The sequence below is a fragment of the Drosophila bipectinata genome, chromosome 2L (genome assembly GCF_030179905.1).
Source record: "Drosophila bipectinata strain 14024-0381.07 chromosome 2L, DbipHiC1v2, whole genome shotgun sequence".
Taxonomy (NCBI): domain Eukaryota; kingdom Metazoa; phylum Arthropoda; class Insecta; order Diptera; family Drosophilidae; genus Drosophila; species Drosophila bipectinata.
The window spans coordinates 23419913-23492001 of record NC_091736.1 but is presented as its reverse complement, the minus strand read 5'-3'; the positions used below and the strand labels follow the sequence as shown (position 1 = coordinate 23492001).

General features: G+C 39.3%; 2 protein-coding genes and 1 pseudogene across 5 annotated transcripts; 2 read left to right on the top strand and 1 right to left on the bottom strand.

Moving 5' to 3' along the window:
* The first annotated feature begins 11476 nt into the window (after positions 1-11476).
* LOC108120225 (short/branched chain specific acyl-CoA dehydrogenase, mitochondrial pseudogene) lies at positions 11477-12811 on the top strand (annotated as a pseudogene).
* A 17569-nt stretch (positions 12812-30380) lies between these two features.
* Spf45 (splicing factor 45) lies at positions 30381-33946 on the bottom strand. Of its 4 annotated transcripts, none has more exons than XM_017242917.3 (4): positions 33832-33946; positions 33264-33401; positions 32212-33202; positions 30381-32134 (listed from the first exon to the last, which is right to left on the bottom strand). In XM_017242917.3, exons 2-4 carry the CDS (start codon positions 33384-33386, stop codon positions 32040-32042), a joined length of 1209 nt encoding a protein of 402 aa, XP_017098406.2. In that variant the 5' UTR covers positions 33387-33401; positions 33832-33946; the 3' UTR covers positions 30381-32039. The 4 variants fall into 4 exon arrangements, with proteins under 4 accessions (XP_017098406.2, XP_017098414.2, XP_017098423.2 ...); XM_017242925.3 differs by having other exon boundaries at positions 33264-33397; positions 33832-33899; XM_017242934.3 differs by having other exon boundaries at positions 33264-33397; positions 33843-33862.
* A 4299-nt stretch (positions 33947-38245) lies between these two features.
* cta (Guanine nucleotide-binding protein subunit alpha cta) lies at positions 38246-69926 on the top strand. Its single transcript, XM_043213684.2, has 6 exons — positions 38246-39050; positions 68503-68641; positions 68709-68914; positions 68974-69105; positions 69162-69301; positions 69349-69926. The coding sequence occupies exons 1-6, from the start codon at positions 38688-38690 to the stop codon at positions 69707-69709; spliced, it is 1341 nt and encodes a 446-aa protein (XP_043069619.1). The 5' UTR covers positions 38246-38687; the 3' UTR covers positions 69710-69926.
* Positions 69927-72089: the final 2163 nt, after the last annotated feature.

Genomic DNA, 72089 nt, shown 5'->3' with positions numbered 1-72089 from the left:
TCAAAAAGAGCAATAAAATGCGGCGCTCGGCGCTATTTGCGTGGCAGCCCGCCGACAAGAAACGAAGAATGCCTTACGGAGTTGGGCACGATAGTAAACGAGCTGCTATCGTGGGTAAGGGAAAAAATAAGAGACATATTTCCGCAATGCAAAAGAGCCTGATAACCAGACTGAAGGACATCCTCTCCATTCTGGTCGGAAGTGCTCCGGAGGAGCATGCGCGACCGGTCATCATGCCCAAGCCAGTGTGCCCAAGATGCGAGAGAGCCGGCATCGATACCGTGGAGAAGGAGCAGCAGACCCTTCCGACGGAGGTCTGGACCCAGGACCAGGCTGTGCAGACCGGCAGCATCCCGAACAGCACGGGCCCCTGGAGTGCACACCGAAAAACTATTGCGAGGGACGCGGGGGTCAAAGAAGCAAAGGCCAACACGGCGGCAAGGCTCAAACCCGCTGTTGCAAGCCTTGCTGCCGGCAAAGGAAGCGGCGCCGAAACAAGCATGAGAAGGACTGAATGGACGAAGGCCAAGCCTAGAAATCCCGAGCGGAGACGAGCCAGACCCGACGCCATAGTGATCCAAGCAGCAGGCCTGACGTACAGCCGATCCTAAGCATGGTAACGCGCAGGGAGGACGGGAAGCTGGACGACCTTGGCCCATGCGTCAAAAAAGTGAGGAAGACAGCCAAGGGAGGGCTGCTTCTAGAATTGGCGAGGAAGAAGGATAACCCCACACAGGCCCTTAAAGGCTGCATCGAGGAGGTCCTAGGGAGCAAGGCAGAGGTGCGGGCGTACTCGGAGGAGACCAAGTAGTCGCTCGTCGCTAGGAGGTCTCGACGCACTAGCCACTTCGGAGGACATCATCGGGGCAATCGCGCAGCAGGCAGCGGTGGACCAAGGCGCCTTGAAGGTCAAGAAGCTGAGAAGCACCTATGGCGAGACTCAGACCGCTATCGTGGCTTTCCCCGCGAGCTTTGCCAAGGCCATCACTGCTGTGGGCAAGGTGAAGGTTGGTCAGGAAGCAGAAGTTGCCCTATGTCAGCGAAAGGAGGTGGACCTAGGACGACAGGGTGCTAGTGCTTCAGCTGAACCTGAACCACTGCAGGGCGGCTCAAGATGTGCTGTCGCAGACTGCGAGGGAGACGACGACGGAAATAGCGCTCCTAAGCGAGCCCTGTAGGACTGGCTCAGACAACCGCTGGGCACTTGACCTATCGGGGAAGGTGGTCATCTGGAGCTGCGGCGCAACCGGCGCGACAATGCACTCAGTGCACAGTGCGGAGGGATTCGTAAGGGCTCGGATAGGTGGGGCATGGCTTTACAGCTGCTACATGGCACCTAGCCTAACCACCAATGAGTTTAAGCGCATGATGGACTGCCTGGGAAATGATATCAGAGGCCGTTCTGACGTCCTGGTAGCAGGGGACTTCAACGCGTGGGCGCAGGACTGGGGCTGCCCGAGGACGAATGCGAGAGGGAGAGTGGTCAGAGAAACCTTCGCCTCACTCGATCTCGTACTGCTGAACGAAGGAAACCAGCACACCTTCAGCAGAGCCGGAGCAGGATCCATCATTGACCTGACGTTTGCGAGCCCCTCGCTAGCGACTGGCGCTAACTGGAGGAAAAGCGGCAGCTTTACAACCAGCGACCACGAAGCAATATTGTGCTTAATTGGTAGCCTTCAAGAACGACCGAGGGAACCGAATCGAGGGAACCAAGGCTACAGAGTCGGTACGCTCCAGGCAAGGAACTTCACCGAGGCAGCGCGCGATATCGGCAACGTCCTACCAGCGGAGCCAACGAAATGGCTGACACCCTGGCAGCCATGCTTGAGGCAGCGTGCATGGCGAGCATGCAGCGGAGAAGCCGCTACCGCAGAAACCACGCTCCTGTTTACTGGTGGAACGACGAGATTGGCTCCATCCGAGCTGAGTGCATGAGAGCAAGGAGGCTTATGCAGCGAGCGAGAGGCAGCGACGCCTTTGAGGAGCGGCACCTAGCCTTCAAGGACCGACGCAAAGCATTGAAGGTGGCCATCCGAGACAGTAAAAGGAAATGCTTCCCGGAGCTGTGTGACTCGGCGGAGGAAAATCCATGGGGCAACGCGTACCGGATAGTGGTGAAGAGGCTGCGCGCAGGAAGTCAGTCCCCCACTGACCCGACCGTACTAAGGTCCATAGTGCAAGCACTGTTCCCAGCCGGCAACCAGGTCACCCAGTTTCCCAACCCCCAGCAGACAATGAAATGGCGGAGGAGGTAACGGTAGAGGAAGTTCTGGCCATATGGAGAGGCCTGGCCCCCAACAAAGCACCCGGCCCGGACTCGGTTCCTAACCGAGCCCTGAAACTGGCTCTGGCACTGCAGCCGGGAAGTTTTGAGGAGCTGTTCAACAGATGCATCCGCGAAGGCACCTTTCCCACCAGGTGGAAGGTGCAGAAGCTCCTGCTGCTACTAAAACCAGGGAAACCAAGGGAGGAGGCGTCGTCCTATAGGCCAATCTGTCTGCTGGACACAACGGGCAAAGTCCTCGAGAGGGTGATCGCGGCGAGGCTCGAAGCCGCCATAGAGGAGGCGGGAGGGCTGTCCCCAAAGCAGTACGGGTTCCGGAAGGGAAGGCCTATAGTGGATGCCATAGCAGCGGTGGTTGGAATTGCTCGAAACGCGATAGCAGGAACCAGGTGGAAAGGTGGCTCCAAGCAATACTGCCTAATAGTCACCCTGGACATCAGGAACGCATTCAACACGGCGGACTGGGGCAATACCCTGGCAATAGCCCTAAGGCGGTTCAACGTCCCGAATTCTATAATGAACGTTGTCAGCAGCTACTTCAGCTGCAGGGTGCTACTTGTCGACACGGACATGGGCACGGAGACCTACGGCGTCACGGCAGGTGTGCCCCAAGGATCGGTCCTGGGACCGCTGCTGTGGAACGCCATGTATGACGGGATGCTGAGACTGCAGCTCCCAGCGGAATGCGACGTCGTCGGCTTCGCAGACGACTTAGCGTTGGTAGTTGTGGCCAAACATAGGGAGGAAGCGGAGAGAGCGGCTAACAAGGCGATTGAGGCAATGGAACGGTGGCTCCAAAATGCAGAACTAAGCCTAGCCCCACAAAAGACGGAAAAGGTGCTGGTCAGCAGCCGCAAGGTTCTAGAAACGGCGACGATTCAGGTTGGTGGAATGGCCATAACCTCCCAGCGGTCCATAAAATACATGGGTGTGATGATCGACGCCCGGCTCTCCTTCCGTGAGAACCTAGAATATATCCAGGGCAAGGCTGCAGCCACTACCAGGGGCCTCACCAGGATCCTCCTCAATACCAGAGGCCCAAAGCAGAACAGGAGAAGGCTCCTTGTGAGCGTTGCCTCGGCGCAAATCTGTGATTTTAACGCGTGGGCACAGGAGTGGGGGAGTACCACCACGAATGCTAGAGGCAGAGCCTTGCTGGAGACCCTAGCACCCCTGGACCTGGCCCTTCTCAACGAGGGCAACCAGGAAACCTTCAATATTCCATTATTGACCTGACCTTCGTCCGCAGTAGTTTGGCACGGACCTCAGAGTGGAGAATCGCCGACATCTACACGGCCAGTGACCACGAGGCCATACTCTGCTCGCTCGGAATCAGCCGGGCGACCTCGCGCATTCCCCCCTGCGGCAAGGCGTTTCGACAGGACACGCTAGACGTCCAACAACTGGCAAACCACGTGCGGAGGGCTCAGCTCGATCTCCACACTACACCAAACGACCCGGCGGCGGCGCTTGCTACGGCCCTTGATGTGGCCTGTAAGGCATGCATGAATGCGCGCACGGCCTTTGCTCGGCATCACAAACCAGCTCCGTGGTGGACAAGCCTTATCTCGGCTCTTCGTAAGGAGTGCCTAAGGGCTAGAAGATCCCTGCAGCGAGCTCGAGGCACTGACGTGCAGGAGCAAAGACGCCTTGAATTCAAGGCAGCGAGGAAAACGCTGTAAAAGGCCATACGGGACAGTAAGCGCGAGCTGTTCCTCAAGCTATGCGACGAAGCGGCTTATAAAATCGTAACAAAAAAGGTCAGGGCGGGGAGCCAGCCCCCCTCAGACCCGGTCGCACTGAGCGCCATAATAGACGTCCTATTCCCAAGCTGTCAAGGAGAAGGAACATGCCCGGCTATTGAGGACTTCAAAGAAGAGTCAGTGGAAATGGTCACAGCAGAGGAGGTGCTAGCGGCCGCACGAAATCTAGCCCCCAACAAAGCTTCCGGCCCGGACGCTGTGCCACCAGGTGAGGCCGCGTCTTACCGACCCATCTGCCCCCTAGACACCGTGGGCAAGGTATTGGAGAAGATCCTGGCCACGAGACTCCAGGCGGCGATAAGCCGGGGGGCGGACTGGCAGAGGAGCAGTACGGGTTCCGGAAAGGGAGGTCAACGATAGATGCGATAGACGCCATCCAAGGCACCAGATGGGAGGGGGGAACCAAACAATACTGTTTGGTTACCACCCTGGACGTGAAGAAAGCATTCAACACGGCGAGCTGGTCGCGGACTCTCGAAGCCCTGAAGGAGCTAAGGATCCCGGAGTATCTGTTGAAGATGGTGGACAGCTACGTGAGTGACAGAATACTCCTGTATGACACGCGGGAAGGTCAGAAAGAGCGAGTGGTCTCCGCCGTAGTGCCGCAGGGCTCTGTGCTAGGCCCGCTCTTGTGGAATACGATGTATGATGGAGTACTCCGTTTACCCATGCAGGAGGGTACTACCATCGTAGGATTCGCCGACGACATAGCCATAGTGGTGGTGGCGAAGACTGTTCGCGGGGTGGAAACCCAAACAAACTCCGCGGTGGCGAACGTGGAGGCATGGCTGTCTAGGGCCGGCCTTCAGCTCGCCCCACAAAAGACGGAAGCAGTGCTAATTTCGAGCCGGAAGAAGGTCGAAACAGCGACAATTCACGTAGGAGGAGTGGCCGTTACCTCGGGGAGAGCTATAAAATACCTAGGGGTCTGGCTTGATACAAGGCTCTCGTTCCAAGAGCACCTTGAATACGCCCACAGGTGGGCGAGCAAGACGACGATGGCCCTCTCGCGGATGCTCCTCAACATCAGAGGCCCGAGGCAGGAAAGGCGCAGGCTCATCACTAGCGTGGTGAGCTCCAAAATTCTGTACGCTGCCCCAGTGTGGGTCGAGGCCATGGGAGTAAGGTCCTACGCACCGAAGCTACCTAAAGCGTTTTGGCCATGAAAGTGAGGACTGCTGCCCGTCGTGAGGCAGTGGAATCACAGAGGACACACTCCACGTCCTCTTCGATTGCAGGCGATTTGAGGAGGATCCTGGAAGAGGCCTTTACACCCAGCAGCATGGTGCCTCAAATGCTCCAGACGCCGGTCAAATGGGAAGCTATAGCCGTAGTTGTGGCCAAAATAATGACGGAGCTGAGAGCCCTGGAGAGGGCGCGCAATGGGCGGGAGGAGGCGCCAGAGGGGTGCGAAACATTGCTTCACGGCCGTATCGCACCACTTAGATCCATGCTCCTACAGCCCTACAGTCGGGGAACAAAAATGTATAGTAGGCATATAAGATAGTTTTAAGTAATAAACTCGAATATACAAAAAAAAAAATGGCGGAAAAAAAGGACGAGTTATGTGCGAGCTTTCGCTTTTTGTTGCCACTGCTTCCACTGCGCTGGTTTTTGCTCCGCTCCGTTTTTGCTGCCACTGCTTCCAAGTTTTTGCTCCGGCCCTTCACCTTTGACTTTGTCATTTAATTCCAGCCGGATTTTTGGCAGTGCAATCAGCAAGTGGCATCAAGAGTGTATATCACATGTTTAAGCATAAAGTTGGCAGTGCATATGTGCGAGCAGGACTTTACTCGACCGAAATATGCCAAGGACTCGAGAGCGATGCTGTTCCGAAATGGTATTCAGCTGTTCCATTCAAGAAACCGAATAATTTCTTGCAGACACAAATACTCCTCGGGTTCGGGGCTGAGAGGGATCTGAGAAGCGTTTCATTTATGGCCATTTCAATTGCCAGATACATAAATATTATAGCTCTGACAAATGGAATTAGAACATGAAAGTAAAGACGGACAGGAGCCGGGGGGTTATTAAAGGAGACACGAGGAGATTTAATAGATAAATTGTGGCCACAAACATAGCCAAGCACAGGAAGAGGTGCCCATGATTTGAGTCTGAAGTTATTGCCACTATTTGGTTTATGTAAGTGTCAGAAGAATAATCCCTTAAATAAATAATATTTTTGTGATAAATATGACTTTACATCAGAGGTCGGCACCCCAATACATTGATATGATTTTACCGCATTAGTGTTAGTAACGTATAGCAGAAAGTAGGCTTTGAGCATGACGTTTCACACATTTATACTGTGTGTGTGTGGCAGAGCTCGGGCAGAGAAATTTCCTATGCCCCCGAGATAGGGCCGTGCCGACCTCTGCTTTACATAGATTTACATCCAATCCAATATATCCTCCACTCTACCCATTACAAGAAAAATTATAATTAAATGATCGAAATATATGGAGAAAAATTAGAAAGCTAAAAAATATATTTTTATTATAATAGTTATAAACCACTTTTTAATGGTTAAGATAGCACTGTTTCACAATCTGTCATATTGTGAACGGACTAAATTTTTATGACGGAACTGCCTTATAGAAGATACTGCCCCAAGATATTTCCTATCTAGTAAGCAATTAAAAGTCAAATCCAACACTTCTTAACAAGGCCTATTAGTGATAGGACGTACATATGTTCATGTTCAGTTGCACAAAGCCAGTTCGAAATATTGTCCCAAATGCAACAAGAGTGCGCCAAAAAAACAAAAAAAAGGGGGGGGGGGGGGGGGGGGGGGGGGAAAAGCGCCGAAAATTGAAAGAAGCTGAGCCAGAGGAGGAACCCTCATCACACAGGGAAAAACCCTTGCCAACTGTGACTCCGAACTGGGAAGAGAGTGGAAAACATTTTTTGAAATGCGATGAAAATGAAAACGCAGAAAAACGAGACACGACAATTTCGCTTACAAAATTGCCAAACCAAAAAGGACTTTGAATTCTGATTGCAAAGTTGGGAAGTTCGGAAGCAGGGGCGGACGGGACGACGGGGTCGACGGGGACAGGGATGCTGCTCGTCAGCCTTAAAAACGGAACCGCAGAACATGCACAGACGTGCCATGCCCACAAAACGAACCAACATAAATCATAGACAACAAAAAAGTGGATGGCCGGGGAGAGCCAGCCAGTTCCAAACTTTCAATATCAGCAATGCAAATTTAGTTGGCCGGAGGGTGATGTGCGTCCAGCAGGGGCAAGGACAGGGGCGGTCCATGGAGGGGCCAGGGACCTGATGACGCAACGCACCCCAAAAGCAAACGTCGGACCACTGAAATCTATGCAATAGAAGACACAGAAGCCGCCAGGCGAGCCATCAACGATGAGTCAATAGGGTCAGTCCAGCACCCGCGGGTCACAGTGGACAAAGTCACTGCGAAACTAAAAAAACTATATATTCTTGGTAAATATTGGAGACCATTACCATACCATTATTGTTATGGTATAATCCCTATCAAAAAATTACAAAAAGAAAATAATAATGATTCATTTCATCTTCAAAGGATGATAGTTGGGAAAGAAATATCTGTTAATAGACTGACACTGGTAGTACATAGATCCTAATAAGACCTTTAAAAAATGAATGAAAACCTCACAAATTTAGGTTCTTGTTAAGTTTACGGGGCTTTAACAGGTGTCTAGAATGGGCCGTATAAAATGGTATATAAAGTCAATCAGAATCTGATTCAGTGGGCCCTCGATTTACTTGATACTTAAAGTATATTATATTAAAAGAGATATTTTACATTATACCAAAGTATATATCTTATATGTATATCTGGTATACTAGATACTTTAAATATTGTAATAGTATATCGGCTATTCCGGCGGATGGTCAACCAGGACCGAAAAAATAAATGTCCATATTCCTCGATTCTTTTTTTGTATTTTCATAAATAAATATCCAAATTTTCATAATCTATTGAATTCATAGCATATCTCAGCTTTAAAAAAAAAAAATAAAATCCCGAAAAGTCAAAAAATGTAATTTTCACTTTTTTTTTACTAAAGGCATTTTTAAAGACATTTTTATGTTTATGTGATTTATGTGATTGCTCTTTTTGTACTAAATCTCTTAATACAATCTAATAAGACGAGAAAAATTCAAAGAGAGCGAAAAAATGTTCAATTACCTCTTGATTTGTACTTTGATTCTTATCTATGTTCTAATCGTACGTTCGCGACCCAAAACATAATTGTATTGTAATTGGTTCCCATCAAGTGAAAGCAGGTGGATGAAATTTCATGTGTTAAGTCATTTTAGTGTAAACTATTGAAATTAAAAAAAATCCCGACTTTTTTAAGAAAATTTTTTTATATTGAATTTTAAAGTGGCGTACGTTTGCGACCGTATGTATGACTTACGTATAAAAAATAATATTATTTAAAAAAAAAATTTCGTGAAACATGATTTTTTAAGAAAATATAAATTTATTTATAAAAAAAAAAAAAAAATGTTATATGTGGAAAAATCGTACGTTTGCGACTCGTACTTAATTCAATTTAAAAAAAACTAATGGAGATATTTAATTGGGAATAGACTCGATAGAAAGCTACATGCCTTTTTTTTAAAGTAAAGTTATTGCATTAAAATATTCCATTTCGATTCGCAGATTTATTGATTTTGCTAGAGCAAGCCAAAACCGACTTCCATTCCGCGTACGTTTGCGACCTCATGTGTTTTGCCAATATTATGAAAATTAAAAATCCATTAGAACCATAATTTACACTAAGAAAACCAAACTAACTAACCAAATGCTATCGGAAACAAAAAAAAAGTATCAGAAAATGTTTTTTTCTTTAATTTTTTGGCACTAATTGGGTACGAACGTACGTTCGCGACCCCAGGAAATGCCCATATACAATATTCCTGATCAGGATCACCTCCTGAGTTGATATGAGCATGTCCATCTGTCTGTCCGTCTGTCTGTCTGTCCGTTTCTACGCGAACTAGTCTCTCAGATTTAAAGCTATCGTCTTGAAACTTTGCACACACCCTTCTTTCCTTTGCACGTAGTATATAAGTCGGAACGGCTGCCATATATTTGGTAGAAATATCAACTTTCGTATTTTTAAAGATAGAAGCTTGGGACTTTTTTTTAAGATTTTTTATTTTAATGAATTGGTTTTATTATGGTTTCGGCCATCATAAGGATCGGCCAACTATATCCGATGTTTGCGATATATATCCGGTTTTAACTGCAAGGGTATATCAACTTCGGCTCCGCCCGAAGTTACCTTTCCTTTCTTGTTTTTTATTTATTTTCGTTTTGTGAGATAAAATAACCTCGTTGAACATTTTGCGCCCCCGGGTAGACTTTGGTGCTAAATATTAAAAAATTTTTTAAATACAAAAAAAAAAAAAGTGACAGTGTCACGGAGTTTGTTAAACAAAAAATACAAACATACATATGTATACTAAAGCACATGCAGACAGCACAGGCAGAACCGTAGGTATTTGTGCAAAAAAAAATTAAATTCTTAGCGCATAGGTACGTATGTATTTGAAAGTTAGTAGAGCTAAACTAAACGAGTCACTGACATCCCCCTTTTACCATTCGTTTTCGTTTTTTGCCTATCAAAATATTTTAATTTAGACCAGCCAAACATTTATCTATATACGGATACATATGTACATATATAATACATATCTACATACGTGCATAAAAAATTTGCCGTACATACGGCAGCGGTAAACCTTTTTTTCACTTCAACCGTTTTCCGCTGCTGTATGCAAGTACATTTTATTTTAAGGAACGCCAAGTGACGCGCTACCCTACAGCTTGGTTGGTTATATTTATTTTTCGGTGTCATTGGAAACCAACTATTTTTTTTGATACTCAGTGCCTCGACTATTAACGTAACTATTAACTAATTTATAAATAAATTTTTATTTTATTTATTTATAAAGGGCAAATTGCCATTGAGCAATGGCAACTTGGGCCTTCAGCTCGAATTGTACATAGTATTTTTAGGATTTCTTATAAGTATTTATTTACATAATCAACTAAGATAGAATAGAGTTATATGCGGTATATGGTATAAATGTGTTTTTTAGGAATTGTATGATTATTGAAATGTTTTGTGGTGTGGGGTTTGTTAGTGCTCCCAGTGGATTGGTGTTTTGAAACATTTGGTGTCTTTGGATGTTAAGCGCGTTGAAGGTGGAAAGTAAGTGTGTTATTGTTACAGTATCGTTGCAGAAAGTACAAGTGTTGTTGTGGTTTGGATCAATGTAGTGTGTGTGGGTTAATTTGGTGTGTCCAAGTCTGAGTCTTGTTATTTTTAAATGATCAAGGCGTGAGATGGCTGGGTGGTTTTTTTTGGTGATGTGGTAGCTGTTGGTTGGTTGGTTAATTGGTTAATTAGTTGGTTAATTGATTGGTACTACTTTGATGTCTTCGTAATGTATGATAGTGTTTTTTCTTGGTGAGTGTTTATTATATATTTTTGTATGTCTTTTGTGTTTAGATTTTCAATCGTTAGAAGTGGTTGCGTGGTTGCGATTTTGGATGGGGTGTCCGCTAGTTCGTTACCTGGAATACCTACGTGGCCGGGTATCCAAAGTAGTTTGAATTTAGTTTTGAATTTTTGGAGCAGATTCCGTGCGTGTGAGGTGTTGTGTTCGCTGTTGTTCGGGTTTTTTATTGCATCGATTGCAGAGAGGGTGCCGGAGCATATGCAAAATTTACCTTTTATTTTTTAGCAGTTCGATTCTCTCTATTATTGCTAGAAGCTCGACGGAGAATACTAAGGAGTAGTGTGGCAGAAGGCCTATTTTTATGACTTCTGTTTTGTTCGTGATTGCGAGACTGGCAATTGAGTTTGCGTTAGATCCATCTGTGTAAATGTAGGTGAATTTGTGATCTTTGGTCTTGATTTCTGTGAATAGTGTCCAAAAAGTTTGTGGTTTTGTGTTTTTTTGTTGTACGTGCTTAATATTGTGTCAATTTTTAAAATATCAGTGATTCAAGGTGGTGTGGTTTGTGAGTGTTGACTGGTCAGCTTGAGTGGGAGTTTGTGTGCCTCGGAGTTTTCAATAATGCGGTCTATTGTTGAATTGTATTGTGATCGCTTTGGGGGTCGGTATGATTTAAGGATTTTTATTAATGGGAAGTTTTCGGCATTAATCAAGGATTTGATTATTTTTGTTGTTAGGAGGTCACGTCTGTCTTCTAGAGTGTCTGCGCGTGCTTCGTAAAGATGTTGTTAATAGGTGTAGTTCGAAGTGCGCCAAGAGCAGTTCTGAAAGCGGTGTTTATTGTTGCTTTTACCTTCTGAAGGTTTGTTTGTGGGCAATATCAGTAGATTGGGAGACCGTAGTCTGCTTTTGCGGTGATAGTTGCTTTTGTGACGTTTAGAAGTGTGAATCGTGTTTGAGCAGTCAACTTTTGCCGTTGTACCTTGGGGAACTGCTCCACAGATCGTATAGAGTCCAGTTTGGCCACTTGATTGAATTAATACCTCCAACACATTCAAGATGATGAACAGCCTGAAGAAACTGCCTGTGCGCATGCTGGTAAATGCCGCTGCACGTCAGCAAAATGCTGCGATGTCCTCGACCACAGGTCTTCCCCCACCACTCACCTTCCTCACCGACGACGAGAAGATGATGAAGGAAACTGTTGCCAAATCGGCTCAGGATCAGATCCAGCCTCTGGTCAAGAAAATGGACTTTGAGCACAAGTTCGATCCCTCTGTGGTTAAGGCCGTCTTCGAAAATGGTCTAATGGGTATTGAGATCGATACCGAGCTTGGCGGCAGTGGCTGCAACTTCATGACCAACATCATCGTTGTGGAGGAGTTGTCCAAGATCGATCCCGCCGTGGCTGCCTTTGTGGACATTCACAACACACTGGTGAACTCCCTGATGATCAAGTTCGGCAATAACGCCCAGAAGGCCAAGTACCTCCCAAAATTGGCCTAGGAGTATGCCGGCAGCTTTGCTCTGACCGAGCCCGGAGCAGGATCCGATGCCTTCTCCCTGAAGACTGTGGCCAAGAAGGACGGCAAGGACTATGTGATCAATGGCACCAAGATGTGGATCTCCAACTCGGATGTGGCTGGAGTTTTCCTGGTCTTTGCCAACGCCAAGCCTGAAGATGGCTACCGTGGCATTACTACCTTCATTGTCGACCGCGATACTCCTGGACTGATTGTGAACAAGCCTGAGGACAAGCTGGGTATCCGCGCTTCCGGCACCTGCATGATCACCTTCGACAATGTCCGCGTCCCCGAGGAGAACATCCTGGGAACCTTCGGCCATGGCTACAAGTACGCCGCCGGTTTCCTGAACGAGGGCCGTATCGGTATTGCTGCCCAGATGGTGGGCCTGGCCCAGGGCACCTTTGATGCCACCATTCCCTACCTGCTGGAGCGCAAGCAGTTCGGCGAAGCCATCTACAACTTCCAGTCGATGCAGCACCGTGGCCACCGAAATCGAAGCCGCCCGCCTTATGACCTACAATGCCGCCCGTCTGCAGGAGCAGGGTGTGCCCTTCCTGAAGGAGGCCGCCATGGCCAAGTACTACGCCTCTGAGGTTGCCCAGAGGGCGGCCATCAAGTGCGTGGACTGGATGGGCGGCGTTGGCTTCACACGCGACTTCCCCCAGGAGAAGTACTACCGTGACGTGAAGATCGGAGCCATCTACGAGGGCACGTCAAGTGCATTTATGTGTGAGAACTGCAGGAACATTTCTTCGGTAATCTGATTTCAGTTCTCTCCATGTTACCTTAGCATTTAGCACATAGTCTTTTTGTTATATTGTATCAAATACAATTAAATTTACATTTTAATATAATAATTGAATGTGTTGCAGTTGAATTTTGGGCTTGAGAGGCATTTTATTATGTTAATTGATTGTTTAAGGTTGTGTGAGAGATGTTCTGTGTGCGTTTTCCACCTGTATTTATTATTGAAATGTACGCCGTGTATTTTAAGTGATGATACGTTTTTTATTTGTATGTCACCAGTGGATAGGGTGCAGATGTGTTTTCTGCAAACGTGCAAGTGTTTGCATTTAGTGGTTGAACCTCAAACTATAAAGTCTCCAGCACATCGAAAGAGAATTGGACTGCAGCTAAGGCCATTGCGGTGCGTTGGGTGATGTACGCTTCCAAACAGGAAGGGGGGATGGTTGCCCTTGCGGGATCCCTTGCATATGCGGTAATCCAGGGTCCTAGCGGCTCAAGTGGCTCAAGTCTCATTCACTGCGTTGCATATTTTGGAACAAAATTAGATTACCCCCTACCCAACTATATTATACCAGGTACTCATCTTTCACCACTTACCACAAAACTTTTATTTTGTTATTTTTGTCGAGGTCATGATAATCATACGAACTACCGAACTGAGCGGACGTGCTTTGTCCGAGCTCCGGGAAAACTGAAAAATACAGCTAATCAAAAAAAAAAACTGGGGTAACCCAATATAAGCGAAAAGACGCTGAACTACAATTTACTAAAAGCGACAGACAAGCTTTTTATAACAGTTGTGATGCGCTAAACCAAAACTAGTGCATTGTTCAAAAAAAAAAAAAAAAGTAAGAGCCACGCAATGAGCTCATTGAGCAACGATCAAAAGAACGAGCGTAGAAGTTCACTAAACCAAAGAAACGGCTTCTACTCTTACTTTTCAACCCGCGATACCGAAGTGGAAAAATCGGCGATTATAAGCAACCCGGCTTTACTGACCGTTGAAACCCAAAGGGCACGGTCTTGCTCACCCGCTTTGCTCACTCCGACTCCCGCGTCATGGAGTTCGCAGTGTAAAACCCCCCCTCCAATATCGGAAACAAATTTCGCACCAACAACTAGCAGTGCTACAACTTCTGCAACATCAGCGAAAACCTCTGCAACTCAAAGTACCGCGACGTCAACGACTACAGCGAGTACAAAAACAACAACCTCGGAAAGTGCCAAAGCGGTAACGGCCACACAGACTGGAATGGATCGCTACATCCAAATTAAGCGCAAGCTTAGCCCGCAGAGTAATCCGGCAGGTAACAAAACAAAAATTAACCGTGTCCTGAATATCGATAAAAAACCAGACAGATCCACTACTAACAGATTTGCCCTACTGGCGGAGGTTGAGGAAAACCAACCAGCCCAAGACACTGCAAAAAAACCCAAGCCCCCTCCAATCTATATTAGGGAAAAAAGCTCGAGTGCCCTGGTCAACAAAATTGCGTCGTTGATCGGGAACGGTGACAACTTTCATGTTGTTCCGCTTATCAAAGGGAACATCCATGAAACAAAGGTGCAAACCAAGTCTGAAGAGCACTTCCGAATCGTGTCCAAATATCTGGACACTGTACAGAAAAACTATTACACGTACCAGCTGAAAAGCAGTATGGGCCTACAAGTGGTAGTAAAGGGAATAGAACCTGATGTTACCGCCGAGGAAATAAAAACCGCCCTTAAAGAAAAGCGCTTCGCCGCCAAGAATGTTATTAACATTCTAAACTAAGATAAAAAGCCACAACCCCTCTTCAAGGTCGAGCTCGAGCCAGAAAGCAGGTCGCTGAAGAAGAACGAAGTCCACCCAATCTACAACCTGCAATATCTTTTGCATCGGAAAATCACTGTTGAAGAGCCACATAAACGCAACGGTCCAGTGCAATGCACTAACTGTCAAGAGTATGGACACACAAGGTCTTACTGCACACTTCGGGCTGTCTGTGTAGTCTGCGGGGACGCCCACAAGTCCGCTTGCTGCACTACAAACAAGGAAAGAACCGTGAAGAAATGTGGAAACTGCGGAGGCAGCCATACAGCAAACTATAGAGGATGTATGGTGTATAAGGAGTTAAAAAGTCGCATGCGTCAAGCGACCGCAACGCGCAACCAAAATCCACAGAATGCGTACATTGCGTCAAAAACTGCGCCAGACGTCTTCTTCGCCAAAGCTGCGAGATCCTCATTCGGTCCACTAAACACCACCAACGGCTTCTCCTACGCCGATGCTCTACGATCTGGAAGGGAAATTCCAATTCAGCCTAACTCTCAAAGCGCTCAACAGGCCCCAGAACAGCCACACAGCAAAACGGAAACTATGATGCTTACCCTCCAACAAAGTATGATGGAGCTTATGTCATTCATGAAAACGACTATGCAAACGCTTGTTCAAAACCAGAACATGGTGATACAGCTGCTCGTAGCACAACAGTCTAAATAATCTATGCAGGCGCTACGAATATCAATGTGGAACGCCAATGGTGTCTCACGGCATAAACTAGAATTATCACAATTCTTAACCGAAAACCATATTGACGTTATGCTACTGGTGGAAACGCATCTTACAAGCAAATACAACTTTCATATAAGAGGCTACACAATCTACTGCACAGATCATCCAGATGGGGAAGCCCACGGCGGAACTGGAGTTCTAATCAGAGAACGCATTAAACACCATTTTCACAAAAGGTTTGCAACAAACTTCTTGCAGGCCACATCGATACAAATTCAGTCAAGCAACGGAATCCTTTCAATCGCTGCCGTTTACTGCCCTCCTCGTTTCTCAATCTCGGAAGGACAATTTATGGACTTCTACAATTCACTTGGGGATCGATTTATAGCCGCAGGAGACTACAACGCCAAACATACGCACTGAGGATCACGTCTAGTGACTCCCAAAGGAAGACAATTGTAAAATGCAATTATAAATGTGAAAAATAAACTGGACTACGTTTCCCCTGGAAGTCCCACATACTGGCCAACAGACTCACGAAAGCTCCCAGACCTTATTGATTTTGCAGTGACAAAAAACATACCTCGCAATCTAATAAGTGCCAAAGCAGTCTCGGACTTATCATCAGACCACTCGCCTGTGCTTCTAACGCTTCTTCAAAGCCCAGAAATAACCGAACACCCTTCAGCCTGACGACGCCAAAAACGAACTGGCTAAAATACAAAAAGTACGTGAGTGCCCACATAGAACTCGCCCCGGAGTTTAACATGGAATCGGACATCGACTACACTACGAGCGCCCTGGAAGAAGTACTCCTTGCGGCAGCTAAAATTTCCACTCCTCATAGGAAAGATGTAGCCCGAAACAAACACTTCAAATCTAATCAGCAAATCGAACAGCTCGTTCGAGAAAAGAGGCGCACGCGTCGTGATTGGCAAAACAGCAGATCACCAGCTTCAAAACAACGCCTTAAGGAAGCAACCCGATCTCTCGACCCGGCTCTTCACCAAAAGAAAGAAAATGCACAGCTGAGGTACATCCAGAATCTCTCGCCAACAAGCACAAAGTACCCGCTGTGGAGGGTCCACCCAAATCTTAGCGCCCCAATTGAAACGACCACCCCGATAAGAAACTCTTCGGGATGCTGGGCTCGCAGCGACGAAAACCGAGCTGAAACATTCGCCACACATCTCCAAAGTGTCTTCCAGCCAAACCCAGCCTCAAATTCATTCCTCTTGCCAGAAATTCAGCCAGAGTCCTCCCCTCAGCCAGCCGCACCTTCATTCCGGCCGAACGAAATCGAAAAAGTCATAAGAGGGCTAAAACCAAAAAAGGCTCCCGGTGGTGACCTATTGACCCCAAAGATGCTGATCGAACTTCCAAAATGCGCTATAGAGGTCGTCTGCAAACTATTTAATGGAATCATTAATCTTGGCTATTTCCCAAAAAAGTGGAAGAAATCCATCATTATAATGATACCAAAGCCTGGAAAAGACCACACAATTCCGTCATCATACAGACCAATAAGCCTTCTATCTTGTTTGTCTAAATTGTTTGAAAAATGCTTGTTAACTCGCATAATACCACATCTGGAAGCTTGCAATATTATCCCGGCACACCAATTTGGCTTTCGAAGAAACCATGGAACCATCGAACAAGTGAACAGATTAACATCCGAAATACGCTCAGCCTTCGAACAGCGAGAATACTGCAGCGCTATTTTCCTCGACGTATCTCAAGCTTTCGACCGAGTTTGGCTCATCGGACTCATGCACAAAATTAAAACGTATTTGCCAACATACACCCACAAGCTACTGGAATCATACCTCTACAATAGGGTATTCTCAGTGAAATGCAACGCAGCTACTTCGGGTGACTACACCATCGAAGCTGGAGTTCCACAAGGAAGCGCACTCGGCCCGTGTCTATATGTTTTGTATACTGCGGATATTCCTACGAGCGCACAACTAACAACCTCAACGTTCGCCGACGATACCGCTATCCTTAGTCGCTCCAGATGCCCAACGCAGGCAACAACCCAACTGGCTAATCATCTCACAATAGTGGAAAGGTGACTGTCCGACTGGCGCATTAAAATAAACGAACAAAAGTGTAAACATATAACGTTTACTCTTAATAGACAAACATGCCCTCCGCTTTTACTAAACGGTATGCATATCCCTCAAGCTAACGACGTAACGTACCTTGGCGTTCACCTTGATAGACGACTTACCTGGCGCAAGCACATCGAATGCAAAAAGATGCACCTAAAACTGAAAGCCAGCAGCCTCCACTGGATCATAAACTCACGATCACCACTGTGCCTGGACTACAAGTTACTACTGTACAATTCAGTCCTAAAGCCAATCTGGACGTATGGCTCCCAGCTGTGGGGGAACGCGAGCAGCAGCAACATAGACATCATACAGCGCGCACAATCAAAAATCTTGAGAACTATCACAGGGGCACCTTGGTATGTTCGCAACGAAAACATCCACCGGGATCTGGGCATCCTCGCAGTGAAAGACGAAATCCAGAAGCAAAAAGAGTCATACAAAGAAAAACTGTCTTCGCACCCAAATTTTCTCGCTCAGGGATTGACTCGGGTTTCTAGCGTATCCCGCCTTAGACGCAACGACTTCCCAACCCAGCAATCGATTTTTAGGGCCGTCTAACTCCGTATCAGTCAATATGACTGTTAGTTAAGTTAAAAATATATTAAAAATATAAGATTTGATACACGTCTTGTTAGTCTCGCAAAGAGAAGATTCAAGAAATAAAAGCAACGTTAAAAAAAAAAAAAAAAAAAAAAAAAAATTTTGTCGAGGGTCTACTTTTAACTTTAAAATTTAATAAATTCATTTCATCGTATGCTGTGAGTAAAGCCAAGGTGTAAATGTCTAATATACATGTAGACATGTGGAAGACACATATATTTTTTTCATATACTTTGCTTTATTACTCGATATCAATCATCTTATTTATTTTTTTATTAGATTTATTAGGAAATATTGAATTTTTCAAAAATTTTTTTTTAACCTGTTGATCGACGGGTTTGGTGGAATGGGTTTGAGGAAAAATATATTGTCTGGACACTCCGATGTCCCCCCTAGCCCACATCTTTTAAACTAAAATGTCCTTGCTTTTACAAAAATGTTTAACAAACTAATAGACTTGCAAATGTTTTGACAAAAATAGTTTAATAAAAGCAATATCACTTCCCTCTCTTTCTCTTAAGCGAACAGTCGTGTTTTTTTTGTGCGCACTGCGTTTCTGATAAATATTGGTAAACCGGTGTTTATTTACTTGAATTGAATATATTGTGAATCTTAAGAATCCTAAGCTTAAACCGTATCGCTTCGCGAGTGCTGTGGTATTTTTGGAGTCGAATTAATAATTTGTATGATTTCAATTCCAAGCATAGCTCAGCTCTGCTTCTTCTCCGTCTTATCTCTATTTCTGCATTTTTCTTTTGCACTCTCTAAAGCTCCCGCTTTGGCTTCCTTCCTAGTGTTTTTTAACTTTTTATATATTTATTTTGTTTTATTTATTAAAAAATATGGAATTTAAACTTGTCTGCGCTATGAAGTCTCGTAACAAGACAATTTCCAAGGCGAAATGAAGTCGTTCATGAGACAGACCAAGAATGGATTTAAAGAGTTGATCACTGGTTTTCGTAAAGTCAATGACCAACTTGACACTCAGCTTGACACTCAGTTTAGCAGCCTTCAGCTACTAACGGAGTCAGCCGTTAGCCGTTACTAACAGCCGTCAATAACGCAGCCGCTCATATCTTTGGCCACCCCAAGGGCTAGAACTGAGATTTATTCGCCGTCCGAGTTTCTCAAGGAAAATGAGCAACTGTCAAGCAAATGTCCTCTGTGGTATCGCTTCAATTGATACCACAGGTCCTAGTAGATGAAACCCCCATCAGAGTCACCCAAAAGGGTATTCCAAAGTCCGGACCACCGGCACCGACTGATGCTGCAGTTCTCGTACCTGCGACACCAAAACCCTTACAGGTGATTCCTCCATCGAAACATATATTTGTTGTTTTGTTTGTTTTGTTTATATTTATATTATATATTTTTGGCTTGCCCCTGATTCTTTAGAGATTGATATCTCGGCTTATATCAAAGCCAAAACAAAAGCCGACGTCTTCTTCCAAGATTCGTGTGCCCGCGCTGATGTTCAAGACGATTTGTTCTTCCAGTTTTTGGCCAGAGAATATTTTCGTCCAAGAACATCAGCCTAGTTCCGTAAAGAAAAAAGTTATAAAACCAGTGGGAGTGAGACTTCCTAAAATCGGAACCACTGACCAACCTTCGACCTCTTCCTTGTCCACTAACCCAAAAAACTATTATCGTCTCTAACACTTACCTATCAGAAGACTAGGGGGCTCCGTATCAAACTCCCTAAACTATATTCTGATAATTCTTCCTTTGGATCCCATATTATAGCCTTAACAGAAACTTGGTTAAAGCCAGAGATCTTGCGCTCCGAAGTTTTTCCAAGTAAGTACACCACTTTTGGACGGGATCGACCTCAGCGAAGGGGAAGTGGAGTCCTCATTTCAGTAGACTCCACTCTTGCTTCTGAAGAGGTAAAATCGCAAGAGTTTGGTGGCATACAATTTATTTGCGTTAAAATCACTATGTCCGTGAAATCTTTATACATTACATAAAGATGTAATGTTCATATATACCGCCTATGTCTGAACCACCCACATATTGCACTTGTCCGCTATTCGATACGTCTTTAATCTTATGACGGATCGTGACCAACTCGTAGCGATAGGCGACTTTTATATCCCAGAGTTAAAGTGGTCCAACGTCAACGTCAACTCACCATCTTTGTCACCTATCACTCACCATGACTACACCGCGGGCATGTTTGACATGTCCCTAGGTCAAATTAACCATGTTAAAAATTCGCTAGGCCGGCGTTTAGACTTATGCTTTGTATCTGATCCTGATGGTACCGCTCTTTCCAGAGCTTTTCCCCTTTCAACCCCTTTCAAGAAAAAAGTTATAAAACCAGTGGGAGTGAGACTTCCTAAAATCGGAACCACTGACCACTATTAGGTATTATTAGGTGCCTCACTAACCTAAATATTAAATATTAAAAATAGGCTCTTACTAAAATACAAAAACACCTGTAGTAGTGTTGATTTTTCAAGATACCTACTAGCTCGGTCGAATTTTACCGTGCATAACGCGGAATGTTATAGGAATTATAATGACCGCTGCCGGATACAATTTACTCAAGATCCAAAGCAGTTTTATAATTTTGTAAACACTAAGCGTAAACACGTATCTTTTTCACCCCTGCTTACGTTTGAAAAATCCTCTGCGACCTCTGATCAGGCCATTGCCGATCTATTCGCAGAATTTTTTCAAACAACTTATTCTCTGCCTAATTTGACAGATCAGCGTTACGCATATAACATTCAAGCAGCAAATCTTATTTTCTGTCCTTTTTTTTCTGAGAACAACTTATTATCTGGTCTTTTAAGGGTAAAACCCATTTATTCGCCAGGCCCCGACGGAGTACCAGGCTGTGTGCTAAAATACTGCGCCAGGGCTCTGTGCAAACCTCTTCTAAGACTTTTCAACTTATATTTGGAAACCTCGATTTTTCCCCTTAAGTGGAAGGAATCATTCATAATTCCCCTACATAAAAAAGGGAAAAAGTCCGAGGCTGCCAACTACAGAAGCATCTCTAAGTTGTAGGCAGTTTTTTTCAAAAGTTATTTGAAAAATTAATTACCCCTCATTTGCAACACCTTCGCTCTTTGATTATCACTCCCTGTCAGCATGGCTTTATTAAGAGTCGCTCCACCACCACAAATTTATTGGAGTTTACATCCTTTGTCATAGATGGCTTTTGTAAGGGATATCAAACCGATGTAATTTACACAGACTTCAGCAAAGCATTTGATTCAGTTAATCACTCACTCTTGTTGAGTAAACTTAACTTGGACCTCCAGCTACTTAGATGGAAGGACACAAAGAGTCTTATTTAAAAACATACAGTCCCGTCTGGTCCGTGCTACATCTGGCGTCCCTCAAGGAAGTCATCTTGGCCCGTTATTATTTACGCTTTTTATAAACGACTTGCCCCCTGCTTTAACGAACTCTCCAGTTCTTATGTATGCAGATGATGTAAAGCTTTGTCTTCAGTGCAAATCCATCTCTGCCCTGACTGAAAAATGCAGTTTTCAGTCTGACCTTGATAACTTTCAAAAATGGTGTTTAGCTAATGATCTTATACTTAATGGATCCAAATGCAAGCATATGTCTTTTTATCGTTCTTGCCCTCTGCAAGCTACGTATTCTACTAATGGGATTGCCTTAGAGAAATTAACTCAGGTTAATGATCTCGGCATCCTATTAGACATTAAACTTAAATTTTCCGACCATATATCTTTAATGGTTAATAAGGCTACAGGAGTCCTTGGTTTTATTAAAAAGTGGTCAAAAGAATATAATGACCCATACTTAACCAAAACTTTATTTATTTCAAATCATGTGTCTGGAGTCCCCAATATGGAGTACATAAGGACCGCATCTTCAGCTTCCATCCTACAGTAGCAGACTTTTACTTATAAACTTACCTAGCTTAACAAATCGTAGGACAATGCTCGGTGTAGTTTTACTGCATAACCTTATTAACGGGGATGTAGATAGCCAGCATTTACTAACACGTTAAAATTTAACATTCCTAATAGAAGGACTCGAAACTTTAGTCCTCGGTTCCTAAGCCATTGTAGTTCGACATATGCACTGCATGACCCTTTTAGAGTATTATGTTCGAACTACAATGGACTCTACTCTAATACATCTCTTTCCTGTCCCTCTAATTTAAAATATAGAATTTTAAATTTCCTTACTAACTCCTCTTGGCTTAACAAATTTCAAACAGCTTAATATGTACTAACAAATCGTTTCTCGAGCGCCCCTCGGTCGTCTGGGCCTCTAAGCTTTATCATGAATACAGGAATGCTAGCTGATGCTCTTATTGATGCACAAGCCATTTCCAAATTCTGAAAGACCGCGAAAATATCTTTCGATACCAATCATTGATTTAGAAACTCACACAGAAAATGTTTAATTCTTTGGCTCTATGCGCGTGTTTTCACGCGCAAGCTAAGGCCTACTTGTTTATCACCCGTGGAATTTCGTCCACAGTCGCGGCCGACAGCCTTGTCGATATAGTTATAGTCTGTATGAACACGTGGATCTCAGAGACATTAAAAGCGCAGGTACAGGAAGGTATTTTAAAAATGTTTTGATGCCAGACTATTTCTATAGTTGTTTTTAGTTGTTAATATAGAAAAACCAATTTCCGCCAAATATTCAGATTTTTAGAGAAGATAGGTTTCTCGGAGACTATAAGATAGAAGCATCCGATTCGTAACTTGGACTACTATGGTTTCCATGTAGTTGGTATTTGTGTCAAACTTTTTTTGACGACACGCACACTCCAGCCCCAAAACGGTAGTGTGCTTGTAAAGCCAGATTAAACAAGTTTTTGCTAAAATGTTTTGATGTCAAAATAAAGATACAATTATAATAATATAATATAATTGTATCATGGTCAAAATATACCAATGTGTAACCCCCATCTGCAAATCAAAATTGTTGAATTGTTGATTGAATTGTTGTTATTGAATTGTTAGTTATCTAAATCTATTTGTCATATAATTTTTTATGTAGTTGGTTATTTTTGGTCCTGTTTTCAAAATGGCAAGCTGGTTGAGTATGGAGTGGATTCTAATTATGTCGAAGGCTTTCGCGAAATCTAGGGATGTGATGGAAGTGTTGTTTCTTCTTAAGATAGCTATTGCTAATAGATGGTCTACGAGCAGTAGACTGTCCACAGCTGACTTACCTTTTCGGAAACCAGTTTGGCTGTTTTGGATGAGTTTGTCGATTAATGCAAACCACCACAGTCGTTTGGCAATAATTTTGTCCAGAATTTTTGAAAGGCATGAGCTTAGTGAGATTGAACCGTATGAGTTTAGGTTGGTTTTGTCTGAGTTTGGTTTTAAAATTGATACTATTACGCTATTTTTGTAGGTTTGTGGGATATAGCTGTTGAGGATTGAGTTTTGTAGGCTTATAATTCTATCTTTTGTTATATTATCTAGATTTTTGATCATTGCGTAGGTAATTCTGTCCAGTCCGGATGTATTTCCTTTTAGTGTGGTTTATAAATGATGTGTTGAAGTTTGTGACGGATGAAATTTTTGAAAAATTTTACAAAATAAATCTGCGATTTCTAATTTGTGGGTGGTGTTTTGATTTGTGGTTGGGTTAAATATGCAATGTATGTGTTTTTGCGGGTTGAGTCCCCAAAATCGTCGGATGTTACTCCAGATTGTTTTTGGCGGTGTTTCGGGTGAGATTTGTGTAGTAAAAATGGTTATACTTCGTTTTTTTCTTGTTTTAATGTTAATCTAAATAAGGCGTTAGCTTTTTTGTACTTTAGAATGTTTTCTGTAGATATGTTTCTGTTTAATTCGTTCCATTTCTTCATTTGTTCGTCTCTCAATTGGCTAAGTTTCCTATTCCACCATGGTACATTTTGGGACTTTCTTGTAGGGTGTGTCTGGGGTATTGCCTTATAACCATTTTTATTGCCTTATAAGCTCTGGAAAGGATGATTGTGTGAATTATATAGGCTTCCTTGTTTATGATTGTGCTTGGTTTTCTCTGTGCGGAGTATACTTCAGTGAGCTTGCAGAATTTTGGCCAGTTTGCTTTGTCGGTTAAAAATGATGGTTTGCGTGGAGTGACTTGGAAGCTCGTTGTGTAGGAGGTGAAAAGGTTGATTATTATGGGGAAGTGATCGCTGCCAAAAAGATTATCTTCGGTGTGCCAAGAGCTGTCGATTTGGAGAATTGGGCTGCTGAAGGTTAGGTCGACGTTTGTTAGTGTGTTGTGTGTGCTAAAGTGAGTAGGTTACATGTCGTTTAATAGTATGAAGTTTGATTGAGTTATGAATTTCTCTAATGTTTTTCCTCTTGCGTTGATTTGATTCGAGCCCCAGTTTTTGTGCCAACCGTTAAAGTCGCCAGTGATCAAAGTGGGTATATGTGAGGTGTCTATTATGGCCTGAAGGTTTTGCAGTGAGAATGATTTGTTAGGAGCTATGTATGCTGAGATAATGTGGAATTTAAGATTGGAGTTCAATTCTGTGCATCGAAATCGTCGCTAAGGATTATCTCTCGAGCTTGTAGTGACATGTGGGTTAGGAGACCTACGCCACCGTGGGAAGAAGAGGTGTTTTTTTAAATAAGTGTGCAATTTATGGGTATGGGAATGTTATTAATGAATTTTAAATGTGTTTCTTGTAAAGACATTATAAGTGGTGCATGTTTTTTATTCATTTTTTGAATTTCGCAGTAGTTGTTTAGATAGCCGTTAATGTTCCATTATATAATTCATGGTCATCGTAATTCATTGCAGTATATGACGCCCTTAGAGAAGTTTAGAGCTTTGTGTTCGGTAGCTTTTACTTCCATATCTGTAATGATTGCTGTCTAAGTAACTTATTTGCCTGTAAGGTGTTCTTAATTTTAACCAGCAAGCACCCCGCTCGAGTTTTTTGCATGACTCCACTTCTCCTCCGCATGCAAAATCTATGGTTTTTTTTATTTATGAAGGGTGGAACATGTTCGAAAGACTTATTGTCAGTTCTGTTTATCACTATATATTTTGGTTCGCCTAGATGTTTATGGTATATGGATGTATTACCTATGTCAGGTGGTTTATCCATTTTTGTTGGTTTTTATTGGCTGGCTCCCAGCACTTGAACACGTGTATTATGTGTTTGTTTTTGTTTTTCCAAATTCAGTTTAATACACTTATTTGCTTTTTTTTCTGAGGTTTGTAGCTCACTGGAGCTCAGAGGAGACACGTCTTATCTCAAAGAGGTTTGAAGGGAAACTGAATTAATTAATTATTTTTTCGTTTTTCAACAGATATTAAATTAAATATCTTTTTTCGTTTCTCGCCATAGTTATTCTAGTTTAATTTTTTAAATAATTAAAAATAATTAACATACAAAATATTTTAAATTGTGAAACATTTTTATTTTATAACTAATTAATAAAAAAAGATAAAAAATGTTTATTTAAAAATAAAAATAATAAATATTGTATATGTGTCACAGTTTTGGTTACTCCTCCGAAACGGCTATACCGATTCTCATAAAATTTGTGAGCGTATTGTACTCAATACTGGTCGTCTTCCTAAAATCGCATATAAAGTGAGTTACTACCTCATCGCACTGTCAAACTCACACTACCATAGCATTTTAACTCAATTAGAAACTGGGGCAAAAATCCTTCATCTATAAATACATACAATTATTCTATTTATGAGTGTTTTGTACAGTGAGAAATGGAAAGAAAACGAAAGGGGGTTATTGAGCCGTGATACAAGTAGCTCTCGAAACATGCGAAATAGAAAATCCGAAAGAAACAAATCCTACTGATGTACGCGTAAGAAAAGCGCAGTTGCATCAAGAAGAGCCAGAAGATACACGAACTGAACGCAATGAAGTCAGAAGATTAGAACGACAATCACGCCGATTCACAGTCAATAGACGCAGGTCAAATGACCAACAACGACAACAGGTACATCGAGCATTTATTTCTGATTCATTCCTGCGTCTAGCATTCCAGGATGACCCTGATATTGAGTATTATCCTCGCTTAAAAGTGGTAATTGGTGCTATGGACAAGGAATGTCCGCATTGTCATTCTCTAAAAATTTAAAAATGAGCCAGCTGGGATGTGTTACGCGTCAGGAAAAGTGCAACTACCAGAAATTGAAGCACCACCTGAACCATTCAATTCACCATTAATTCATGCTTTCAAATGACATCGTTTGGAGCAGCAGAAATAGTTCGAAATACTAATGCATTAAATTACATTACATTGTAATTTACATTGTAACATTGTAAATTGTAATTATATTACAATTCTACATTCAAAATCAGAGACCAAATTTATCATAAAATGAGCTCACTGCTGACAATGCCAAACGAACCACATACATTTTTACAAATCTACTTTATGGGCGGCAAGGATTCCGGAAGCGCACTTGCCAATCGCGTGAATGCACGTTGTGATTCTAATAACCTTGATTCTTTTTATGCCAGACGTATCGTCTGCGAGCTAGATGCTCTTTTGAACGAGCACAATTAATTGTTGAAAACATACAAATCACATATGCACCAATTACAAAGCGACAATCACGCTATCGTCATTAATCCTGATAAAACACCAGCTGGAGAGCATATTCGTAGATTCAATGCACCCGTTGTTGATGATGTTGCAAAAATCATGGTTGGCGATTGTACATCGCACGAGAAATTGTGATTCGTAGAAGAAATAATAATCTTCAGTTCATTGCCGACACGCATCGTTCATATGACGCTCTTCAATATCCGCTAATATTCTGGAAGGGTTAGATTTGACGTGGCCTGGACAACGTCATTCTACAATGTCGAGAGCTTTGTGAACAATCGCTCAAAAAATTTCATGAGAATCGGTATAGCCGTTTCGTAGAAGTATGATAACAAAAATTGTGAGTTAATTTTGTACAAAAATTATAAAGTCATCTGGAGGCAAAACAACGTTTGCCGGGTCAGCTAGTATAAATATAATGTCGGGTCTGGCAGCAGCACGGCGTTTAATGTTTATGTTTAAATAATGTTTAGTGTAATGTTTATTTATTAGGCTTAAGTTTGTACAAAAGCTTATTTGATCGCAAGCCGACTCTTTCTCGGCCGCTCGACTCAACGGGTGTTCTATAGAGAGTTTTAGCTCGGCTATTTCTAGGTCGGGCCGCCCTCTCCATTTTCGAGAGCGATAATCAGAGCTCGAGGTGACTTGTCAGGCCGCCCTCTTTGTGTATTTACATGAATCCCTGCATGCACCATAAGCTGGTCTATCGTCTGCTTATCCGGCTTCATCTGCATGCAGGAATAAACATTTATAACGTTTTAAATTAATTAAATGATGCGTTTTATATTACTGGCATTGAAACCCTCAATGACAAAACATATAATATTATAAAATTGGTATCGTTCTTGTCTGTTTATTAAAAAATAAATCAAATTAGAAAATGGATGATAAAAAACAGAAATTAAAATCCATGACTCTTGATGACTTAAGAAAAAGATTAAATTACAGAGTAAAAAGCGTTCGCCGATTAGAGGAACGTTTGCAGCTGGGTCAGTTCCTTTAGTAAAGACGGAGCTAGAGTGCAGACAGGTAGTGAGTTTCCATTCGACTTTTGGATTTTAAGAACAATTTCGGGCTATCACCCTGACCAGTCAATGAACGTGAAAGATTGGGACCTACCAAAGAACTTGCCTTTAGCAGACCCATATTTTTATAAACCTCAGCGGATAGACATGTTAATAGGAGCTGAGTAATTTTTCGAACTTTTGTCCGTTGCCCAAATAAAACAAGGTCCGAACCATTCTATTCTCCAAAAAACTCTCCTTGTATTGATAGTATCGAGAAAATAAAAGGCTAATTCCTCAATTCGCCATTAGCGTGTCTTTAGCCTGAATTGCCAAGAAAAACTATTCGAGTCGTTAGATAGAAATTTGAAAAAATTCTGGTCGTTGGAACTTCTAAAAAGCTTTTGTAACCTGAACAAGAGTTATATCAGGAACTTTATCAGAAGAATACTGTTGTAGTGCCAGATTTTTCATTCCATTTAGAATCCGATCCAAGCGTTTTGGAAAACTTGTTCAAGGTAGCCAAACGTAGTTTTGTATCGCTCTAGAGAAGATTATCTTGAGATTCGAATTTAAAGAAAATTTGTTTGGAATTTATAGAAGAATACGAATCTGTATGTCCCCTACAAGCAATGATGTTCTTGCTACTCCACACTATGTCATACCCCATCAGTTTCGAGTCGTTTTTGGTGCGTCTTGTAAGACATCAACACAGAAGTGCCTAAACGATCTATTGATGATTGATCCGACAAACCAGGAGGAGTTGTATTCAACTCTTCCTCGGCTTCGACCAAACAGATTTGCTCTAATAGCCGACATAAAAAAGATATATGAGGAGCTACAGACAATAAAGTCTGAAGTAACTCTGGTTCTTCAAAACGATGGGTTTAAGTTGAGCAAGTGGTTTTCAAACTCGTCTGAATTTACTGCATCCGATAGCACGGTTAAGCCAAACACTTTCGGACTCAAAACTGATTAAAGCATTAGCAACCGCTTGGGTTCCTAAAGACGATATATTTATATTTGAAATTGATGTTAAGGTCATGGGTCAAAGGGCGACTAGGCGCCCGGAACATTCTTTCGGGGACATCGAAACTGTTGACCATTTTGATGGGCTAATTAAGGCCCATACCTATAAAAGGAAAGATCCTATTGCAGGAACTTTGGCTAAATAAGCTAGATTGGGAAGAGTCAATTCCACTGCACTTGGAAACAGCGTGGAACAAAATACAAATTGCCTTGTCGCAAAAAGAGGAAATCTCAATTCCGAGATTCAGGTAATTCCGAAGTCACCTGTTCAAATTCATGCCTTTTCTGACGCATCGATGAGAGCCTATAGAGCCTGCGTCTATATTCATTGCGAATCTGCAGAATGTATTCAAGTGTTTTTGTTGCTTGCAAAGTCTAAGGTAGCGCCGCTCAAGACAAAGACGCTCCTCCGTCTTGGGTTGTGTGCCGCTCACCTTCTCGTAGATCGCTGCCGCAAGATAAAGCCTCTAATCAAAGTATTTTGGTCGGATTCAGAAGTCACTCTTCATTGGTTTACACCAAAACCATCGATCTGGATTACAGTTCCATGAAGAAAATATAATAGCGGCTCAATTTTCCTCGTCGTCCCATAAGAGGTCCCATGTCTGGGCACCCATATGAGGTGGATTTCATGGTGCTCCGATATCTCGTTAAGAGATGTGCGACAGTCATTCGTCTAGGGCTCTGAGTGCCGCTTGACTATCTGAGAAGATAAAAATGGTTTCTTGATTGCCAGTAAGTGCTGGGGATCTAAGTGCTTCCCCGATATATATAAATTCTTCTTGGAACACACTACTTTGGTCGGGGAGTCTGAAGGACTCATTTAGACTCAGCCGCTCGCAGTGGAAACCGCCTCCCACCTGGCCATTCATCTTTGAACTGTCTGTGATATGATATGAAGATATGAAGGGAACCGGCTGATCCCGAGATTTGTGTGGAACAAAATACAATCTCTACAGGTAATAGGTCGAGTATAAAATCTAGGACGTCTATTGGTGTGGTGCGGAGCCTGCCTTTAATGCAGACCGCCGCCATCTTAATAATTGTGTTGAATTTATTATAGTTGGTTAATCAATATTTTCGTCAAAACGAAGAGCAAAGGTGTTGCAAATGAGTAATTAATTTTTCAAATAACTTTGGATCTCCCGACTATTTAGAGAATTAAGTTCGTTTATATCTATATTTTGGAAATTTAAAAGATCAGTAGTATGTTCTGATGTTGCTCCTTCGCCAATCGAATATAGTCGGGATAGTCCAAGAGCACGAGGATCAAGAAGAAATAGAAAAGATCCAAAATTTTTAAATTGTTTGCCCAAGTCTACAAAAGCTAAATCCGTTTGTACATGAATCCTCTTAGGAATGACTTATCTTTTCGTTGTTATGGGTCGGAGGTGACCTAATGCTCATATATCGTACGATGCCATGTTTCCAGTATTGTTGTCAAAGCGCTCTCAATTTATTCAGAGCTACGTCCGATACTTGCACGAGTCGAATTTTTATGTGGATCCACGCACTTGTTAGTCTTTTACGACAACGTATAAGATAATTAAATTATGGGGTGGTAGATTATATTCGGTTATCCTTCGCTGCAGTCAGTGGTTTCGTAGTCGGGTGTGGTCGTCCCTGGCAGTTGCCGAGGGGGTTGCTTCTCCCTGTATGATTGGGTCCCTGGCGGTTGCCGAGGGATATTCCTTCTATAACAGGAATTATGGTGGGAGCACTTGCTCCGTTATCACGGCCCTTGAGGCGTGGTGACCAATTCAATAAAATGAATTTACTATTTAACGGCTGTGCCGGAGTATGAGACAAATGCTTTCTTTATTGAATGAAGCGCAAGTACTAACTGATACTTAAAGCTAACAAAGATGTATTTCATAGCGGCCACGCAAATATGCAGTGATCGCCGGTTATGCATGGACATCCGGCCAGACGCTGTTTCAGCAGTTTGGCCAGCGCGAGTTCTTAAATAATCGGACCGTGCCTTTGCACGGTTAACTTATATGATCGTAAATGCGCACAAAGTATGCAGTCAGATAGTACCGTCATGCATACTCTGTTTCAAATGTAAGCCTCGTCTGATGACTCAAATAATGGGAGATTTACCCTTAGATAAAATTCGTGCAAGAATGCGTCCAAGGTAGTTCATTTTCAATTCAAAAGTAGTTTTTCACCTTGTAACTGATTTTAACTTCATCAGAGCGAGTGGTCACTCGGAAAATAGAGGACGAGGTCGACGTATTTGCATTCATACCGCCATGGGCTCTGCACATGTTGGAGTCTAGGCCGTCCTGGAATCACGACCCCTGGCGCGAATCCCGAGGCGCTTAGTGTCGGGTACCTGCAGACAGGCCGCTCATAACCCCACCAGCACCGCGGACCCCGAACCAACTGGGTCTAGAGTGCTTGCAGCGATAGCGGCTTGTTTCGTCAATCAAGCAAACGTTCTGGCAGCGATGTTCCCGGGAGTACGTCTGGAGCAAACAGGCGCGGTTGAAGAGGCAGCGCCAACAAGAGGACATCCGGACGAGCTGGTCCTGATCGCGGAGGATCACAAGCTGACACAACAGCGGTTCACTGGAAGGGTCGTCGCAACGCACGTCGGCGCGGACGGAAGAGTCAGTTAAAGCCGGTTAACGGATATGCCGTTTTAATTATTTTTGAACTAAATTTTAAATTAAATTTTGAATTTGTTAGTAATCTCTTATCTAGCATAGAATAGCTTAGGGCAAAGCGGAAGAGGAGGAAGGGGCAGCATTGTTCATTTATTTCTCTATTTAATATTAAGCAATAACCTTTTATTATTTATTTTTATTTTTCTTAAATAATAATTATTCATGATTTTTATTTTTCGCTTAGATTAATGATTATTTTTTTTTTCGATCAGAGAATAATGATCATTTTGTGATTTTTTTTCGATCCGAGAATAATAAAATAATAAGGAAATAATCAGTAAACTTTTTGTCTTTTATGGCAGCTCAATTTTTGTGACAGATATTTTTGAGCAAAAAAAAATAATCAGTAAGTAAATAATCAGTAAACTTTTTAATCAAGCTTTCTTAGATTTTTGTAAGTGATATTTTTAAGCAGAAAAAAAATAAATAATTTTTCATGATTTTTATTTTAATAAAAAAGATTATTTTGTAATTTGTTTTTCGATCAGATTTTTATTCTTTCGCTCAGAGAATAATCATTATTTTATGGTTTTTAAAACTAAAGTCAGAACAATAATCATTATTTACGGTCCCTAGTAAAAACATCTCGGTAAACAATAATACAAACTTTCACTAAACTGAAATGTAAATCATCTTCGACTCCGCCCGAGGTTAACTTTTCTTCTTTTATTTATCACAATAAAGTAAGTTATGCCAGAAGTAGACTTTCCTATTTTTGCCTTTAATCAAGTTGTACAATTATCTTTTTGAGCTTAAAAAACTGGTAAAATGAATATTAAATTTTATTTAATTTAATTGAAAACTTTTAAATTTATCATAATTAAAAAACAATGCTCGGACTTGACGGCCCCCAAAAAATCGTCCATTTAAATCTACAACAGCTACAAAGATAAAGAAAATTATAAACAATAATTTTTTGTTTGATGTTTGAAAATAATTGTTTGAATTTATATTTTACCTTTGATAGCGCTCTCAATTCGTTTAAATTCCACAAAAATTTTGACTGCGTCCTCTGGCTCTGTGCCGAATGCCTCGTGTATTATAACGCTATTTACTTCCCCGTACTTTGTGTGGCACTCGTCTTTTACCTCCGGTTCTAATTCTTCGTCTACGTCACCTGGACCTACCATGTTTCGAAGAAGGACGACTTTGCTTGGTGACTTCATGATTTCAGTAATACTTGGCTCTGTATCATTGCTGGTCGCACCCGTCAATGGTATTTGGAGGTTGGGACTAACCCAACCGGGCGGAGTAACAGTAGCAGGAGGTGACATTATTGATGGAGGCAGGAATACATCTTTTTCGTGTATGATTCTGCCACCTCGTTTTGAAGTCTTTTCTACTTGAAGTGCTATAGACATACCCTGCTCGGATTTTCCTAGCCCTTGACCATCTTTAAAGCCGTATTTAGCCATAATCTTTGCAGCAACAGAACTAGCTGAATATGGTATGGTAACGCTAGATGATCCATCTCCGTTTTCAATAGATATTTCTTGTAGCGACGGTGGCGGCGCAATGGCTGCACCACCTCCAAGTTTAGCTACAGAACCTGGCAAAGGGGGACTGTACCTTTCTTCATCGGATTGTCTCAGACCAAATGCGTTTAATTTCATGGATGTTGGCGAACTTTCGTCTTTCTGTGCATCCCGTCGGCCGTTGCGGTTTCGCTTTCGTTCCCTGTCTCTGTCACGATCTTCTCTATTTCCTGTAGCACTGCTCCGCGATTTTTCGATACTTTTTGACTTTTCTTTAAGCTTTTCATACTCATTAGGCCACTGCGGATCGTATTCATCAACAAAGTCCCAATCGTCCTTAGATGCATTATTTATCAATGGTAAAGCCAAAGCTGTGCCCGTAATAACGGGTTTAACACACGCATTTGTCATAAAATGCACTAATTCTGCTTCAACTGGTCGTTTAGCCCTAAGACTTACAGCAGGCGTCATTAGCTGTAAAAAGTTATAGAATTTACGGATAGTTAAAAAAAATGATTATACTATACTAACTTACAGGTTTTTTGATAGGTTGAGCTTTTTTTACGGCAAGCTGTGTCTGCAACATTTTAATTCCTGATGACCAGCCATCTATGTGGCTAGATCGAGGCTTTGTATCAATATCGTCATACAAATCCATTTAGTTAAAATCTTACTTAGGAATAAATGAATAGAAATGTGAAAAATATTATATTGAATAAAGGTTGGCAAATTTTTACAATAACAAAAGAAAATTGGGGAAGATAAAAAATAAAATAAGGTATAGTACCATAATTCATAGCAAGTACTTTGAAAGGCCATTCATAAACAAAACAAAAAAATGGAATATAAATTTATAAACTTTTTTTCTCTATTTTAGGCAGTAAACATAGAGCAGATGAGGTATCAGAGGCCATGGTTTACGAAGATTGGTTTATCAAGGACGGCTTAAAAGGAAAAGGCTTATCATACTATTCATAAACAAATTGCCTTTTATTAAAACAAAATTGGTAAATTGAATTCTACCATATAGTTTTGGCTACTTAAATATTTCTTTCTTTTTTTCTTTCTAAAATATGTAAGTGTTTAAATAATATTAATATTACCAATACGTTACTTGTTATGGGGGAACTTTTTGGAAACTGGAGAAAACCAAAAATATAAATATAAGCAATTTATCGATAATATAAAGCGATTTTTGTACATAATGTACGATATTTACATTGTACATTGTACAAAATATAACGACTTTTTATAGGCTATTCCCACTGAGTCACCATATGTGAAACAGTTAGAATATTTGACACTTGTAAAACAACGATATACCACTGAGAACAACCACCATCCCTCATCCAACATGCACTTAAAAACTGATCTAAAATGTCAAATCAATAATAATGTTGTCCAAAAGTGTGCAACGCAGTAAAGGAGACATCTCCGACCCTATAAAGTATATATATTCTTGATCAGGATCACCTCCTGAGTTGATATGAGCATGTCCGTCTGTCTGTTTCTACGCGAACTAGACTCTCAGTTTAAAAGCTACCGTCTTGAAACTTTGCAAACACCCTTCTTTCTTTTGCACGCAGTATATAAGTCGGAACGGCCCGGATCGGCCGACTATCTCCTATAGCTGCCATATAACTGATTGATCGGAAATGGTATAACTTTGGAGATTTAAGAGTTAGAGAGTTCAAATTTGACACGAGAGCTATTATTCGCAAAACATTACGACATTACGATCTAACTGTCAAATCAATAATAACTTTTGTGAAAAAAAATTTTTTTGTGGACCTAGCTTGGTCCATGTTGGTCATATCATCTAATTTTGTCATACATCTACATATAAAGACACAATCGATCCCCAGGAGTACTGGTCGAAGCTCATACTTATTGTGTGTTAACATAATGTGTGATGACCAAAAGTCTTACTTGATGTATTCGAGTACCAGGGTGATTATTTCAATTTATTTTATAAGAGTTTTATTTCGAAGCACAACTCTAGTAATATTTATTTTAAATTTCAAAATACCACAATTAAAACCATTATTTACAGAGAAAATAGTTTATTAGTGTTAGACCATCTCAGTTATACAGTGAAGTAGAGCTCTTCGACCCAGTGTTGCCATATTTTTTTGCACATAAACACTAGATTATTGTTAGAAAAAATATAATAAAAAGCTCAAAAACTTAGTTTGCAAATAATTTTTAACCTTTATTTTTTCTTGTGTTCTTTTTACTCCTTCTGAGAGCAAGAGACTTACTTTCTTTTGATTTTGGTTTTCGTTTGAGTTTTTTACGTTAAGAGTTTCGTAAGATTTCCTTCTACTGAGCATCGCTCAATGAGAGATATGATTGACGCTCGCATTAAGGGATCGATTGACCAAAAAAGTCAATCCAAAAAGTCTTTCAACACTTTATATCAGTGGTCGGCACGGCCTTATCCCGAGGGCATAGGAAATTTCTCTGCCAGAGCTCTGCCACACACACACACCGTATAAATGTGTGATGCTATTCGTTACTAACACTAATGCGTTAAAATCATATCAATGTATTGGGGTGCCGACCACTGCTTTATATCCTATTTGATGCACATTGGTACAATGTGTAACTTTTTGAACTAAAGAAAAGAAAGGAAAGCTAACTTTGGGCGGAGCACAAATTTATAAACCCCTGTAGTTAGAATCAGATATATATCGCAAGCATCGGATATAGTTGTCCGATCCTTATAAGAATATCATTATATAACCCATTTATTACAATAAAAAATATAAAAAAGAAAATCCCAAGCTTCTATCTTCAAAAATACGAAAGTTGGTATATCTACCAAATACAATGGTATTATCCGATCGTTCAGTTATCGTTATGAAATTTGGTAGCTCGAATCATATGACCAAAAATAGAATCTGAACTAAGTTCCAGCTTTCTATCTTAAAAAACACGAAAGTTGGGTCATTTTCGATAGTTCAGTTAAAAGGCAGCCATATAGTCGGCCGATCCTTATGAAATTTGGTATATCGTATTAGTTTTCCAAAAATAACATTCGTGCGAAATCTCTAAACGGATATATATCGCAGACATTGGATATAGTTGGCCGAATCCTTAGGAGAATATTACAATAAAACCAATTTATTACAATACACAATTAAAAAAAAAAAGGTCCCAAACTTCTATCTTCAAAAATATCAAAGTTGACATATTTACCAAATACCATTTTCAATCGTTAAGTTTTATGGCCTATATAATATATATTCGGCCGATCGTTATGTAATTGGGTGATATTGTTAAAAAAATAACTTTATCTTTAATGTTATATTACCTTAGAAGTCAAAACCGACCTTTTATAAATAATATACGTTTTAAAATGAAACCACTGCTTATATTCACTAAAATTTTTTTTATACAAGCAACATTGGCCAATGTTGTTTTGCCCATTTTTGTTTTCTAGAAGAACTAGTTTTTTTTTTCATTTATTTTGGTTAATACAAATTTCCTGGTATTTCCAGTACATCCTTTTTTTCACATACAGCAACTTGCCCATATCCAATATCTAACAGTTGCTTCGGGAAAGTTTCGGCGTCTGGATCCCGAAGAATTTTAATGCGCATATTCTTCGCCAGTTGTACTTTTCCAACGTTACGCCACAGTCGCGATGATTTTAAGCAAGCATTAATTTAATTAGCGTAATGCTTGCTTAAACGTGGATTAACGCAACGTGGATTAACGCAAATTATTTATGAAATTATAATATTAATTAATTATTAATATTAATGAAATAATCTGAAAGGAGTACCAAAGAGCCGCCAAATAGTTAATCATTGTTCTTTATATACCTCAATGTCCTATCCAATGGCCAATGCAATGCCATTTTTGATCGTATCTTAACCAAGAATCGTATCGGCAAGAAGTAGCGAAATAAGAAATTTTTTTCCAATTCCACCTGGTGCATGAAAAAAAAAATCCTCCTCGTCTTGCCGCATCTGCGAGCATAATGCGGTCGTAAATAATTTTTTGGTCGTCAAGAAGTAGTGGAACATTGCGACTAACAATGCCTGTCATTTCTACAGTCCACTGCCACCACATTTTCTCTCTGCAAAGGAAACTGCCCTCCAGTTAACCTCAACGGCTCCCCAATCCCACAGGAAGACAATCCCTATTACCGTGGATTCACCCTAGACAGGAGGCTCACCTGGAGGCCCCATCTGATTAAGAAGAGGAAACAGGCTGATCAAAGACTTCGATCATTCTACTGGCTCATGGGTAGGAGATCGAAGCTGAGAACTTCCACAAAACTTCTCATCTACAAGGCAATAATACGCCCAATCTGGACGTACGGCATACAGCACTGGAGCACTGCCAGCAAGTCCGAACTTACAAACGTTCGAAACGTTCGATAGAGCCCTTCAAATCGCCACTGGGGCCCACGTCTATCATGACAATCGCACCATCTCCGAGGTTCTCAATTTTTCTTAGGTCAAGGACGAGATCTAAAAAAGCAGCGCACGTTACATGCAGAGGCTTCATAATCACCCGAACCTGTTGGCCAGCTCCCTGCTGGACAACAGCGAGCAGCCCAGAAGACTAAAAAAGACACACCCGCTGGACCTCCCCTTACTACTCTTACTCTTACCCTTACTAATTTATTTCTACCATATTAATATGTAAAATTATCTATAAGTGAAGTTTATGTGATAACATTTAATGGTTGTCCCTAAAGGACAGTTTTAAATAAATGTTATCCTGCTATTACAAAAAAAAAAATTTCTACAGTATCGTACTGTTGTTCAAGATTCATATCTGTGTTGAGTTAAAACGATGTAATATGGAAGCATGAATTGAATGTTCAAATTGACTTCAAGGAACAGGATCTGTACCGAGAAGTAAAAAACGCAATGTTTCTGGCGGTGTTTCAATTTCGAGTAGTTGTACTTTTCCTGATGAGCAACATCTCCCAACTGGCTCATTTTTAAATTTGAGTGCATGTTTACTAAAAAGTATTTTAAGTAAAAAGTTGGAAAAGTACTCATAAAGTACCAATAATCACTTTTGGTAGAGCAGAATATTTAACATCAGGTTCGTACTGGAATGCTAGTCGAAGAAATGGCCCTAATGTAAATGCTCGATTAACTTGTGGCCTTTGTTGGTCAATTTTTCTTCTGTTACCTCTGAATCTGTGCGTTTCGTTGCAGTTGTCTCCTAAAAAAAGGAGTATCTAAAAATCTCCTCAAGGAATTTTCTGGGAAGTTTTTTTCACAAATATCCCTGAAAAACTCCAATAAAATAAAGCGCATAAAAAAGTTGTATGAAAAATACCCAATATCTCTACGTCATCGAAATCAAATATGTACAAAAACTCCTCAACAATTTTCATATACGGTCGCATATGGAATGGGTCCTGCCGACCGCTGCTTTAAATATAAAAAAATACTGTTCTTGGGTTCCATTTTCGACCATTTCACATCGACGCTATTTTGGCGCCAATAGCACCAAGCTAAGTATAAACTATTTGTTATCGCATATAGTAATTTTTGTTAATGAACTATCGATGTTTCGGCTGTATATACTTAGACCAATAAATAATTTATTAAATATTTTCCAATATATGGCAAATTTGCGCTCACCAAAATAAATAAATATGTTGATATTCTCGCCTTAGAAGACAATATATTTTTTAATTTATTCAACTTTGTAACAGTTGTCTTAATTTTTATATTGAGTAGAGGCGATGCGAAAAGAGGCAAAAGAAACATTCAATCTGATTAAGATCGGTTTAGGAGATGTCGGCATCACTGACAAATTTCCAACTTTAATACCTATACTTAAAGAAAATTTTTAACAATTAAACAAAAAAACATCGCGAAAAACATACAAAACGGATTTTCTGCTATTATATTTTGTGTGGCTAAATTTTGTGTCACTCCAAAGCTTCGGCGTGTGTGAAGAACTGCGCACGTCGTTTACAATGTCTAGCATTACCTTGCCCATGTTAACACATGGAGGTGCAAATGAGGGAATAACTGAAAATGTTAACAATGACATGCGCACTGGAACTCTAACTCATCTGATGGAACAGCACAATATACCAAGAGAGGAATTATTAATAATGTCAAATGATGAGAACGGCTTTATGTCGAGTGGAGCAGAACAATTACGGCACCAAGGTAGTCGATTACAGACCTCACGTTTCATTTGTCTTCGGTGTTGCGGAAACTTCCTTACTTGTTTAGTGCGGCTGCGAAGTACTCCCGAAGAACAGGAGCAACGCTACAAGTCCAAAGAAATTGATCGATTTCTAGAAAAAGAAAGGCATACGTTTCGACGCCAAGTAAGTTTTTATTTGATGATCGCCAAGTTTTGATTAACCTTTTTTAATTAGCAAAAACTTAAAATTTTTTGTAATTCGCAGCTGTAAGTAATTGGGGAGGTCCCGAAGTTGATTCACCCTTGTAGTTAGAATCAGAAATATATTGCAAATATGAGATATTGGCTGGCTGACCCTTTTGAGAATTGAATTTTAGAATTTTTATTTTTTAACTTTTAATAAAGAGAATTGAGAATTTTATTATTTATTATTTAACAAAATAACAATACAAAATGTACATAAAAGAATACAAAATTAAAAAAAAAATTCAAATCTTCTACCTTCAAAAAAAAAACTAAAAATGGGCAATAGAATTTATATAACTCATTCATATGAGGTATTTATATAACTTTAAAAACACCAAACGGACTATAAGGACTATAAGTCTGTGCCAAGTTTCAACCCGATAGTCGGAGGGGTGGTCTCCAGAGGTCCTTTGATATTCGATGCCTTTGAAAATCACAGTGGCTTCCAGCCAGCTCTCCATTTTTGCTGCCTGTTTTAATCGATTATGTCAGTTCAGGAGGTGAGGTCTTTAGCAGAGCTGAGTTTCTGCACTGAACGCATCACTGCGTGCACTGGGTATGAAATTATTTATGTAGTTTGTTAAAAAATGTATCTCTTTTCCATTTAATGAAAAAATGACCTTCCCTTTAAAGATTTTTCTTTCTCGGTAAAGCTGAAAGTATAATTCTATTTTTTGCCATTGTACATACTTCTAACTTATCTACGCTACTTTTATGGTATGGCGACGATATTATACTATACCATAGTAAAATATTTTTATGTTAGCATGAATGTAATTTTTCAAAGTGTACATGAGGCAAAGTGGCATAGGCCATAGACCGCAAGTTGCCGACGACGGACGTCCAACACCTCACAACACTTTTCTCGGATATATTCTTGGAATAGATAGACCCAAAAATTGATCCAAAAACAAATCAACCAAAAAAAATGGTATAAACTTTAATGTTTTAGATTTTGACTTGCAGGTGAAAATTAGCTTTAATTAAGGGGTTATATACAGTTGTAATATATGAAAAAATCGATTTTTTCTTTTTCGATCATATTCTTTAAGTATATTCTTTTGGGAATACTCTCACAAAAATTCAAAACGATCGGAGCATTAGAACCGAAGCTGTAGCTATTTATAGCGCACTATCTGCATATAAAACTTGAACAAACTTGAAACTTTAAACGCGATTATCTCAGAATCTTATTTTTGGGAAATTACCTTTGCGGTGGACACGATTACTAAAAAACTACTAATCCGATCAACACCAAATTTTGACCACTTATTTATTATGATATTAGCTAATCCGTGAACGGGGGATTTTCAATTTTTTTGAAAACTCCTTTTTTAAAGCATAAAAATCGAAAATCTTATACCTTGAAAAAGTACATTTTTTGTTAAAAACGTCGCCATTTTTTGTTTAATCAAAATTTTTAAAAATCCCTCGTTCACGGACTAGACAATACAATATACTAACTAAACTTTTTTGAATTTTGGATTTCGGATGAACCGTTTTCGAGAAATCATGTCCACCGCAAGACACCATCGAAAAAAGACGATCCGGGAATTCGGCTATAGCATTTTTGTTATGTAATATTTTTTTATGAAAAAATTTAAGTACCCAGAAACATGTACTAAACAACGTCGGTAAAACATTTTTCATAAATATTTTCTATGGTGTCAAAAAAAAATCGATAATAATCCATATTTTTGCGCGGTACAACTGTATATAATATAACCCCTTAACTTTGATATGGTTTTAACTTTGATATATAGTTACAGCATAACCATAATGTATATGTATATTATGTAGTCAAAGCAATTTTTTGGGTCTCAAATAATTCCATATGTAGAAAACCAAATTTTGTATGCAAACCACGTGCCAATGGTTATAAAAAGGAGATATTAAAAAACAAAACGTGAGTTTTAGGTAAAGTAATTGGTATATTGATTTTGTACTGTGATGTCCACAGCTAATATCGTAGACTCTAATATCTATTTATACCCACCAAAAATACTATAAAGAGAAACGAGAATAATAGGTATGTTTGGGGGGTGTGTGTGTGAACTACTTTTTAGGCTAAGCAACGCGTAAAGATAACCGTATTATACAAAATAAAAAAAAGTTCATTTTCGTATTAATCTGTGGAAACGAATCTGCAATGTTCAAGGGTATATTGTAGTCGTGTAAATGTATGTATGTAAAACAGAGAAGGAATCATCTCCAACACCATGAATTATACCTATATATTATTGAACAGTATCCACAGCCGAGTCAATATAGCCTTGTCCGTCCGTCTGTCCGTATTAACGCGTAGATCTTAGCGACTATAAAAGATAGGATTTGGCATGAAGACTCCTATATTGCCCAAGCAGTCACGTTTGCTTTAAATTTTTGCCACGCCCCTTCCCCCCCGCAATACTATATAAATATATAACTATAAATATAGTTAATACTATATAAATATAGTTTGCCACCTGTTTGCCTCTGTCTTTTATGTAACATTTCGTTTTTTTATTAAAAGAACGATACAACATTTTTTTTTGTTTTATATTTGAAAATGCGTGGGTTTCCGATACAAGATGATGAGAGACGTCAGACGCCAACGATCTTCGTATGCTCAGTCACTGTTCCATTTTATTGAAGCTCTTTTAGTAAACCACATTTTTTGTTTTTTGGTCTGACGTTAATACGAACAAAGCAGATGGTTTTCCAACTCGTGAGCATGCAACGTCTAACGTCAACGTCATCCATGTGAAAAACAATGATTTTCTAAATTTATGCCGCAAACACTAAACAATTGGCCTTGTGACTAGTTAATTGTTATTGCGAACGCAAGGGGAACTGAAAATTGCAATCGTTTGAAGTCAAATTGAAGATTATTCGGATTCGGATTCAAGAGCTAATTGAGAGTGTACAAATCGGCAAAAGTCGTTGGTAAGAGTAATTAATCCAGATCGGGCATCAACTGGGACTTTTCCATTTCCAACAGCTAACAATCGTTTTGAAAATTGTGCAGCACTTTGATTATTTTGAAGTTCCACTCTCATATTTGTGGTTAGCGATAATGTTTTCACGTTAAGCATAGTATTGAGTTGACGAAAATCCGCTGTTGAAATTCTGATAGCGATTTTGCACTTTATTCGGCTGCCAAGGTAGTGTGACCAAAACAATGAAGAAATAAGGTAATACTGAACAGCTGTTGTTTGTAAACAAAAAACAAATAAGCAAAAATGAATTCAAAACGATTAGATGTTGGTGTTTTGTTTATGTATTTCGCCGCTAAGGAGCTGATTAAGAAATAGAAAACTGGGTCAAAATCAAAATCCAAATCAATTACAAATCATTTCAATGCCATTTTATGGCATTAAAATGCCCCTTGTGGGTCAAATCCCATATTATGGGCTTCGTCTTGACCGCAGAAATTAATTTTAATTTGTCCTGGCTCGTCATAAATTTTCGGGCCGACTATTTTTTTGTTTGGTCACATGAAATCAGCAGAGAACAATGAGTAGCTGTCAAACAATGTTTTACGTGTTTTACCAATAAAATATTGGTTTATAGCAGTGGTCGGCACGGCCCTATCCCGAGGGCATAGGAAATTTCTCTGCCCGAGTTCTGCCACACACACAGTATTAATGTGTGAAACATCATGCTCACAGCCTACTTTCTGCTATTCGTTACTAACACTAATGCGTTTAAATCATATCAATGTATTGGGGTGCCGACCACTGGTTTATAGTATAGTATGTTAAACCTTGCGCAACCTGAGACCGTTCCAACGAATGCAAAACCGTATAATCGGTTCGTGCTTTCTGGAGTTATAGCGTCATACAGGAAAACCCGAAACTCTTGAAACTTTGCACACACCCTTCTTTCCTTTGCACGCAGTATATAAGTCGGAACGCCGGGGATCGGCCGACTATATCCTATAGCTGCCATTTTACTGATTGATCGGAAATGGTATAACTTCGGTGTATTTAGAGTTGGAGAGTTCAGAATATGAATTTTAAATGAGAGCTATTCTTGGCAAAATAATACATGCTAAATTTCATAACGATCGGGCGACTATATCTTATAGCTGCCAAAACATAAGTAACATAAGTTGTTACTTATGTTACTTGCTGCCAAAACAACATAAACATAAGTTTATCAACAATATCGGGTTTCAGGCGAGTCCTGCGGTCAGAAATGATTTGCCCAGCTTTGCTTAAGGCCCTTTCTGACACGCAGAAAGGTACTTTTCCTTAGGTTTTCCTCTTGAAATTGACATTACAAAAACATTGATAATATAAAAGAATCATCGATGTTTTCGAAAATTTAAAAAACATCGATGCATTTGATGCGGTTTGGTAACAAATTCTAGCGGCAACTGTTTTAAAGAACCAAAAAATTAAAGGAAATCTCACAAAAAATATCACAAAAAACCAAATGCATAACAAGTGCGTAAAAAAAAGGTAACAAAAAGGTCAATAAGCTGCTTTCGTGTTTCACACTCCCCAAAAAATTATTCCATCGTTAGAGTATTCATGCACAAGCCTTACAATAAAACAAGAAAAACTTAAAAGCAATCGGCGTTTTTAGTGACTCCGACTGAAATATACCCTGTTCCTATCTCAGTACAGGGTGACAATAAAGAACTCGCACAAACATTTTTGATCATAACTTTTTAAGGAACTGTATTTGAGAAAAAATTCAGATACACAACTTTTAAATAGGTGTTGTGTTAACACATATTCAGCCGGTTTCAAAGTGGCTTCCTTGGGCTGCGATGCAGAGCCCTAAACGTTTCTGGAAATTTAGCGCAATGGGCCGCACGTCTTCTTCCGATAATCGATCCCATTCTCGGAGCAATGATTGCTTCAGCGCCTCCAAACTTATGTGGCGTTTAACACATGCCCTGGACTCCATCGGATTAAGATCTGGCGAGTAAGGGTGCCATTCAATGGATGTGATAAAGTGCGGAAAATTGGCTTTGCACCAGTCCTGACTCAATTTGGCTCTATGGGCTGAATCCTGTTGAAACGTCCACTCCGTATCACCGAAGTGCTGCTGGGCCCAAGGAAGCACAACAGTTTCCAAAATGTCCCGGTGGTACACTTCCTGATTGATTTTGACCCCTTGATCGATGAAAACAAGGGGTGTTTTACCGGTGGCGCATATTTCTCCCCAAACCATTAAAGACTGCTCACATTAATGGCGCTCGATTATTGCAGAGGTACCTGGAGCTTCAGCCGACCAGCTTCTGTCATTTTGGTGATTGTGCGCCTGTTGGATGGTGAATACCTTCTCGTCCGTGAAGAGAATACGCTCCCATTTTTTACTTGCGGCCCGACGCTTTAGCTGACGGCATCTTTGGAGTCTCACGCGCTTATTGTCATCCGTAAGAAGATGCACTTTTAGGAGCTTGTAGGGCTTGAGATTAAGTTAATTTTTTGCAATCAACCGAACACTTTCTCGATTCTCTCCGATTTCACGGGCTATTTTTGTGACCGAGACTATGCAATTCCGAGTGATCCTTTTTTCACGATCTTGCGAATTCTAAAAGTGTTAGCGGTGCATTGTCTGCCTCGTCTGGGACGGTCGACTTCATGTCCAAGCTCATTAAATCGCCGGATAGCGTCAGAGACCGTTTGATTTGGTATTCCAAGCAAACGAACAATGTCGCATTAGCGATTTCCTTGTTGAAACAGTTTTAAAATTGCACAACGATTGTTAGACATCCCGAAACAAATATCAAATTGATGAGAATCACACAAATGTAAAAATATTTGTTTCAGAAAAGTACAAGCTATCGATAAATGCATTTATTTAAGGGGTTATATACAGTTTTACCGCGCAAAAATATGGAATTTATAGATTTTTTTTTTGACACCATAGAAAATATTTATGAAAAATGTTTTACCAACGTTGTTTAGTACATGTTTCTGGGTACTTAATTAAATTTTTTCATAAAACAAGAAAGGAAAGCTAACTTCGGGCGGAGCCGAAGTTGATTTACCCTTGCAGTTCTTAGTTAAAAAAAATGTTCTGCGAAGAACAAATTCATCGCTACAGGTCGACCATTTTGGCAGAAACAAAAACAAGAATGAATTTCTTGCAGTGAAAAGTTTTCGGCACTCCAACAACAAAATTCATTCGGATTAGTACGATTGAGGAGAATAGGGAAAACACGAAAAATTGTTATTGTAACTGCCCTTTGCTTATGATGGGACCAACGATGCTTATGGCGTGAGCAACGAATCTTATGGCGTGAGCAGACTCACACCACTCGGTAGGCATGAGCATTTGCAAAAACAAATGAGCAGCAAGAGCAATGGGGTGAGCACCCCTGATCTAGTCCGTGAACGAGGGATTTTTAAAAATTTTGATTAAAAAAAAAATGCGACGTTTTTAACAACAAATGTACTTTTTCAAGGTATAGGATTTTCGTTTTTTGTGCTTTAAAAAAGGAGTTTTCACAAATTGAAAATCCCTCGTTCACGGACTAGCTAATATCATAATAAATAAGTGGTCAAAATTTGGCGTTGATCGGATTAGTAGTTTTTTAGTAATCGTGTCCACCGCAAAGGTAATTTCCCAAAAATAAGATTCTGAGATAATCGCGTTTAAAGTTTCAAGTTTGTTCAAGTTTTATATGCAGATAGTGCGCTATAAATAGCTACAGCTTCGGTTCTAATGCTCCGATCGTTTTGAATTTTTGTGAGAGTATTCCCAATAGAATATACTTAAAGAATATGCAATAAAAAAATTTTTCATATATCACATTTTCATATTTTTCATATATCACAACTGTATATAAACCCTTAAGGGATGCATCATAACACATTTATAATAGATTGCTTCAAAGTTTGTCCGGGTTATTTATTGTCACCCTGTATATTGATTTTTAATGATTTGTAAAAATATATATATATATATGGTATAACAACTTTTTACTACTAACTCTTAATGTTATTCCGAAATAAATTTAAAATGTATGCTGAAATATTAAAAAATATAATATAAAAAATAATATAATTTCTTTCGTCATTTAACCCAATAATGAATACCCGAATTTTCTCAGGGTAGCAAGCATGAAAAGTTAGAAAAATCAAAATTTGTGTGCGCTGGCTTCGAACCGAAATCCCACGCACACATGTATGTGAATGTGTGACACGCATACATACAAAGATCAATCGAAGCGCAGACCAACATTCTACGTCGCGCTCCTTTCAGAGACTGAAAAACAGAAAGTATTCAATGAGATCATGAGCGTAAGATGAACGAACGATGAGCGTAAGATGAACGAACGATGAGCGTAAGAAAGAGAGTAAAATCTCGCTCTGGAGTCTGTCGCAAGAAATTTTTGCGTCCATTTCGTTGGTGGTCTGGGTTCATGGGTAGTCTATATGCTGTATGGTTAGTGATACTGCATACGTAAGGATGATCTAAAAATTTATGGTCTTGTGTGGGAGAAGCGGGATTCTATATTTTCTTCTTTCTCTCTTCGAGATTTGCGCATGTGCATCCTGCCTTTACTAGCCCGGGCTTTTCTTTTGTATGTGTACATAAACTCCTTGTCGCTGTTTTTTCTTTATTTTCCATGGGTAGTTATTTTGAGAATGCAATAGCCGACAAGCACTAGGACACTGCTTAATTGCTTCTCAATGCAATGGTCGTGAGGGCCCTATTCCAGGGGCATAGCAAATTTCTCTTCCCGAATTCTGCCGCACACACACACAGTATAAACCAATGGTACCCAAAACCTTATCCTATGGGGTTGGAAAATTTCTCTGGCCGGCCTCTGACTGCACATCGACACTTTTAACACTGCACTATGGGCGATTTTTCATAATGGGCGGCATAAAGTCATAAAATTAATGGTGAAATATTAGGGAAAAGTTTTTTTTTAGCTGAAAAACAATTTTTTTTTTATCGGTTGGCAACTCTTTTTGTGGCAGCCCTTCAAAATTAGCTAATCTGTTGAAGCTCGCAATTATATAAATTGGCACGAAAAATTTCATCCTGTTGAAAGTGCTTAAATTATTGTTGGTTTCGTTTAAGGGGACCCCCCCCCCCATTCTCGATTTTAAATTTTGACGATTTTCAAGGGGCTGGCAAATGAACATTAATTATTTTTTAGGGTTGTAACTGTGCATACATATATTAACATATAAAAAGGAAGAAAACCATTACAAAAATTTTTTTTTTTTTATTTTGTTGTTGTTGTTTTTTGTTATCAAAGAAAAGCCCTTCTTTTTGGCGGCGCATGTGATTTCCTCTCACTAGAACATCTGAAACCAAAAACGGGATTGGAAAGAGTTCATGTTTGGTTCTCGTATGAACTAGGATTATTAACATTGCTCAAAAATTAACAAAATGGCGGACCTTTAAAAATTATTTTAATTATTTTAGCCACAAATCAAGCTGAAAAGTAAAGAAGATCTTCACCGATTTGATTTATCCTAGTTCATACCAGAGCTATATATGTATAGAATAACGTGTTAAAATTTGGAACCGATTGGATTAATAGTTTTTCAGTAACCTCATGCGCCAGTCGTAAAAACATTGTTTCGAGAAAAGCGCGTTTAAAGTTTTGAGACGGCTCTCGCCGTCACCTGAGGCTACCACCATAAATCGGCTATATCTTCAAGAGTTTTTGAGATTTTCACATGAAATTTTCAGGGAACATTCTTGAATAGTTATTAGTTCGAACAAAATAAAAATAAAAAAATTTTTGTAATGGTTTTCTTCCTTTTTATATGTTAATATATTATATATATATATATATAATACGATTTAAATAACACGATTTTTTGAAACCGAGAATGGGGGGGGGTCCCCTTAAATTAATAAGTGTAATATGGATAGCAAATCTCAAGGTATTTAGAATCTTTTATTTACGTTAAATGTGTATAAATGTTCGTGGTGTTTTTAATGTCCGGTGTTATTGTTGATTGCATTTTTAGTAAAAATATAACAATTTTAATTGTGTTCCGTGGAGTATTTCTTGAAAAGTGCATATCAAAACATGCAACTAAAAATGGCAAGTTACTAACGAATGTGTCTAGTTTATTGTAGTAATCATGTCTTTTGCTCCTTTTTGTTCCTTTAAAAAAAAATTCACTTGAAGTTTCCTTTACGTTTAACAACAACACGCCTGTTGATATTTGGAACAACAACAATCGCAATGCTGATGCTGTCACAGCGTACATAATGGAAGAAATAAATGAAGATAATTTGAACAAATCAAACATACAGCAAATTAAGGCAATAGTGAGCAATTTTGAATATTATATAAAACGATACTTGCGCAAATACAATCGAAATCTTGAGCGATTCAAGTCAATTCACACAGAAGGGTTTGCAAAATGTATGGAAATAAAAATTGATGTGGAGGATACTGCTCGAAGCATCGAAGACTAGGTGGTGACTCGAAGGTGACTACGAAGGCAAATGACACCAGAAGTTGCCTAGTTGCCTAATCTAGAAAAAATTCTAGATTAAGTAATGTGGCTGACGTTTTTTTTGAATAGACTCATCTCATAGACTCATTTTGGACTCATCTGATCCATTAATATCAAGCTACTATATAAATAAGAGGCTGCAAAATTTGAAAAAGAAACCGCTTCCAATAGAAGTTTAGAGAATCCAACATGAGATCTGAGTTCATACCATTTTTTTTTAATGATAAAGACACCGAATCAGACAACGAAAGCGATGACAAACATGAGAATTCTTTTGTTTTGAATGATGAAGATTATTAACTTTTTGTTTTTTTAAGGGGAGGTTCTTTTGGATTTTTTTTGAAAAAATATTTTTTTTTTTTTTTTAATAAAATGAAAGTTACATATGTGTAGAATATACGTGCCAAGGGATTTCGATACGACGCGTATTTCTTGAGCTAGAGCGTTTCAAACATACCCATGATAACAAGAAAGCTATGTAAAGGCAAAGTTTCTAAAAACATTAAACGCGTTTTTCTCGGAACCATGTTTTCAAACCTCTTGTCGCGCACAGGGCTCGTTCTATTGATCCGATTTCCTTCATTCAAAAAATTTTTAAAAGTACATACTTTTTTGTATGCCTTATACCTAAAATTGGCATAAAAAATTGTTTATTTATAATTTTTAAACGAGATCAAGGTAAAAAAAAAGAGAAAAAATGTCATGTTTTTTTAAACGTCCATGAAATTGGTTTATTTTTACCAAAATTAATTGTCGTTAGGTATAAGGCATAGGAAATTCCATCAATTTAAATAAATTATATACATTTTTAATTTAAGTTCACTACCAGCGCACAGTGGTTGCTCCCATAGGCCAAAAATAAAAAAATTGATAACGACAAAAATAATCGAAAAGTAAACAAATCGCCTCTAAAATGTCCAAGCTTCTTCATGACAAACCAGATTTGTCTAAAAATCTAACTGGATTTTCTAAAAAATGATTTGAAGATGCTCATTTGTAAAGCGCGGCTGCGCGCATCACGAATATTTCACAACTATACCGCACTTTGAAGTGGTCAGATCATTATTTACGTGTTCAAATTCAAATTATTTGTAATGGATTTTAAAGTTGAAGGTATTTTCTATAAAATGAGATATAATTTGATATATTAATAATAATTATTGTTATTATTATATTACTATGAACTAATACATGTTTTTTCCTATATTTTGAACGTATTTTTCATGTTTAGCTGAAGTTTTAGTAGTGATCCCACAAAATTCTACAATTCGTTTATATACCCATGTGTTTGTCGGTCTCTAAGGGTAACAAATGTGCAAAAATTTTTTGCCAAAATTTGCCTATGTGTCTAATATCGTAAAATACTAGTAAAAGTAAAGTAAAAATACTAGTAAAAATACTAACACCATCTTAACATGAAAGTTGGGCAATTTCCGTTTTTTCAGTTATATGGCAGCTATAGGATATAGTCGGCTGATCCTTATGAAATTTGGCATGTTGTATTATTTTGCCAAAAATAGCATTCGTACCAAATCAGAATTCTCTAGCTTTAAAAACACCGAAGTTATATCATTTCCGATCAATCAGTTATATGGCAGCTATAAGATATAGTCGGCTGATCCTTATGAAATTTGGTAGGTCGTGTTATTTTGTATATATATAAATATAGCATTCTTACAAAAATTGAACTCTCTTACTGTAAAAACACCCAAGTTATAGCATTTTCGATCAATCAGTTATATGGCAGCTATATGATATAGTTGCCCGATCTGGCTGATTTTAACATATTATTTTAGAATAAGAATATAAATATTTTGTGCCAAGTTTCCAGTCCCTACCTCAACTAGAAGTATTTTTGGCCGCTCTCTTCATACAAGCCGGACCACTGTGCAGCGGCCCTACACTCCACAAAGCAGAAAAATAGAGGTCTACGAGATCCGCCATTTTGAAGCCGCCATTTTGAATTTCCTGAATATTGAATATTTTTTTTACTCGTTAATCAACAACGAATCAAAAGTTCAAAAGCATAAGTTCGTATGTTTTTTCATTTTCCCACAATCCATTCTCAAAGTTTGCTTAATTTTCGGAAAAATCCAAAAGAATCCCTTAAGTTTGGAATATTGTTAAAACATGGTAAAATATTATTTTTCCTATTTTTATGCTTTGTTTTATAATAAAAATTGAAATTTTTGTACAAGTGGCGGAAAATAAAGGTGTGGTTAAATTGACTAAAAAAAATCCGAAATCAAACTAAAATATTGGTAACCCTTAAAAAAAAAAAATAAGCCCATAAGCTCCGCCAAAATCAATTAATCGCCCATAGTGCACTGTAAAACAGTGGTCGGCACCCCAAAAAATGGATTTGATTGTAACGCATTAGTATTAGTAACGAATAGCAAAAAGAAGGCTGTGAGCATGACGTTTCACACATTTATACTGTGTGTGTGTGGCAGAGCTCGGGCAGAGAAATTTCGTATGCCCTCGGGATAGGGCTTTGCCGACCACTGCTGTAAAACGACTGTGCATTTTAGTGTGCTTCCGGGAGAATTCTACATATTCGAACACAAAGGCAAGTCTAACATGTGATCGTATTAGTGTGGGCACCACTGCATTATGATTCAGACGACCCCTTAGATGGCCAACATTCCATTTTTAAAAGTTAGAACAATGAAGTTGTTTTTTTTCGAATCGTATTAGGACTGACCATTAATGATGCGAATGACATTTGCGAAATCCGAAGCTAAACTCTGTTACAGAGGCAGGCGGACATGAAAACTAAGTGGTAACGGCCAACAATATCGACAATACATATATCAATATCGGGAAAAAGCGTCAGGAGTTGGCAGCCCAACCACAGGGTGGATCGGGTATGATCCAACTAGTGTGGAAAAAGGCCGCAAAGCAGATGGATTTAAAGAGGTGGAGAAAAAAGTATTCGACAAATAAAATAGGGAATAAAAGTGTGGCAAAGGTAAAGAGAACTGGCCCGGGGACCATTGCGGAGCAGGTGTCGCATAGCACGAGCGAAAGAGCAAGGAGGAAAGGGGTAGGCGAATTCAGCGGATAGAGGGCCGAAATTAACCTTTTTCTCAAGGATCGCCCAAGCCCTAATTTTTTACGGCGTGTTCCCAAACACGTGAGCATAAAGCTAGCGGAGCCCGAAGGGCGTAGAAGAGTACAAATGCGGTACATTTCCTCGCGATAATCTTACTGCGGTAGCTTCAATCAGGCGGAGCAATTGAATCAAATTGCTACTTCCAAGCTCGGGGCCTAGAGCCCCAATTTCTTTGTAATTCGCACTATAATGTTCGCTTACGGGCAAGGCCTCGAACCCACACCCACCATCTCTCATTTTCTCTTATTATACCCTTGCAGAGGATATTTTAATTTTGTCCAAAAGTGTGCAACGCAGTGAAGGAGACATCTCCGACCCTATAAAGTATGTATATTCTTGATCAGGATCATCTCCTGAGTTTATTTATTTATTTATTATTAAAGATAGAGAAGTTTGCAAAACTAGACTAACTTAGTTGGTAAAGCGCTGGCAGCGAGGCCTTCGGATTTTAAGGTTACTGCTATTTAAGTCTATTATTTTATTTACATATTGTTCGTTGTAATTAGGCTACTTAGTTGGTAAATTTTGTTTATGTACGTTTTGGGTGTTATTAAATTTTGTGGTATAGGTTTGAAGTTTTTAAGAAAATGAAGATTTTTTCTAAATTATCAGTGTTAGTTCGTTAAGGGGTTATATACAGTTGTGATACATGAAAAAATCGATTTTTTTTTTATTGCATATTCTTTAAGTATATTCTATTGGGAATATTCTCACAAAAATTCATAACGATCGGAGCATTAGAACCGAAGCTGTAGCTATTTATAGCACACTATCTGCATATAAAACTTGAACAAACTTGAAACTTTAAACACGATTATCTCAGAATCTTTTTGCATGTCGATTTTGCTGTTTGGTCGGCTAGCTCATTGCCTGCTATGCCTATATGACCAGGGATCCACAGTATTTTAATTTTTGGGGCTAGTTTTGTAAGGAGTGATCTAATTTTGTTGGGGTAAAAATTGTTGTTATTTGTGTTTCTTATGGCGTCAATTGCTGAGAGAGAGAGTCAGAGCAGATCATGAACTTTCCCCTTGTGCATTTGACTTGGTCGATCGCTACTAATATGGCTATTATTTCTGCGGAGAGTACTGATGAATGGGGGGGTAGGATACCATATTTAATTTTTTTTTTATTATCAATCAATCAATAGTTATATTTAAAATCTGTCCGGAGATATGGATACCATATTTAATAATATGAGTATCTGTTGTGATAGCATATGATATAGTGGAGTTCATTTTTGATCCATCCGTAAATATGAATTTGTGTGTTTTATGGCTGTCTTTGGTATGTTCGTATAGTTTCATGTATGTATCTGGTGTTGTGGTTTGTTTCTTGTGCGCTCTAAATGTTGTGTCTATGAGGTTTGGGAGATCCCAAGGTGGCTGGTATTTGTGTAGTTTAACTGGTTCGTAGGGTAGGTTTAGTGCTTGACAGAGGTTTATTGTGCGGTCTATGGTTGATGTATTCTTTTTTGATTTTCTTTGTTTGACAAGTTTGTGTATTGGTGTATCTTTGGAAAATATAAGGTTTTTTGTGAGTTTGGCTGTTTGAAGGTCTCGTTTTTGTTCTAATGGGAGGATGTTGGCTTCGTATAGCAAGTTATTTATGGGTGTAGTTCGGTAGGCGCCAAGGGCTTGACGGATTGTGGTGTTAAAGGGGGTTTTTAATTTGTTAAGCACGCTTTTCGGAGCCTGTCCGTATAGAAACAGGCCATATTCGATTTTTGCTATGACTGTTGCTTTCGCGACGTGGAGTAGTGTTTGAGTGTTGCAATTGAATTTGAGATTGGAAAGGCATTTTATAATATTCAATTTTTGATGTAGTGATGGAAGAAGTGATTTTATGTGTGGGTCCCATTTGTATTTACTATTTATGGTTATCCCTAAGATTTTGAGTGCTGTTACTTGTTTTATTGGTGTATTGCTACAGCTTATGGTGCTAGTGCAATTTTGTTTTTGGCATATATGGAGGTGTTGGCATTTAGCTAAGGATAGAGATGCCCCTGAATATGAGCACCAGCTGCTTATGTCGTGTAAAAGGTTGTCTAGGTTAAAATTAAGGTGTTTGTTGTTTCTGAAGTTTATAATAAGGAAAAAGTCGTCGGCGTAAGCGTTAAATTTAATTTCTTTGTGTAGAGATATTACGTTTGAGAGTTTATTGTATGCGATGAGAAATAGGATTACCGATATAGGTGATCCTTGTGGGATACCGTTGGATAATGGGAGTGAATTCGACAAGTGCGGACCGACTCTGACTATTATTTTACGTTTGAGCATAACATTTTTGATTAATTTAGGGCCTGTTTTCCATTCCTGGAGTTGATCAATTATAGTGTGCACACCTACTCGATCAAAGGCTCTTGAAAAGTCAAGAGTGACGAGGGAGGTGTGCCTTTTCGACTTCGTTATGAGATGGTCTACGTATAGGAGACTATCCGAAGTCGATTTGCCTTTTTTGAAGCCGAATTGGTTTGTATTTAAAAGTTTGTTGTGGGTCACAAACCACCAAAGTCTTTTTGCTATGATTTTGTCCAGTGTTTTTGCTAAACAGCAATTGAGGAAAATGGGTCTGTACGAGGAAATGTTTGTTTTGTCGGTTTTTGGTTTAAGTATTGGTATGATTAAGCTTATTTTGTAGGCTTGAGGTATGTGGCTGTCGAAAATTTGATTAAAGAGGTTTTTAATTCTGTTTTTAGTGGTAAGGGAGCTGTTGCGTATCATTTCGTACGAAATTCTGTTTAATCCTGGAGTGGATCCTTTAAGTGTTTGTAGTGCTGCAATTAATTCAAGGTGACTTATGGGTTTGGCTGTTGAGGTCGGTGTATAATTGGTTGTGTTGATTTTATATTTGTTATTTCGGAATTCGTCTGAGAAGTTTAGGTCGCTTGAGAGCTCTGAGAAGTGTTGCGAGAAGGAGTTGGCTATTTCGAGAGTATCTGTTGTTGTAGTGATGTTTTTGGGATCATGTATGGCGTGGATTTGTTTGCTTGGGTTAAGACCGCAGAAGCGTCTTATGTTGCTCCATATTTTAGATGAAGGGGTTTCTGGTTGTATGGTGGATGTAAAGGATCTGGAAGCTTCGATTTTACTTTTTTTGATTTCGAACTTGTACTTGGCGTTTAAGCGTCTGTAGTTTATAATATTTGTAAGGTTTATGTTGCGATTAAGTGCTTTCCAAGCTAATTGTTTTTCTTTTTTTAGCTGTGGCAGTTTTTTGTTCCACCAGGGAACCTTGTAGGGCTTTGTATTTACTGAGGTTTGTGGGATGGAAATGTTTGCGCTATGTAATATAATTTTGTTAATTTGTGCGGCTTCTTTGTTGACGTTTGGTGAAGTGGGGAAAATTTCGTTATTTTTGTGTGTGAGAGTCTCGTATTGCTCCCAGTTTGCTTTTTTTAATATAAAAAATGGTTTTGAGAATTTGTTTATAGTGTTTGGAGGGAATAAAGAGATAACTATCGGAAAATGGTCGCTGCCATGGAGATCATTAAGTATTTCCCACTTGGCGTGTGGGGCTAGTGTTGCTGAGCAAAGTGAAAGGTCGATATGCGTGTATGTGTTGTGTGTTGTGAAATGTGTGGGGGATTTGTCATTTAGTAAGGTTAGCTGTGTGTTGTCAATAAATTGTTGTATTGTTTTTCCTCGAGAGTTAGCTTTCGGGGAACCCCAGGCAGGGTGCCATCCGTTAAAGTCTCCTAGAATTAGTGATGGTGTTTGGTTATTATACAAAGTGTCTTCAAGCATTTTGTTTGTGACAGTTCTGTTTGGGGCAATGTATGTTGTCTTTATGTGCATGTTCTTCTTGGATTTAATGTGTATTGCTAGAGATTCAAGGTCGTTTGGAATGTTTACTATAGAATATGGGATTGACTTGTGGACTAATAGCGCTACGCCGCCAAATCTATTGGTGGCTATGTTTGTTAGTAGAGTGTAATTTATTGGAGTTGGTATATTGTTAGTATATTGTATGTGAGTTTCTTGAAGTGTAATGATATGCGGAGAGTATTTTTTAATCAGGATAAGGAGATTATTATAGTTATTTGTATATCCTTGAATGTTCCATTGAATTAAAATTAGTGACATACTGGTAGTGTAAAAAGTTCTAGGGTTGAACCTGTGGAGATCTGTGGCTTTTAAACCTATTCGGTGTCGCTGTAAGTGGAATGTTTGTTTTTGTTAGAGGATTTGGCTTTTGATTTAGGTGGTTTGAAGTTAGTACACAGAGGGTTTGACTTATCTTTAGGGAAAATTTTTAGTTTAAGGTCCTTTGTGAGTTGAGATCCGTATGAGGTTGTTATTCTGGTGGGGTTCATGTTGTCCGTTTCCATGGCTTCGGTGTCGTCCTGGTCGTGTTGGTTGTGTTTTTGGAGTATTTTTTCCGGTGCCGGTGTGGTTTTGGTTGATGCAGATGAGGTTGAAGGTGTGTTTGATTGGTTGTGATCGCAGGATGTGGATGTAGTTTGTGCATTTGCAGATGTTGATGTGAGCGTATTTGGAGATCGAGTTCTTATTGTGGTTGTGGTGTTTGTAAGTGTGTTTGCATAAGAGTTTCTTGTTTTGTATCCGTGTCGCTCAAAGTAGATACTCAGAGCAGTTTTATGATCGACTTTATCGGTGGTTTTTATGGCAGCGAGTTCTTGTTGTTTGAGGAATGTGGGGCATTTGCGGTCCAAAGGGCTGTGTTGGGGGTCGATTTCAGGATTGTTTACGCAATTTAGGCATTTTTTTTCGTTTTTGCAGAGTTCTCCTTCGCTGGTGTGTTTTTCATCTGAGCAGTTTAATCATTTTTCGGTGCTCTTGCATATGGGTGTAGGATGTCCATAGCGGAGGCACTTTCTGCAACGGAGTGGCAGAGGGATATAGTTGCGTACGCGAACAGTTTCATAGCCGACTCGCAGTATTTCAGGGAGTTGATGGGTTTCGAATGTAATTATTATGAATCCGGTTTCTATTAGGTTGTTGTTGTTGTTGGGGTGGATGTTGTTGTTGTTGGTGTTTTTGTTTTTGATGGTGTTGCTGTAGTTGTTGGTGTTGGCGTTATTGTTGATGTTTTGTCTCTTCATTATTTTTTTGACTTCAATTACTTTCTGTGGTTTTAGTTCTCGGAGGATTGTTTCTTCGTCTATGTATCTAAGGTCATTACAGTAGATAACGCCTTTTGAAAAATTAAGTGTCTTGTGTTCGGTTGCTGTTATATCCATATCTGCGATTTTGGTAAGTTTTAGGAGTTTTGTGGCTTGTGTGTTGTTTTTTGTTTTTATCAAAAGTCCGCCGTCTCTGGTTTTTTTTCACAGAATCAACTCTTCCAACGCAGGCGAAATCCACAGATTTCTCGATGATGAAAGGTGAAACATTTTTAAATGAGGATTCATTTTTGCTTTTGATGACAATAAATTTGGGTTCTCCTAGTTAATTCGGTCTCGTAGTGTATTTAGCTATGTCTGGTGGTTCGTGCATGGTTGTTTGTAAAGGGCTTGCGCCCGAGTGGTAAGAAATGGTGTGTTTTTTGTTGTTGTCTTTTTAGTTTTGTTTTGTGTTTAATATTTGTTTTTCAACTTTTGCTGATAAGCTCAATGGGTTTTTTGCGAACGCGGGATCGATAGTGTTCTAATACGACTTGTCTCTTCGGAGGTTGAAGTGGTACTGCATCTCCTGAGTTGATAGTGGCATGTCCGTCTGTTTCTGCGCAAACTAGTCTCTCAGTTTTAAAGCTTTTGTCTTGAAACTTTGCACACACCCTTCTTTCCTTTGCACGCAGTATATAAGTCGGTACGCCTGGGATCGGCCGACTATATCCCATAGCTGCCATCCTATATAACTGATTGATCGGAAATGTACAACTTTAGTGTTTTTAGAGTTAGAGAAATTAACACGATAAAATTTAACACGATTTTTGGCAAAATAATACGACATGCCAAATTTTGTAAGAATCGGCCGACTATATCCTATAGCTGCCATATAACTGAACTACCGGAAATGAACCAACTTTCGTGCTTTTAAAGATAGAAAGCTGAAACTTAGTACAGATTATGTTTTTTGTTAGTTAATCCGACCTACTAAACTTCATAACGATCGACCGACTATATCTTCTAGCTGCCATATAAGTAAACGATCGTAAATGGTTTTTGGTAGAAATACCAACTTGGGTATTTTTGAATATACAAGTTAGGGACTTTTTTTTTAAATTTTTTATTATAATAAATTGTTCTATATTATCATATTCCCACAAGGATCGGCCAACTATATCCAATGTTTGCGATATATATACGGTATATATTAACGGTATATACGGTTTATATGCAAGGGTATATCAACTTCGGTCCCGCCCGAAGTTAGATTTTCTTTCTTGTTTTTCAAACTTAAATAGTTACGATTAGGTGGTTATGATTTCGAATATCAGTCTAGTTGAAGCCCAAAATTTTAGAGCTAAGAGATATCAAATGGAGTTTATTATTTTTAGTTTGTAAGTTAAAAAAATAAAGGAATGTTTTGTAAAGTACAGATAATAAAATGTTTATAATGTACTGAGGAGATTTACCCGAGTCTGATTTGTAACCGCAATGCTACCACCCGACCGTTTCAGGATACCGTAGTGGGCAGTACGCTGGACCAGGAGTAATTAAAAGCAATTATGAGTTCATTTAAATAGAAAACTTTTTTCAGTATATCAGAGAATAAATGAAAGCTCTTGGAGATGCTAGTACAAAAGAATATGCTATCGCTTAGCGGCAAAATGGAACAATTGCCGTTCAAATGCAAAGATATTTTTAAGCGGACATTCCGATTTTCTCTGTTCTTAATCTTTTGTACCGGTTATCAAAAAAGACCTTCAATTATGCCATGTCAATTGCCAATAAATATTTGTAAATTTAAACAATATTGTCTTGAAATTGCGAAACTGATTATTAGTACATTCAAGCGATATTATAAATAGGACTGATTTTCAACACAGGAGGTAGTCCTGATCAAGAATATATATACCTTATAGGGTCGGAGATGTCTCCTTTACTGCGTTGCACACTTTTGGACATAATTATAATACCCTCTGCAAGGGTATAATAAGAAGAGCTAGGAAGGCCAGGACACGGAGACGGGAAGCAGGATCGGCGAGGTAAGAGGTCGGTCCAGGATGAAGAGCCATGGCTTACGGATTTAATCATTCCATACCGACCTTTTTGGACCTTTTTCCATGGATAGGAAATCCAAGCCTAACTGGGAAAAATTGGGCTTGGCGAATTTTCTTTTTGTTTTTTTTAAAAACAACATAAAGCCAAAGCCTGACGAGCCGAGGGGCCCATTTTATCTTTTTGTGACATAATCTATATCGGTCCGTTCAACGTGGTCCTCCATGGACAGGCAGTCTGAGGAGGAATAAATTATATATATAATATTTTGAAAATTTATAATTTTTTTTTTTTTTTTTTGCAAAACTATTTAAGAATGTGGACTTTATTTAGCGGCAGTGGAAGCTGCAGGGTAGGCAAAAATAATTTCCCTATATTTGGTTGTTGTAAACCCTACGAAGAGCTCTTGTTAGTAGGAAGGGGAGTATTAACAAAAAAAAAAAAAAAGGATCTGTGATTTTATAGGGTAAGGATGAGTGTTACATGTTTGTTAGATGTAGGAGATTTAAATTTTAATGTTGTCGAAGTTTTCGTGCTGTCCCATAATTTCAAGTTAATGTAATTTTTCAAGTGTACACACGGCGCAAAGTGACATAGACCTGCTTCCTTGGACTAGCCGACTGCGGGGCTTCAGGCGTGTCTCGGATCTCCCCGAACTTGTTTTACGTGGCGTGTTCCACACTGAAGGGATTACGACCACGGAACTCGAATATACCCACAAGAGGTATATAGTGCATGGGCACGGATGGTACGCCTGCCAGCGCCCCAGACTGGAAGCTATAGCTATGTACATGGCGGAGCTACACTAACAAGGAAGCTAAACTGCAGGTTACTTACTTACTTCGTTAGTTTCTATACTACAGTAGAGAGCTGAGCAGCCACAGCCTCCGAGGGCCTAAGCCTTGTTAGGTTTTTAGATGGTAAACGAAAATTTATCATTTTCGACTTAAGTTTAGTGAACGACTGAAAATGATTGAATGAAAATAAAAATTATTTTTCCGACTTCTTGCGTTTTTTTTCGTAGATTGTCTTTCGCTCCAGCAAACTCAGCACTTAGTGCTCAGCACAGAATTTCGGTTTTCTGACCAATATACTTGTACTTTTGTTATTCTCTCTTCGTGCACACCTCTACTGTAGTACGATATTTTTATGTTTTTCATATGTAATATTCATAATGTAATTTTTCTAAGTGAGCACAAGGTGTCACTGACCTGCTCATTTTAACGTGCAGACTGCGACTGACTAATTGGTTCTGGCTAGTATGAATTAGCTTTATTTGTTGTAAAGCTGGAGTGCTCACTCCCATTTTACTCGTTCCTTCTTTGTTGTCATGAGTGAATTGACTGAAAATACCAGATTAAATATGGAACACAAAGATCAAGGTATGAAAAATCAATAATAAAACTATTTCGTGTTATCATTATATTTTTGTCTTTGTTGCAACATGTATTGTTTTTTCGAATAGGGGCAAAAACGCGCAAAGAAGACCAATTAAATTTGAATTCCTATATATTTATAAGTAACTTCACCTGGTTAGTTGCTTGCGCCGATATGCGCTGAAAAAGTAACACTCCACAAAACACAACTACTTTTGTTACACATTCCTGCTAAATAGACACTTACAAAACATTTGACAACACAGGTATTTATATTTATTTGGGTCTATTCATCAAAATTTTGTTCATATTCAAAAAATAGTTTCATAATTTTTTCGATTTTTTGCCACACTGAGACCATACCAATAATTTGCGTTGGGTGATTTTTTGCGTTGGTATGGAAGTTTAATTTGCCGTATGCAGAGCTTTGGCACCACTGTTGTAAAGTTATGATACTTTACACCAGTGCACTATGGGGAAGTTTACCATTTTTGTGGTATTAAGTTATTTTTATCAAACTATTGATATTAGTTTTTTTACGCAAACATGTTAAAAACATAGGGCTGAAAATGGTTATCTTCAATAGATTGTTAAAGTCAAAAAATATAAAAAATAATTGGGTAACTTTGAAAGTGCGAAATTCATATTAATAATATTTGTTACATATTGCGATGTAAAATTTGATATAATTCATTATGTGTTTTGTGTATTAATGCTTCCATTGAAGTACTGAAGTACAAATGAACCAAGAAGTACTGCCTGCCTGTAATGCTGGACGTCAAAAAAGCCTTCGATCGGATCTGGCACACCGGTCTTCTAGCAGCGTGCTGGCACACCGGTCTTCTGGCAAGGCAGCGTGCTGGGCCCTTTATTATACAACGTCTACTCGGCCGATCTCCCAGTCTTGCGGAGCCCCAAGATAATGGCAGCCACCTATGCGGACGATACCGCCTTCCTGACCGCTGCTGACAACGCTACAGGGGCAGCTGCTGTTATGCAGGAGCAACTAGATCTCGGCAATTGGCAGAGAAGATGGAATATTCAAAAATAACTTTGAAAGTAAATCCACCGCCACCACATTTTCTCTACGTCGAGAAAATGGCCCACCAGTCCACCTCAACACCTCTCCCATCCCTCAGGTAGAAAACCCAAGATACCTGGGCTTCACGCTAGACAGGAGGCTTACGTGGAAGCCTCACCTAGACAAAAAGCGAAGGCAGTGGGAAGTAAGATTAAAGGCGTACTATTGGCTGATGAGTAGGCGGTCAAAGCTGAGAACCTCTTCGAAAATCTTAATCTACATGGCGATTATTCGGCCAATTTGGATTAAAGGCGTACTATTGGCTGATGAGTAGGCGGTCAAAGCTGAGAACCTCTTCAAAAATCTTAATCTACATGGCGATTATTCGGCCAATTTGGGGATCCAACTTTGGGGCACGGCCAGCAAGACTAATATTTAGACTATCCAGAAATTTGAAATTAGAGCCCTCCCTATCGCCACTGGGGCTACCACGACAACCAGACAATCCACGAGGTGCTTGGCTTCCCATGGGTGAAGGAGGAGATACAAAGCAGCAAGTACATCCAGAGGCTAAACAAAAACCACTCTCGTCGACAACAGCGAATAAATGCGGATGCTTCGCAGAACTCAGCCGCTGGACCTTACCCGAAATAACTCTTAGACATTCTTATTTTTCCACCTCTAACTATAAGTTACACATAAGCCAAGTTTTCTGTCACAATATTTAATGGTTGTCCATGTTTTAAATGAATTTACCCGTCACAATAAAAAAAAAAAATTTCGGATTGTTAAACCAATATTTTCAAATTTTGTCAAAAGGCATATTATAAAAAAAAAAGTGTATATACCTGGTGTATACTTTATGAGATCGGAGATGATTCCTTCTCTATGGTACTTACATTTACACGACCGTACCTTCCGTTCCGTGAAAATCCGTACCTTCAGTACACTTGGTACTACTCCAAGTGAGTAGCAATCCTGCAATCCTAGGTCTTGACGCGAACGCGTCGTCACCCTGTGGATTAGCAAGATGTCCAGGCACACACCTGGCCTTCCAAACTACGATCGGGGTGAGACGCTGGCCGAATGGGTGATCACCCAAAAGGACCAGGTTGTCAACGAGCCGAGTGATTTGATGGTCCAATGGGAAGGAGTGACATCGCTGTTACTCTTGTGATGAGTCAGCAATGAGAGTGTGTGATTTTTAATGGAGTGTGTTGGGGGGTCATGGTGGGAATAATTATACTCCAATTTAGATTGTGGTGAACCATAACTTTGCCCTGGACGTGTTGTGGTTAATGGGTGGCGCTTTTGTGGAGCGAACGGGGCCTTTTATGGGCATTATGTGAAAAAGGCGGCGACGCAAGTCCCGTTTAGCAACTTCTGAAGAAATGTGGAATGGTGACTCGTAAGCGTTTTAAGTTGTGGACGGGTGATTCGAAGGCTGAATCAACGGTCCCTCCTTATTTTCGTAAAACGAAATAAGCACGATCATAAGCCTGGGGTCGTGTTTACAGAATTCTGCGTGAAGCTGAAAAGAATAGGGACAGAGGTGTGTTGTCCGAATTCTTTTCTACGGAGGATCGACAGCACTCAGTGTCTGATGCAGTGGGTGTTGCCGAACCTCTCCTGGTGAGAAAGCTTGAGTGGGAGTTCACCAAGCTTCGCTCAGGGAAAGCTCCATGCATAAATGGGCGGATATCACCGGAGATTTGTACAAGTGTCTAGAAGGCGATTCCGGATCACTTGTACAAATTGTATAAAAAGTGTGTGAGTGAGGGGGTCTTTTCAAGTGCGTGGAGGAGTGTGCTCCTTAAGTCACCCGATAGGGTCTGGAGCCATCCGCGATGTTTTCGGGGCATCAGCCTTGTTCCAGTTCTTGCAAAAGTTCTGGATGTATGACAAGGACTCTGTGAGATCCAGCAACTAAAAGTACGTTCTCGGTGTGTTTGTGGACTTTAAGGGGGCTTTTGATTGCCTGAGTTGGGCTAGGGTGATTTAGAGGTTGAATGAGTGTAGGTGCCGGGATGTAGCTCTTTGGATGAGTTAGCTTCATGATAGCTGAAACTGGGAGTGCTTCTTTTAGTTGCACGAACCTGACCAGAGGACTTTTCTGGTACCACGGGTGATGAGACACTACGGAGATGGTGTTCAACTCTGCCTTTACACAAGTCCTTAGGGATTGTTGGGAACATAGCTGGCCGTCTTCGATTGATCTGGTCATTGACCATCAGTGAATGCCGCGAGTTGGGGAAGAGGAAGGAATAGTCCTCGCCTCCTTAAAGTGAGAAAGCCATACCCATGAGAATAGTGGATAAGACTGTAACACCTTATGACTTGGCTTCGGGCGTTTCATAATGCTATTCCAAGCAGCTTTGCTTTACTCTATCCGGGGCCACCAACCCGTGAGTGTTCTGGAGTCAAAATTGGAAGTGTACTTTAACCTCAGAGCCAGAGCCCACGAAACTTGTTCCGTCCTGACTAAAGTTGAGGAAGCTACGTGGTGGTTGTGGTTTAATACCCAAATGCGGGTAGAGCCTTCGGGCTCGACGTGGAGTTGCGTTATACAACCGGGTGCCTGGATCCCACAGATCGGAAGAGGTTTAGATGGGCTTCCATTTTTAACTGAGGATATAAGCCAAGACTAGAACAGACTGGCGTGAGTTTAGGTATCCGACATAATTTCCACGCTGCCATGTTGGTGTCCCTTGACCGTGAGATCCGTAACTCCCGGGTATGGCTTCTTCGGACAGCGACTGCGCAGAGTTTATAGCCCGGGCTCCCAGACAGTGCTGCCAGAATCTCTGGAGCAAAAATTGCTAGAATTAAAAAAAAAATTGCTAAAAATGGCTAAAATCTGAAAATTGCCAAAAAAAAATTGCTAAATGATCCAAATGTTTATTTCTGTATGTAATTAAGAAAATTAAGCTAAATATGGCTTTTAAAAACGCTTTTAAATATGGCTATAAAATATATTACTACATAAAAGGAAAGGAACATTTCATTCAAACTTAAACTTACTTAAACATATATTATATTATATTAACATTAAAAAATACATAAAATACTATTGAGATCTTCAGCTTCATCGGTTACCAAATACTTTTTATTCCCAGTAATTTGAATCAAGTATTTTTTTGGAACAGTGTTATTATGGCAGCATTTTTCGTATCTGCGTGATCCGTACCTGTTAAAAATAATGCAGTTTATTTTTTGCAATTGGCATTTCTACTAAATTGATTTTATATAAAACTTGCGTTTTATAAAAAATGGCGTTTAATGTTTGCGACAATCGAACCCACATGTTTTTTTGAGTCGCGTGTTAACGAATATCAAAAAGCTTGGCGCCTGTTCTGTATTTATATTAGGCACAATAGGCACTCTGGGTATCTGAGAAATCCATGCGAATTCACTTTTAAAATTCAGTGTCCTTTAGTTAGGCATCGCGGAAATTTTGTTTATAAACTTTTGACTACTTTTATACCCGAATAAAATGAAGGAATGACCAAACGTTCTCAAATTATTCTACATACGTTCTCAAATACGTTCTATAAATTTATTGCGCTTTCCGCAACCTGCGACCCGTTGGGTAGCCCTAAGCTAGGCATCCTCAGAGTCATCTCACAAACTCTTCGGACCGAAAAGAGTGAAGTAAAATTTAATTTTGAGGATTTTAACACAAATGCAACAATTTGTTTATTCTTTAAAGTGGTGGGCAAAACGCACACATTCTTAAGTGTGCTTAGTGTGTGTGTGTGCTAAAAGTGCAAAAAACAATGAGAGCAGGGAATTCACTGAGCAAAAAAACATTTATTTTTTATTTCGTTTTTCGTTAATTCAGAAGTTTGAATGGACACTTGCCTTTATATATTAAAGAAAAAATTTCCAGCAACAGTTCTTAAACAAATGAAAAACTACGCGTCCCCACCTATATTTTCTATGGAAAAAACTTGTTCCAACCAAATTTCCTTTTTATACCCTTGCAGAGGGTATTATAATTTTGGTCAAAAGTGTGCAACGCAGTGAAGGAGACATCTCCGACCCTATAGAGTATATGATATGATATGATAGCTTTAGGATATACTCGGCCGATCCCGGCCGTTCCGACTTATATACTGCAGGCAATGAAAAAAAGGGTGCAAGTTAAATTGTTTGTAGTTCGGTGAATTAAAAAAATGAAAATTTTATTTTTTAATTTCACAACTTGGTGTTAAACCTTTATTTATTAAACGCAAAAATTACAAGACACTTTTGGTTTTTTCTTAAATACTTTTGTCAACCGTTCGCGGTCTCGGTCAAAATACGACTGACTTCTTAATTCTAAATCTGATCCAAAGAACCTCGGCCATCAGTTGTGTTTAGATTAGAGGCTTAAGATGAAACTGTCGCATCTTATTGTGAAATTCGATTAAGCTGATCGATGCAATTTGGTGGGTGCTTGAAACGCAAAAGGCGTAATTGATTGGGCTTCGGAGGGAAGCTGATGTTTACTTTTGATTTTGATTTGTTTATGGGGAACCGAGATCGGACCTCAGAGCCAAAGACAAAGCCGAAGGCAAATGCAGAGTTTGAAAATATTGTTTATAAAATTCATAAGTGGAAAGCCATAAGTGGCCTGGATTTATGGGTTGGATAATTGACCCAAAGATCAAGCCAAAGGCAAATGCAGAGATTGAAAATATTGTTTATAAAAGCCATAAGTGGCCTGTATTTAGGGGTTGGATAACTTGCATGCAAATTTTCAAGTCTATAGCCTTAAAGAGACTAGTTCGCGTAGAAACAGACAGCAGACGGACATGCTCATATCAACTACTGGTGATCCTGATCAAGAATATATATATGACGGATAACCAGAAATATCCTCCATTGTCCTTTAAACTTTTGTTATTTATGCGACAGCATAGCGAGTTCCGCTCACCTTCGTTACCCAAGCCGCCAGAATGATTCCTCTCCTCGATCATTACGCTCAACCCTGCTTTCGCAGCATTCTCTCTCTCTCGAGTCAAGCCTATATCGCTTTTCATCTCACGACTTTCGGTAACTCGTCAACGGACCTCACTCCTCAGCAGAGACTATCACCGTCTCTGCTGCTATGCCCTTCGCATTCTATACTTTCCTGAATTAACTGTTTCCCGACATATACTTTATAGGGTCGGAGATGTCTCCTTCACTGTGTTTGACACTTTTGATCAAAATTACAATACCCTATGCAAGGGTATAAAAAGAAAAAAATGTCCATGCTTCTATCTTCAAAAATACCACAGTTGGCATTTCTACCAAAAACCATTTTCGATCAATCAGTTATAAGGATGCTATAGGATATAGTCGGCCGATCCCGGTTGTTCCGATTTATAAGCTGCGTGCAAAGAAAAGAAAAGTGTGTGCCAAGTTTCAAGTCGATAGCTTTAAAAAAGGAGAGACTAGTTTGCGCAGAAACAGACAGACAGACGGACATGCTCATATCAACTCATGAGGTGATCCTGATTAAGAATATATATACTTTATAGGGTCGGAGATGTCTCCTTCACTGCGTTGCACACTTTTGGACCAAAATTAAAATATCCTCTGCAAGGGTATAATAAAAGAGAGCGGGTATGAGAGCGCGTATAAGAGCAGGTTCCCCGGCAAAAGGTTAGCAAAAAAAATGGAAAAGAGAGATTTGGTGAGCTCTTTTTATACCCTTGCAGAGGGTATTATAATTTTGGTATAAAGTATAAAGTATATATATTCTTGATCAGGATCACCTCCTGAGTTGATATGAGCATGTCCGTCTGTCTCTCAGTTTTACTGAGAGTCTCTCAGTTTTAAAGCTATCGACTTGAAACTTTGCACACACCCTTCTTTCCTTTGCACGCAGTATATAAGTCGGAACGGCCCGGATCGGCCGACTATATCCTATAGCTGCCATATAACTGATTGATCGGAAATGGTATAACTTTGATGTTTTTAAAGTTAGAGAGTTCAAATTTTAGGGGAGGGCTATTTTTGGCAACACATTACGACATGCCAAATTTCATAGGGATCGGCCTACTATATCTTATAGCTGCCATATAACTGAACGATCGGAAATGGTATTTGGTAGAAACATCAACTTTCGTATTTTTGAAGAAAGAAGCTTGGGACTTGTTTTTTTTTACATTTTTTATTGTAATTAATTGGTTTTATTATGATGTAATCATAAGGATTGGCCAACTATATCCGATGTTTGCGATATATATTCGGTTTTAGCTGCAATGGTATATCAACTTCGGCTCCGCCCGAAGTTTGCTTTGCTTTCTTGTTTTTTACTCATTTTATTTTTTGGGAATCTTTATCAGTTTATTTAAGTTTCAGGAAAAAGTTTTAATACCAAACTATTTCACCGATTATTTATTCACGGTTTTATTTATGTACGGTGTATGATAGCGCGACATTTTTTAAACCAAAACAGCCTCCATTTGGAAGTTGAGTGTTTTATTTATTTCAATTTTATTATATTTGTACCCTTGCAGAGGGTATTATAATTTTGTCCAAAAGTGTGCAACGCAGTGAAGGAGACATCTCCGACCCTATAAAGTATATATATTCTTGATCAGGATCACCTCCTGAGTTTATATGAGCATGTCCGTCTGTCCGTCTGTCTGTCTGTTTCTACGCGAACTAGTCTCTCAGTTTTAAAGCTATCGTCTTAAAACTTTGCACACACCCTTATTTCCTTTGCACGCAGTATATAAGTCGGAACGGCCCGGATCGGCCGACTATATCCTATAGCTGCCATATAACTAAACGATCGGAAATGTTATAACTTTGGTGTTTTTAGAGTTAGAGAGTTCAAATTTTACATGATAGCTATTTTTGGCAAAATAATACGACATGCCAAATTTCGTAAGGATCGGCCGACTATATCCTATAGCTGCCATATAACTGAACGATCGGAAATGACCCAACTTTCGTGTTTATGAAGATAGAAAGCTGGAATTTGGTACAGATTATATTTTTGTCAGTTGGTCAGTTGGTCAGTTAATTCGACCTACCAAATTTCATTAGGATCGGCCGACTATATCCTATAGCTGCCATATAACTGAACAATCGGAAATGGTATTTGGTAGAAATATCAACTTTCGTATCTTTGAAGATAGAAGCTTGGGACTTTTTTTTTAGATTTTTTATTGTAATTAATTGGTTTTATTATGATGTAATCATAAGGATCGGCCAACTATATCCGATGTTTGCGATGTATATCCAGTTTTAACTGCAAGGGTATATAAACTTCGGCTCCGCCCGAAGTTAGCTTTCCTTTCTTGTTTTATATTTATTTTTTTTTAATTCATTTCAGGTGAAGCTTTTGCTTTTGGGAGCTGGGGAATCTGGAAAGTCAACTTTTCTTAAACAAATGCGTATAATACATGGGGTTAATTTTGATCCCGATCTGCTGCGCGAATACAAACATGTGATATACCAAAATATTGTAAGAGGTGAGGTTTTTTTTTTAACACTTTCGGGCTCAACATGCTATTTATTTATTTTAAACCTTTTAATAAGGTATGCAAGTGCTTTTGGATGCTCGAAAAAAACTTAATATATCGTGGGGCACTGATGGTCTAGAACTCGACATAAATTATACCAAATTATTGGAATGCAATGCAATAGAGGCTCTTAAATTTTTGGAATATGCGTCACTGATTGAACGTTTATGGAAGGATCGTGGCATTCGAAGAGCTTTCGAAAGACGTCGAGAATTTCAAATTGTAAGCCACAATTTATTTATTTTACCTTAGACTACATTTTTAAAAATAATATTTTTTAGAGCGATTCAGTTAGTTATTTTTTAGACGATATTGAACGGCTGTCTAAACCAGACTATGTGCCGACACATAAAGATATATTGCATTGTCGGAAAGCAACCAAAGGTGTATATGAATTTTGTGTTAAAATACAGGTGGGAAATTCGTAATTATTCTCTAATAATAAAAAAAATAATTACTTTTTTGTCAGAACATTCCATTCGTATTCGTTGACGTGGGAGGACAGAGAACACAGCGTCAAAAGTGGACGAAATGCTTCGATACTTCCGTAACATCAATCATATTTCTTGTGTCTAGTTCGGAGTTTGATCAGGTTCTTGCGGAAGACAGGTAAATTGTTTTATCCTATGCTACATCTAAACATCTATTTTTTTCAGAAAAACTAATCGTTTAGAGGAATCTAAAAATATATTTGATACCATTGTCAACAACAACACATTTAAAGGAATTTCAATAATTCTTTTTATGAACAAAACAGACTTACTTGAGCAAAAAGTACGCAATCCTGAGACTGACATTCGCTGGTATTATCCGCAATTTAATGGAAATCCACACTCACTTCTCGATGTCCAAAATTTTATTCTACAAATGTTTATGAGCGTTCGTCGCACATGTAGCTCCAGTACAATCTATCATCATTTTACTACTGCCATAGATACCCAGAATATACATATAGTCTTTAATTCAGTTAAAGATACTATTCTACAACGTAATTTAAACGCTCTAATGCTGCAATAGAACTTATGGAACTACCGTTTGAGTTTTGACTAACCATATATATAAGCGAATTTTATATGTATGTGTCCGTTAACTGTATATATACATATAACATGAAAAGTGCTAGATGTCAGAATACTAAATTTGATAAGGGTCCTTCACCTTTAATTGTTGTTACCTTTTATACCGTTTCAAATATTAAATTCTTTTGTATTAATTAAATGTATATTTTATTAGATATTAAAGTTGGTAATTCTTTTTGTTAGGTTATATGCGACAATTATCTGAAGTTTTACATTGTATTGAAATGTAGTATATTTTTGTTGCCGATACATCATGTCTCAATGTTGCCTTCACAATTTCTTAAAAGAATATAAAAAAATTGACGCATGTGTCCTTTAAAACTATCGTATTTTTACCGAGTTACAGATTTGTATGGCAAATTGTTTTCAAATCTATGTATCAATTAATCCAAATATTATACCTAAAAACGCTATAGTTTCGCAGGGGTGCTCAAACATTTTTGTTATTGGATTGATCTTTGACATAGGAAAAGCAACTCTTCATTTGTGCACATCCGATTGCATTTTTTTGTTGGATTGTCAAATTTGTACTGCAAAAAATCAATTACAGTTTTCTGTTTCTAATTTTTTCCCCATTTAATTTATTTTGTAATCCGTATTTTATTATTTATATAGTAGTATTTTATTTCGATAAACCATTTATTAATTATTTTGTTTTGATTGAATTCACAATAATTTTTCAGCGTATCGGCATGAAATGACAAAAATTTCTTACACCAATGAATTGGTGATTTTTTGCATTTGTATTGGAGTTTGCTCTGCCATTAGCAGAGATTGGGCACCCCTGCTTTAAAGTTTAATGATTTTGAAAACTCATAAGGTGAAAGACTGTTTACTCTGAAGTAGTGAATTTGTAAATTGTGTAAATTTTGAATCTGTGATATTTGTATAGGGCTACATCAATAGGAATTAAAATTTTCTTTTACTCAAAAATGTTGTAAAGTAATTATTGTAGCGCCATCTAGCGTTTTTCGTGGCTTTCGATTTCAATTATTTAAACCAATAAATCTCAGGTTTATTATCTATTTGCGCATGTTCTACAATAAGCAACAAAGTGCACGCAAAACTGGGAACAAGACGGACAAAAATAAATGCTGATAACAACCCGCTACTGAAAATTTTTTTTTACAAATTGCCATACTCCCACAGTCCCTCTCTAGCAACGCCCGTTGATGCTCATCACCGTAAGGACTATGAACTTTTTCTTTCTTTTATAATTATTTTTTTTTTTTGTTCTTTAATTGTAGTATTATTAAAGAAATTAATTACTAAAAATTACTAATAATAATAAAAAATTATTAGTATGTATTAGAATTAAATTATTGTTAGTAATTAAACATTATGTTCGGCTAATAAAATTTCAAGGGAGTCCGTCCGGCATATCGTCATCCGACACGTCCGTCACTTGTTTTTACAACAATTGTAATAGAATGCAATTAAAAATAATAATAAAGTACATATAAAAAATAAAAAAAAAACTATTAATAAAAAATAAAAGTAAAAAAAGAAAAAAAACAAAAAATATAAGTTAAACAAAAAAAAAAAGAAAAATAAATATAAAAATAATCATAAAACTAAAGCTTTCTAAAAAATCAAACCACCGCCCACTAATGGAATCGAACCCACGACCCCAAGAATAAGTATCGCGCCCTTTCCATCTAGGCTACCCTCCAAGTTGATTTAATGATACTTAAAATTAGTTTTAAAGTAAGCGCGAGAATCCATACCAAAAACAGAGCTGAAAAGTAAAGATAGTAGAAGATATTTCTGATCTGTTGGCTCTCACACTGGTTCAATTTGAACGTTTCAATCTTTAATCGTTCCAAACATGTTACGTTCTAAAAATAGAATTCTCTCTTTCCCTCTCTCATCTGCCAGCCGTTCGTCGTGGAACCCGCTCTCAAATGTTTTCATTTTTACATCGAGTTCCACGACGCGGCCTGCCAATATGCCGTAGAACCCGCCCTTATAGAGATTTTCACAACGGGTTCCACTACGAACTAAGGCGATGTTAAGGTGATTATAAAATGTTGTATTTTTTTTTATTGGTTTATAAATTTTGGAATACACATTAAAAGAATAAAAATATAATATAAATAGATTTAAAATTTAAAAAAAGTGAATATCCCGAGCCTGACTTGAACTCGTTCTACTCTGCACCTCAGCCAAGCACTTTTTCGCTGGGCTATCCCTCATTCGTTGTCGCGCGAAAAATTACTGAAACTTAACTTGTCGCTCGTTCCAGCGGACCATAAAACTCCAAGCCGTGACTCCAAAGACTGTGCTCCAGCAAGGCCGCAGCATTATATACTTTTGTA

Coding starts and splice junctions, on each gene's coding strand:
- Spf45 (XM_017242917.3), bottom strand. CDS start 33,386: ATGGATTTGTATGACGATATTGATACAAAGCCTCGATCTAGCCACATA. Junction 33,203..33,263: donor CTCAACCTATCAAAAAACCT/GTAAGTTAGTAT, acceptor AACTTTTTACAG/CTAATGACGCCTGCTGTAAG. Junction 32,135..32,211: donor AATTGAGAGCGCTATCAAAG/GTAAAATATAAA, acceptor TTATCTTTGTAG/CTGTTGTAGATTTAAATGGA.
- cta (XM_043213684.2), top strand. CDS start 38,688: ATGTCTAGCATTACCTTGCCCATGTTAACACATGGAGGTGCAAATGAG. Junction 39,051..68,502: donor GGCATACGTTTCGACGCCAA/GTAAGTTTTTAT, acceptor AATTCATTTCAG/GTGAAGCTTTTGCTTTTGGG. Junction 68,642..68,708: donor ATACCAAAATATTGTAAGAG/GTGAGGTTTTTT, acceptor CCTTTTAATAAG/GTATGCAAGTGCTTTTGGAT.